This window comes from Chrysemys picta, chromosome 1 (assembly GCF_011386835.1).
Source record: "Chrysemys picta bellii isolate R12L10 chromosome 1, ASM1138683v2, whole genome shotgun sequence".
NCBI classification, from domain to species: domain Eukaryota; kingdom Metazoa; phylum Chordata; order Testudines; family Emydidae; genus Chrysemys; species Chrysemys picta.
In genome coordinates this window covers 170,253,803-170,324,400 of record NC_088791.1, presented here as the reverse complement: position 1 = coordinate 170,324,400, position 70,598 = coordinate 170,253,803, and the positions used below count along the sequence as shown (strand labels likewise).

Genomic DNA, 70,598 nt, shown 5'->3' with positions numbered 1-70,598 from the left:
GGAGACTGTGCTGCTCATGTTTGATATAGAGTTGGGTGCTGTCATCTGGAAATGGCTGGCACTTCAGCCCAGGTTGCCTGACCTGCTCCCCCAAAGGCTTTATATATGTGTTGAACAATAGTGGGGAGGGGAGGGTAGAGCCCCGTGGGACTCCACGCATGAGGGCTGTGGAGGAACTGTTGCCCATAACAACCATCTGCGGTTCTGAGAAGAAAGATCTGACCCACTTAGGGCATTTTACCCCTGCAGCTTCTAGGAAGCTGGACTGAGGTATTTCATTATCAGTGAGGAAAATTCTTGTCAGTTTGCAAAGACAATCACCTAGATTCAGACTCTGGTAGCAGAGCAGGCTCTTTAGGGGATGGAGGGCTGGGCATTCTCTGCTCGAGTTTAAGCCATTGTTGTTCACTGAGGTTTTGGACATGTGGGAGAAGCAACCAGAGACAGTAGCAAAGATTATTTTGGCCCCTGTGATTGAGGTGTGTGTATCTGCTGCCTGTCTGTTGAGGATGAGGGTCTGGGAGTCAGTGACCAACATGGCTTTTTGCTATCTGCGTCTGCTCAAGAGGTTGCAACCCTTCCTCTGTGATGGGGGAAGCTCTCACTGCGGCTGACTGTTAACTCTTCTGTGGACAAGTTGGAGGCTTTTTGACAGTTCCTGGACACTAACCAACAACACTTTCCCCCAGCACTATTAACTTAAAAGTTCCAGTGCACACAGAGATGAGGAAAATGAATTGCTAAAGCCCAACCCTCTTTACAGTCATTAAGTAAGAGACTTGTTTGTAGAATGTTTGTAACGTACGGAGAATATTTCTCAGGTAAAGATGAGAGAGGCCCCCAAAGATGCTAATGCAATTAGAAGCCAAACTGGTTTCCTATGACCAGGGAGACTTTTGAGACTTCAGCCTTATTTATGGTTTGTTGAAAAAGAAGCCTCACACAAAATGTAATCAGAAAATAAATTGAACTGAATTAATTTTTTAAGTCTCTTTTTCTTGAAGGACACTCTTGGGAAACCGCCTGCGAAGGAAATTCCTCTGGTCGATCACTGCAAATACAAGTGAGGTTTTGCTCAATAAATCTGTTCAGGAGCTGCTGAAATCTTGTCTGATTGTTAGTGTTGCTAGGCTTGTTTGTTTTAATGCATCATTTTCTTTTTAAGGCCCCAATCCTGCAACTGAGTCCATGCAGGCAGTCAGATCTCTGCACCTATGTGGAGTCAATTGAAGGTTTGGGAGAGCTTAGTTTGGCCTCTTTAAATGTCAGTGTCAAGAGACTGCCAAGTCTGGAATGTAAAGGAGAACTGAAGGGTTGTGTGGAAACTAACTACAAAAGCCTCCCTTAAACCAAAATGTTTAAAATTAAGCATGTCCTTTTTATTTCCCTACCAAACCCTGAGTTCAGGGTTCTCTACAGTTGTTTATGTTGCTAATCTCCATGGCATAAGAAATGCAGTTCTTGGTCTGGTACAGGACTCAGTAATGCTATAAAATGTAAACAGGGAAATAAGGAACCTGAAATCTGACCTTGGCAGGTGAAGTATCTTTGTTCTCATTTTCTCACTAGTTCTTACATCAGAGTCAGGGCGGATGGAAAATGCAAACTCGTTAGCTAGAACCTAGTCTCTCCACGCACATTTTTCATTTGAGGTGAGGGCACTTAGCATTTCAGATTTTTAAAAACAGCCAAAGTTTCAAAAAAGTGATTTAAAAAAATCCTGAGTTAGTAGATGGGGAATGCCAATACAAAATCAAATTTCTCTTTGCTTCTCTTTTTACAGATACCTGTTTAATTTCCGGGGGGTAGCAGCCAGTTTCCGCTTCAAACACCTCTTCTTGTGTGGCTCATTAGTCTTTCACGTAGGGGAAGAGTGGCTGGAGTTCTTCTACCCACAGCTGAAGCCTTGGGTACATTACATCCCAGTCAAACCAGACCTCTCTGATGTCAGGTAGGAGACTACAGGTGATTTTCTGGAATGACTCAAAGATCCCAAGTGTGTTATGCAGAGTATTTCATGCAGTGGACTCTATGCTACCCATGCTACTCAAGGTATGATCAGGCTTGGGTTATACTGACAAATACCCACGCTCTGCTCGTATTCAGTGCACCAAAGGTAGAAAGAACATCATGTGGCATTTGCTGATCCCTTAGACAGAGGGGATGTATATGTGTCATTCTCCTTTCTTTGTAAAAGAAACAAACAAAATTCTCAGTGCATATTAATCATACAGGAAATAGTTTAGAGCCATAGACATGTAGAAGAAGAATATATTATTGGGCTCATTAGAGGCACACAATAAATGTTGACATTCTTCTAACATAAGTTTGATTATTGAGGGTATTTTTGATTATGCCTTACCTTTTTAGTAATAATATCTATTCTGAGATCTGGGCCAGGAGGATGTCTCCGATGTTCAGCACACCTTGAACCTTAAAGGTTAGAAGTGAAAATTGAGACTCAGAATTTCTGACTTAGAGTAAAAAGGAGAGCAGTCATCTTAGCCGTTAATGGTTCCAAATGTTTGTCAGCTGCCAGAATTCAGATTTCCCCTTTGCCCTCCCCCCAAGACTGGTATGAAAGTTTGGTTATGAAAGTAGCAGCACCAATCACATGCTTGGCTTTAGGATCCCCAAGTCTAGTTCTGCCACAACACACTAGCTGGGTGTGCGGTATTATGCACTGAGCCAATACTTAGTTGCAATTTTTCTTTTTCCTTTTAGGGAGTTGTTGCAGTTTGTGAAGGAAAATGATGATCTAGCACAAGAAATTTCAGAGAGGTAAATTGTGTATTCTTCCTGATTGTCAAACACCCATCCTCCAATACTCTTTGTACCACCCAGCATTCAAAAGAGATACCTGTCAAGGACAGCCTGGTGATAACAGCGCACAATGTATCTATCTTCAGCAGTGAAAGCAGGGAGAGTGGCGAGTGCCGGGTATTGATAACAGAACTCTTCACCTCTAGGCCTCTTGTTCAAATCTGACCCATGTCAATAGTCCCCCAAAGAGGTATCAGATACTGATAACTTTTGTTCACTGTACGAAATGAGTTAGCCCTAGTGAACAAATGTCCATTTCACAAAAATGCTGCCACCACCACTGCCAATAAATGTCAAACAGGGCAATGTAGAGGAAGGTGGGGCAATGTAGGGGAAGCTTGCAGTGCCACTCCCTAGGCTGTACCTGTCTTGTGAATAATTAGTCATCAGAGCTGCTAGTGGTAATGAAACGTGTCATATTAATATTAATAATAAACAGTATATAGCACTGTACATCCAAATTCTCATGTTTCCCCATTTAAAAAAAAATCTGGGAAAATTGATATTAAAATAGCTAAATCCAAGGATTTTTCATCTTACAGGAACAAAGTTTGACTCTGAGCTGTCACTTTATTTTTGTTTGCCTCCAGGGGGCACCAGTTCATCATGGACCACTTGCAGATGGAGGATGTCTCTTGTTACTGGGAGACTCTGCTGACTGAATACTCTAAAGCTCTGACTTACAAAGTTAAGAGGAGGAAAAACTATGATGAGATTGTCTCCAAACACTTGAAAACAGAACTTTAAAACCATTGTGATTCTCTTTCCAATTCAAGGCCTGGGGCTGGTGGTCACTGAAAATCCAAAAACTGGTGTACCTTCTGTTACTCTTCTTCCCTCAGATTTATTGTCTCATACTCTAAAGCAGTGGTTCTCAACCAGGGTCCGCGGACTATGTCTGAAGTGTCCATGAAAGGCTTAGACTGAAAACTGACTGAACAGAATTCAACTACACCTCTACCCTGATATAACGCGACCCGATATAACACGAATTCGGATATAATGCGGTAAAGCAGCACCCCTGGGGGGCGGGGCTACGCACTCCTGCGGATCAAAGCAAGTTCGATATAACGTGGTTTCACCTATAATGCAGTACGTTTTTTTTTTTTTGGCTCCCGAGGACAGCGTTCTATTGAGGTAGAGATGTATATATACAGACAATGTATTTCCAAAGGGGTCCACACCTCCATTCAACATTTCCAAAGGGGTCTGCAAATGAAAAAAGTTTGAAAACCACTGCTGTAAAGCTACAGCAAGCAGCATTGTTGTTACTTCAAAACAGTTTATGTACCATGAGACTGAATCATGTTAGCTAGACCCCAAACTCCTGGAGAACAGTGCTTAGAGCAGGGAACTGGCAATCAAGATTCCTGGGTTTTGTTACCACCCCTATCTCTAACTCACTATGAGCCTGATTCAAAGTCCATTGCAGTAAGTGGGAGTCATCAGTGGCCTTTGGATCAGGCCCCAGGCTCTATGTGCCCTCAGGCTAGTCATTTAAACACCTCTGTGCCTCCCTCCATGTAGGTATACTCCTGTTTGGGGCAAATTGCCAACGTTATTGTGATTGTGTGATGGCAGTTTGGGAACAAGTGTTTCCTGTCAGCAGCCGTGGTTGGGATTTTAGGTTACCGTTATGGGTAGGTTAGGGTTGTTGTTTTTTTAAGTCTGTAAAGCACCCAGATGTTAACGCCATGTTGGACACTAAAAAGTACCTTTGAACAGCTAAACTTCCTACCTCTACTGAGGGGTTTTGATGATGGATGAATGTTTTTAAAGTGCTCTCTGATCCTGAGATGAGAGGTGCAGCCATAATGCACAATGTTCTCTGCCTTTGCTACCCTAAGGTGTATGCCTCCCATCCCTTGCATTTGCCCTAAATAATCTCAAGGCCTTGCATAAAGACCGCCTGTCTTTTGACCAAGGATAGCTGGATGGAGGTTTTAGTTTGTGCATTCCTTTGGACACTTTTACCTTATGTTTTAAAAATTGGGTGGTTCTTCAAGAGATGTTCCTGTGGTTGCTCCACTCCAGGTGTTGGTGCGTTGCTGCGCCTTCGCTCGGAGATTTTTACAGCAGTACTCGTACCGGTCACGCATGTACAGAGCCTGCCTCCTCCCTCCCCTCTGCTCTGAATGTATCTTAATAGTATGTGTGCCTCCTCAGTTCCTTTTCTACCATCTCTGGCCTGAGACGGAGCTCAGCAGACTCGTTAGAGACTCTCTCTCCCTTTGTTCAAATTCCTTCCTGGTTAGTTAGTTTGTTACCAGTAGTACTTAGTTACCATTTATCAAAATAAATAAATATATTTTTTTTCTTCGTTCCTGTCAGCGACAGCCGCTTCCGACATGCCTGGCTCCCCAGGCTTTAAGCGCTGCTCTACCTGCAATGATGCCATCCCTCTTTCGGATGGCCATTCAAAATGCATAAAATGTTTGGGGGAGTCCCACATCCCCCAAAAATGTGCCCACTGCAGCAAGCTTAAATCCAGGGAATGGAAGGACAAGAAGCTGACACTAAAACGCTCCTCTTTCAGAAATCCTTAGGGTCAGCTTCAAACCTGGGTGCCGACTCTGCTGCACACCACAGCCTCCCCCCTGCCCCACCTCAAAGGAAGATAAAAAAAACTTCAAAGAACGGCACCTTCTCTCACCCGCAAAGGGAACTTCGTAGGAGAAGACTTCCCCGGGGAGGTCTACAGCCTCCCTCTTGGCTGAGCACTTTTGACGCTCTGGGCTCCTCTGGCGCTGTGTGAAATGCGGCTGCGGCGGTAGCACAAAACTCCAGTGCCGAGGCTTCAGGCTTCCAGTTGCCTGCCTCTCTCATGGCACCATTCGGCTCCGCAAAGGAAGCAGTGCCGACACATGCTGACATGCCTGACCCCCCGCAGGCTATTCTTGCTCTCCCGGCACCGTCTCCCGCTGAGCTGACTGGCAGTGAAACAAGGCTCAGGACACCGGTGCAGAGGAACCCTTCTTCACAGCAGATTTCTCTTGCACAGCCCTCACCTCACAGAGGAGCTCCAGCACCGCAATTTACACAGTCAAGGGACTGGCTGGTGTCACCTATCCTGCAGTCACCCCTACTTAATGCCTACTTCTCTCCAAATGCTCAGTCAGGGTCCGCACAGCCTTCCTCCAGTGATGAGGAAGCTGGTCTGCAGGGAGAATTTTCACCATATCAAATCTCCCATCCTCAGACCCCAATCAATAGAGGTCATAGAAAAATTACCTCGTCCTATTCTCAGGATCCTGCCCCGTGGTGCGTAAACCCCTGGATGGCACCACCTCTTCCCTTCCCACCACAGTGGCAATATTGGGCTCCATGGGCATCTTATCTTCGAGACCACACTCGTTATGCCACCACAGCCAGGCATGACACCTGCCCGGCACTGCCTTGACGAACCTGCCTCTGACGTAAGGCATCATGTCACAACTGCAGGATCGGTCATGACGTGCCTCAAATCCAGTAGACCCAGTTGTTATGCCTGATGCCTTACTTTCTCCTCCCCCGATTTCTTCGGATGACTTCTCAAAATTTCAAGACCTTTTCAAAAGAGTTGCCAGTGAGTTAAGAATTAACTTGGAGGAGGTTCCTAAACAGCAGCATGAGTTAATGGACATCCTGCAACCCCCTTCTTCTGCATTACTGATCAATGCAGCCCTTTTGGAACCTGCTACGGCCATCTGGCAGACTCTGCTGCAAGCCTACCTACCTGTAAACGAGCGGTCCGCAAGTACTTCATCCCTTCCAAGGGCTCTGAATTCCTTTTCACTCATCCAGCGCCAGACTCGCTGGTAGTAGATGCAGTCAACCAAAAGACCAAACACCAGTTTTCCCTGCTGCACCCCATCCGACCAGGACAGTAAGTGATTAGATCTGCTCAGACGTAAAGTATATATATCTTTTACGTTACAATTTTGCATTGCTAATTATACTGCCGTTCTGGCAAAATATGACCACAAAAATGACAACAAATTCATGGACTTTATTGATGACATTCCAGAAGAAAAGAAACAATTATTCACGGCTCTAGTTTCCGAGGGGCAAATCATCTCATGTACTTCTCTTCAAGCAGCCCTCGATGCAACCAATACTGCAGCAAGATCCACTGCTACAGCAATGGTCATGTGCCGAGGTTCATGGGGCTCCTCCTCTTCCTTTTCTCGAGAGGTCCAGAATACCATTGAAGATCTTCCCTTTAATGGCGACAAACTCTTGCCTCCACAACGAATGACGTACTTCCATTCAATGAAGGACTCAAGGGCAACTCTCTGGTCCTTAGGAATTCAAACCCCTATAACCATAAGGCGACAATATAGATATCAACCTTACCAGCGTCCATGCTACCCCGCATATACCCAGCACTTCCATAGATCACATGAGCAACAACAGCAACGCCAGAGACCCAGATACCAGCGTCATCGTCCCAATTCCTCGGCAGCGTTTCAACCCCCTCTGACTAATAAGCAGATTTGAAGCCTTGGTTGAGGATTTAGAAAACAACATTCCCACTTCAGCACTTACACCCCATGTCCCTATTTTTGGACACTGCTTACGGCCATTCTCCCATCAATGGCAGAACATTACCACCGACAAGTGGGTTATAGAGGTCATCACAATTGGCTATTCCATCCCTTTCATATCCTTGCCTTCCACCCACCCACCCTCCCCGTCCCTCTTCAGGGACCCCTCTCACGAGCAACTGCTCCTCCAAGATGTACAACATCTCCTTCTATTGGGAGCAGTGGAACTTGTGCCCGAACAACACCGAGGAAAAGGGTTTTATTCCCATTATTTCTTAACAGAAAAGAAAACCGGGGGATGGCAACCGATCCTCGACCTCAGGCGGCTCAATAAATTCATCAAAAAGCAAAAGTTCAGAATGGTTACCCTCACCACCATAATCCCAGCGCTGGAGCAGGGTGACTGGTTTTCAGCCCTCGACCTATAGGATGCCTATTTTCATGTTACTATACACCCGGCCCACAGACGTTTCCTTCGTTTTACCCTCGGCTCTACACATTTTCAATACAGGATGCTACCCTTCAGCATATCCACCCCCCCCATGGTTTTTTCCAAGCTCCTAGCCATAGTCACTGTCTACCTCAGGAAACAAGGGGTCATAATATTTCCTTACCTTGACGATTGTCTACTCAAAGCCTCAACGCTCGATGAAGCACTTTGATTCACGCAGCTCACCGTCGCTTGCTTCCTGGTCCTCGGCCTACAAATAAACAAAAACAAATCCACGTTGTCTCCTACCCAGCACCTGGAGTTCATAGGAGCACACCCCAACTCCCAGATGGAAATAGCATCTCTCCCACCCAATCGCTTCAACACCATAAAGCTATTGACAACAAAACTTCGCAACAGTCACCGCTCGAGGCTATCTACAACTATTAGGTCACATGGCCCAGTGCACTTTCGTGGTCCAAAATGCACAACTATATTTGAGGTGCTTCCTAGCTTGGTTGGCCATGGTTTACAGACCGAATGTACACACTCTAAACAAGCCTCTATTCATACCTTTTAGAGTCAGACTCTCTCCTATAGTGGACAGTTCCCTCCAACCTCTGCTTAGGAGTCCCCTTTCTCCAGGATGCTCCATCCCTCATAATGACTACAAATGCTTCCCTCACAGGGTGGGGTGCACACATGTCCCACCACACAGCCCAGGGGCTATGGTTTGGAACCGAAACCTCCCTGCACATAAAAGTCCTAGAACTTCGAGCCATACGCAACGCCTGCCGTCACTTCCTCCCATTAATCCGCAACCAACATGTATGGATAATGACAGACAACATCTCTTGCGTGTTCTATGTAAACAGGCAGAGAGGCGCTTGCTCTCACTTGCTTTGCACAGAAGCTGTGAAGCTCTTGAATTGGTGCCTTATGAATAACATCCGGATATCAGCCGCCTATCTTCCCGGAGCTATGAATACCACAGCGGACGAATTAAGCAGACGCTTTCCCTGGGATCAAGAATGGGCGATAAATGAGACGATCATCTGCAACATATTCCACATTTGGGGCTACCCAACCATAGACCTTTTTGCAACTGCAAAAAACACTAAATGTCCCGAATTTTGCTCCAGAGCGGGACTGGGCAAACATTCCCTGGGTGATGTATTTATGGTCCCATGACACCAGGACTTACTCTGTGCTTTTCCCCCGATACCGGCTCTCCACAGAGTTCTGACAAAGATACGAACAGATCATGCCACAGTGATTCTGATTGCCTCGTCGTGGCCCAGACAACCATGGTTTCTGTTCCTCACCAGAATGTCAATTCGCCCACCAATTTCGTTGCCCCTCACTCCAAATCTCCTATCACAGCAACACGGACGATTTCTTCACCCCAAACTGTCCATGCTTCACCTCAAAGCTTGGTTCCTACATGGTTCTCCCAAAACGAACTAGCATGCTCTGAGCAGGTTCAAAGAGTGCTCCTACATAGCAGAACACAATCTACTCGCATCACCTATCTACGAAAGTGGAAGCGATTCAAATATGGTGTTCAACTAAACAACATCCTCCTACTTCTGCACCTCTTCCACTTGTACTTGACTACCTGTTAGACCTTAAGCAATCTGGCCTTTCTTTCAGCTCCATCAAAGTCCACTTAGCCGCTATTACAACTTTTCATGACAAGATTGACGATACCTCTGTTTTTGCTCATCCAATCACCAAGCGTTTTTTCAAAGGACTCCAATCCCTATACCCAGACATTAAACCTCCTGCCCATCCATGGGACCGTCACTTATTATTATCCTGCTTAACTCAACAACCATTCGAGCCCCTAGCCACTTGCTTCCTCTTACGCCTCTCTATGAAAACAGCATTCTTAGCGGCAATCACCTCCGCCAGACGGGCAGGAGAAATAGCAGCTTTCATGGCATACCCACCGTATACACTATTTTTTAAGGATAAGATTACCCTTCGATTACACCCCAAATTTCTTCCAAAGGTGCATTCATCATTCCACAGCAATGAGCCGATACACCTACCAACCTTCTTTCCTAAACCACATGCAAGCTTTTTTGAATCCACAATGCATACGTTAGATATATGCAGGGCTTTGTCCTTCAATTTGGATAGAACCAAGCCCTTTAGGAACTCTTCTAGACTCTTTGTCTCCATTGCGGAGCGTTCCAAAGGGACACCTATTTCTACCCAGAGACTTTCAAACTTGATTTTTGAGTGTATCCGACTGTGCTATCAGATAAAGAAAGTTACGCCTCCTGTCGGCATCAGAACTCACTCCATTAGATCTGTGACTACCTCTGTGGCTTTTCTACGCAAAGTTCCCCTGGTTGACATCTGTAAAGTGGCCGCTTGGTCTTCTGAACACACATTTGTTAAGCACTATGCCCTTACTCAAGGCCCTCTCTCTGATACATGATTAGGCAGAGCTGTATTATCTACTGCATTCCTACCAAATCCGAAATCCCTACCTCCTTGAGGTACACTGCTTTTAAGTCAGCTGGAGTGGAGCACCCACAAGAACATCTGAAGAAGAAGTTGTTGTTGTTACTCACCTGTGCAGTAACTGACGTCTCTGTGAGTTGAGACTGTCTCCTTCTAGACCATGTACATGCTGTGCTAACAGAACCAGCTTGCATGATTCTCAGCACATTGGCTTTGAATATGCAAGGTTGGATGTCACTGGAGCACTTCTTTTTTGCAGCCTTTCAACGTGGCTCCTTAGTTCTGTGGTGGGCTCACTGCAGAATGAAATAAAGTGCTAAGGCTGCCTGAAAGCACAACAGTGTAAGCAACTGCTTGGGGTCTCACTCTTTTGAGGTTCTTGCATCTCATGTGAGTACCGCAACTCGGCTGGCCATGTGCTACCGAGATAACTGGTGGGATGGGGAGTGGAAACAGAGGGGAGATGGAAGCAACTACTTACCCTCTCCTCCTCCTCCTTTGGCAACTGAATCAGAGGAGTAGAAAAAGCCATGACCTGATTTTTCTGACTTCTGGCAGATTGGGGTGCTGCAGAGTTCTCACACACAAACAGACTCCAACATCAGGCCCCAGTACAGGGCAAGAAGGACTAGACATGACAGGCAAACATCAGTTTCCAGTGCAGAGCACCAATTACAGGACCACTATCTGGGCTGACCCAGCATGTAAAAGAATGAAATCAGGAAATGAATATCTTGGAGTCAGAACTGTGTAATATTGGAAGACTTTTAATAAAAGCTTGAATGACAGGTTTTAATAAGGAGATGGAATTATCTGAAATGATAGAACAGATTTATCTACTGTATTTTTAAACCCTTTTTGTTTTTAATGAAGTGCTTTTGGATTAAAAACAAAAAATCAACAACTCTTTTTATTGGCTGAATTATTTCTCAATCCAAAGAATGATTCTATTGTAATAAAGGAACTGGACAGTCAACAGCTGTTCTACCCAACAGGATGTAGTAATATATACATTCCTTACCATTTGTTCTCTTTAGGGAGATGTTTTTAGAGGAATTGGATAGCTCATGGGAATGGGATTGAGAAGTGGAGCCTTTTGCATCTTATACTTATACTTGAGAGCATGTAGACTACAGGCACTACACGTGTTGCTACATGCTACAGTGAAAGACAGGCCGTGTCCACCTTTGTCGTGGTGTGTAGCTACATGTGACTGGAAAAGGCTCAGAGAGCAGAAAGGCAGCAGGGCACTACACTTGTAAAAGTAGTGTAGACATGGAAGGCACTGTTTGGGTGTGTAGAGAACCATGTTGGGTATATACCCTGGGGGTTCAGGCATGGAGGGCATTCTGCTCATCTAAGCCATGTCTCCCCGTCTGCACTGTTATTTATACCCATGCTAGCTGGGCATACAGTGTTAGTAATCTACACATCACCATAAGTGTAGATATACCTTAAGTCACTAGTTTAAATCTTGTCCAAAATTGGTAGAGATTAAAAATTGTTACCACCTGATAGCTGTTCAGTGGCTCATGTGAAATAATTTAGGGAACTGAGTTCATTTCCTTGTAGGCAGGTGGTCACATCACTAAACCGGGTGCAACTAATTGACCCCCTTGTTGCCTGTCTCAGCAGAGAAGCCAAAGATTGCGTTGACAGGAGACTGAAGTCCCATCTCCACCCTAGGGGTGGTTTCTCCCTCCAGAGTAACATTTAAACACATTCTTGGGGCAGTGTGTTAAAACTGCCCTATTCTGTGAGTATATCATTTGTAGTGCAGCTGTGGTTTAGGAGCCCTCGTTAAGGACCATGATCTTACTGTGATAGGCAGTGTACAAATGCAATAAAAAGACAGTGCCTGCCCCAGAGAGTTTACAGTCTAAGACGAGACAACAGGTGAATACAGACAGAGACTGGGGAGCCCAAGGAAACAGTGAGCCAATACTGGAAAGTATGATAGGCAGAGGTCTCAGCACACTAGCTGGCTAACTTGTCAAGTTTGTTGTGGGCATCGTGGCAAAGGGGAGCTTTAAGGAGGGATTTGAAGGAGAACAAGGATATAGCTTTGCAGGTGTTTATGGGAAGCTCCTCCCAAGCTTGAGGGGCAGCCTGGGAGAGAATATGAAGGTGCTTTTAAAAAATGTAACAAGTGGGTGATGAAGGCTGGCATCATTAGCAATGCAGAGGCAGGAGCCAACTCAACAGCATATATGATGGGTAAGGTGAGGATAGGCTGGGAAGGGCTCTGAAAGGGAAGGTATGTAGTTTGTACTCGATGAGATGGAGAAGGATGGGCCAATGGAGCGATAGAAAGGGATGACGTAGTCAAAGCAATGAGCCAGGCAAATTATCATTTCCAGCAGCATTTTGAATGGGTATAAACAGCAAGAGCTTAGCCTCTAGAGCATTAGCACTAATTTTCCAGTCAGAATTTAAAAAGAAGAAAAAAGGTATGAACTCTAAAGTACACAAGGACCAGCTCAGGATTGTAGATTGTGAGGTATGGGGGGGAAGTACTACTCCCTCTTTTGTTCTGGGTACAGTATGGTTAAGGTTTCCCTGAACTATACTTTTGCATTTTCAAAAAGGAATATAGCTTTGGTTTCATTTCTTGTATTTTTTTTAAAATACCCTTTTATCCTACTGAACCATACAGAGAACTGTAATGTAAGGAACCATAAGCAGAGGCACTGGTGTGAATGACCTAAGCATAAGAATTGAAACACAATTTCCTCCAACCATACATTCAAATAGGGTGACCAGATGTCCCGATTTTATAGGGACGGTCACGAATTTTGGGTCTTTTTCTTATATAGGCTCCTATTACCCCCCCACACCCCAGTCCCAATTTTTCACATTTGCTGTCAGGTCACCCTACATTCAAATCACAATAGGGCTGAACCTGCCATATCTCTTTTGGAAGTAGATAAATGGAGCCCCTTGCCCTTTACTGGGGAAGGGAGGCCAATGAAATCTTACAAACCAAGATCCTTTTTGTACTTTGTGTGGACATTAAAGATTCCCTAGTAATTTTTGATAAAGTGAGGGTTGGCATATCCCATTTCCGGGCTGTTGTACTGTGTGCTGGCTGCCATGTTCCACTTTGGAGGTGCTTGTATTTCAGTGGTGCTACATGTGTAATAGAAGTGGGCCAGTATTGCCAAACGTTCTTCATAAACATTAGTTCAAATAAAAGCTACAACTTTGCTCCAATGTTCTTGGTGACCCTTTTTATTAGTTTTCCACAAATATTTGTACATGTAATTTTTTTTTCTTACATGAATGTTGGCAGAAAGTGTAAGTCCTAGAAAAACTTGTGCTTGTGTTTCCATGGTTGTCATGAAATATTTTTATTTTTCTTCCTCACTTATAAAATTCTCAGGCAATCAAAAAGCAGAAACAAGACCATATAAGTTAGGTGACCAATCAGACACCATAAATTGCAGAAGTGAACAGTTCACAATTAGCCTATAGGCTGAAATACAGTTGCATAAAGTGTTAAATACTTTTTAATAATGAACAAATCAGTAGAAATCAGTCTGTTTTGGGATAATTTGAAAATGGGGAAAAAAGATTACAATTCATCAAATTATTTCCTATGAGTAGATTGCCCCTCTACTGTATATTGCATGGTCTATTACTTTGGAAAGCACCCTGAGAAACAAATTGGTGTTTATTTTTGTGGGCTCTATTAAGCTGGAATCCAGGTTTTCAGGATTTGGAGTTTCTTGGATTTGAATAATCTAGTGCAGTTATCAGTCATACCAACCACAAGCATTCAAGTCCCTACACTTAATTTGATTGGCTTAAAAATACACCTCTACCCCACTATAACGCTACCCGATATAACACGAATTCGGATATAATGCAGTAAAGCAGCGGCTCCGGAGGGGGTGGGCGGGGGGGGGGGGGGCTGCGCACTCTGGCGGTTCAAAGCAAGTTCGATATAACGCGGTTTCACCTATAACGCAGTAAGATCTTTTGGCTCCCGAGGACAGCGTTATATCGAGGTAAAGGTGTAATAAATGGGGTGGGGGTATTTTTATTTGCTTCTGGTTTCTGAGCCCACTGGATCCTCTTAGGTCATGTTCAAGCTTTTCTCCACACCCAGGTGGTCTACAAACGTACCTTTTTTTTTTTTTAAATGAAAGCTGCGCCTCACAAAAATCACCTGAGTCCAGGAACCGGGGGGGTGGGGTGGGGAACACAACTAAGAAGTTTGTGATAAAATGACAGGTTTCAGAGTAGCAGCCGTGTTAGTCTGTATCCGCAAAAAGAACAGGAGTACTTGTGGCACCTTAGAGACTAACAAATTTATTAGAGCATAAGCTTTCGTGGACTACAGCCGGTGAGTGTTGGTGACATTATTCCTGAGATGTGTACTCCAACAGATGTGTATGTTCACTGGATCTTGGGCAGCTGGGCTGCCTTGTTTTCTGCTTTCTGCTGGCTGAAAGCTGCTGCTTCTGCTTAGCACTAGGCAGTCATCTTCCAAGCTGTGGAGAGAGAGGGAGTGAAAGTCTGCTGGGGAAAGCATTTTCCTTGGTCAGCAGGAGGTATGCATCTTCCAAGCCATTGGGGGACAGGGAGAGAGAGAAAGAGAGTGTTCGTGTGCTTGAGGTTCTTTCCTTGGTTAATGGAGAGAGAAGGGGTTGGTGTTAAGGTGGTGGCTCTTAGGTCATGTCTACACTACAAGCTATAGTGGATGCAAGTTATGTGGCTGTACAGCTGCTGCTGTTGGTATATTGCAGGGGTAGGCAACCTATGGCAGGTGTGCCAAAGGCGGCACACAAGTTGATTTTTAGTGGCGCTCAGACTGCCTGGGTCCTGGCCACCGGTCTGGGGTGGGGGGAGGGTCTGCATTTTAATTTAATTTTAAATGAAGCTTTTTAAACACTTTGAAACCTTGTTTACTTTACATACAACAATAGCCTAGTTATATAAGATAGACTTATAGAGAGAAAACTTCTTAAAACGTTAAAATGTATTACCGGCATGTGAAACCTTAAATTAGGGTGAATAAATGAAGACTCAGCACAGCACTTCTGAAAGGTGGCCGACCCCTGGGATATTGCTTGGGTGCCTGTACACTTGGCTGCTTGTGCTCCATGGGGTGGTGGCGCTGGAACAATTTGTATAGTGGGGGGTGCTGAGAGCCACTGAACCAAACTGTAAACCCTGTTATGTGACGGAAACCACTTCCAGGCAGCACCCCACGTTCCAGCGCCTATGCCCAGGGGTCGGGATCCCAGCGTGCCACATGCCGCCCTCTGGGCGCTGCCTACTGGGGCCCTGGTGCAGCGCGTTGTGCAGCGCCCAGGAACGGGCAGACAGGGCCGCGCGGGCAGAGCCATGGGGCGCGGGGGCAGCCGAGGTGCAGCCCGGCCCCTGCGCGGGGGATGGGCGGGGCGGGGCCGCTGCTTGCGCTGCCCCTCCCGGGCGGCAGGGGGCAGAGCGGGGCCGAGCCGGGCCGCTCTTGCCGCCGGTGAGGCGGGGCCGGGGGGACCCAGGCGTCCGGGACCGGGCCGCGCTCCTTGCTGCGGGGCTGGAGGCTGGAGCCAGCCCGCGGTTCCCGCGGCAGCAGCCGGGCATGGGGGCCCCCGGGAGCGGCCCGGAGCTGGGCTCGGCGCCCCGGCACATCGGCACCGCGCAGCCCCCGGACACGGGCTGGGAGCGGCTGCGGGAGCTCTGGCACCGCGAGTGAGTAACGCCGGGCCGGGCCTGCAAGGGCATGGCTAGGGCAGCCCGTCCCCCTCCCCACGTGTGTGCGCCGCCGCCTCCTCCTCCCCCTCTCCTCACGTACATTGCTGTGGGTGTCTGTCCCCCCTCCCCGACACACACACGCTCTGCTGTGGTTATCTGTCCCCGCCTCTGTCTCTCTCCGCCCACACACTGCTTTGGTTGTCCGTCCCTCCCCCCCCCCGTGGTTATCTGTGTCGCCCAACACACACACCTTGTCTGTCTGTCCCCCACACACAGGCATGCACACTCTGCTGTGGTCAGGGGCGGCTCTATGTTTTTTGCTGCCCCAAGCACGGCAGTGAGGCAGATTCGGCGGCGTTTCTGCGGGTGATCTGCCGGTCCTGTGCCTTCGGCACTGAAGCCGCGGGACATGCCGCCGAAGGCTGCCTGACTGCCGCCCTCATGGTGACCTGCACGCCGCCCCCTGCAGCTTGCCGCCCCAGGCGCTCGCTTGCTGCGCTGGTGCTTGGAGCCGCCCCTGGCTGTGATTATCTATCCAGTCTTCCATGCATTCCCTCCTATCCAGCTATCTCCCACACACTATCTATCTGCCCATCTTACACACACACATGTTGCTGTGGTTACCTGGCCTCCTCATCCCAGTGCTCATCCTGCACAGCCATTCACGCCTTTGCCTGGTGTGACACCCGTTGGTAAATCATTCACAGTCACCTGGATGTGCACCCAGTCTGACCTGCACACTCGGAAATTCACGACTAGTACATAAAGTAGCAGTTATAAGGGAAAATAGCACTGTTTCCATCAGGCGGGGAAACAAAACTAGCAACCTGCTAGTACTGATCATGTTCCTCTCTGGGGTGAGCATGGCTTATGCCAACCTCTAGCACTGGAAAATCATGAGATTGATTTAAATACCATTTAATTCGCTGTCTGGATTCTGAGATTTTGGGGGGCATTTGTGTCATGTTTTTGACCTTTTCTCCACCACCCGGAGGGCTAGAAACTTACCTTTTAAAAACAAAAGCTGAGATTCTCCTGTGATCACCTGACTACAGGAACTGGGGCTTTAAGAATAACACCCAATATCACAAGACTCACAATAAAATCATGATAGCTGGCAACACTACCTTTGTGATATTCTGTATTCCCCTTTCATTCTAGGAATGAGAAAGCACAGTCTCCAGGTTTCACTCAGTCCTTAGCCTTTTTGCTGAGACTTCCCTTGAGTGACATTTGTTAGGGGTGTGGGTTTTAAAATACCTTGAGACCCACCAATTTATTTCACGTAGACCTCCAAACAGCCATTAGATGCAATGGATTTTTGGACACTACTGATCTTGACTACAACAGAACCTGTGAAGGAAAGGTGAAAGACTCTGTGTCCCATTCGCTTTAGCTGTCCAGTCCTGCCCAAGAAGGATTTAAAAAAATATAATGTTACCTGTTTGCTTAATGTTGATGGCAGATTATGAGTTTAATCTGTAAATGCAATAATTTGAAGAGCAGTGTCTGAAATGGTCCCATGCATGATATGTTTTAGCAGGAATGACTCTTGTTAGGTTAGCAGTGCTCCCAAATGCTAAATCTCCCAGTAACATTGTTTCTTTGTGCTAGTGAACTACAGCAGTACCCAGAAGAAACTCTCAACATTATCAAAGCTACGTTTTCAGGGGCTGTCATTGGCTGGGTGTATGGAGGTTTGCCAGCTTTTCAGCATGCGAAGACACAATATATTGAGCGGAGCCAAGCGGAGATTTTTCAGAACCGTCTGGATGCTGTGGTATGGACCAAACTCATGCATATTGGAACCAAAACTGCTCCTTTTTTGTGGAGCCTGTTTTCAGCAGCAAAGAGCCTGAAATAGAGGGGTGCGGGGTGTGGCAGGGGGTTGGCCTCTTGCCACGGTGGATTTCCGGAGTCGACGGCAGAGCCACCAGGGATCGATTTTTATCGCGTCTTCACTAGACGCGATAAGTCAATCCCCAATAGTGAAGACGTGCCCTTAGTTATTTAATGACTATTAACCCATAGTTAAAATCAGTTAGAAACTAGTTTCAAGTTTCTGTCCCAATAGGTTTCTGCACTGCCAGTGTCGTAAAAGACATTACTTTTCTGAAAGATGGCTGCCTTCAGCTCTAGGATTGGAAATACCAATTGGAATTAAAAATTTAAATTAATTCTCAGTTTTCCTGTTGAATGGCTGAGAGAAATGGGGGCTGTTTCCCCTTAAGATGGAACCAGTGTATCAATTCCATCAGTTTGAGTACTATCAAGATGGGTAATCTTAATGGAATGCCAGTGTCTCAAGTATCATCTGTGTGCAGTGAAATGACAGTGAGTTTATGACCTGTAACCTTCTCTCATTCTCCACATAGCAATCTGCACATCGTGCTGCAATCCGGGGATTCATCCGTTACGGCTGGCGCTGGAGCTGGAGAATTGCTACTTTTGTGGCAATATTCAAGTAAGTTTTTCATACCTATGGTTGTGGGGAAACATCGGGATAAGAACCTGCAGAGATCTGTTTAGGTGAAAATAACAGCTATAAGTGTTAAAGGGACTCTGTCAGGTTGAAAATCATACTTTAAAAAAGCCTTTTAAAACAAATGTAATTTATTTTTCTCCATTAATATTCTGTTTTCTTTTGACTTCTCACTGAGTGTGGAAGATGAAAACAGAGTGGTTGGTTTCACTTTTGGGGCTAAATCCACAAAGGGGACGTGGGCTCAGGATTGCAATGCCTAAATTTAGGTGTTCTGCCACCTAGTAGAATCCACAACTGCAAGTTAGGCCCAATGCATGGGGAGAGTTAGGTGCCTAAAAAGGATATCTACAGAAGCCAGCAAGCTGAATGGATTGGTGCCTAAGCTAGCCAATAGGAAATGCTGAGGAGAGAGGTGTGGCCCAAGTCCCACTCCTCTCCGACTTTGGACTGGAGAAAAAGGTTTTTCTCCACTCGGGGATCACAGCTGTGGAGCTTCAGCCAGGTCAATGCTTTCTCTCAAAAAATGGAGGAGGCGGTGGTGGTGTCACCCTCTTTAGCCCTGAAGCCTCGTGGTTAGGGCACTCACCTGGGAGGTGGGAGATCTGCAGTAAGTTCCTGCTCCTCTCAGGCAGAGGGGGGATTTGAACCTTGTTTCTGATGAAGCTGTTCCATTTAGCATGAAATACTGAAGTAGTCATTGGAGCAGGAACTTGAAGTTGACTCTCCCCCATCCCAGGTGAGTGCCCTAACCACTGGCCTATAGAGTAATTCTTCAGTCCAGTGAATATTTAATACAAAGTAGAACAGTTTCATCAGGAACGATTGAAAGACCCACCTCACTGTGTTTGCAGTTCCTCACAGTTTAGTACCATTTTCAGATTTAATTGATGTACTGTTTACTCCTTCTTCTGGAACTTTAATTGTTTTAACTATACTGGACCTAACACACATCCCCGTAGTTTCCCCACAGCTGTCTCCAGACATCTTCCGCTTGAGACATTGCTCTTTTTCATTACCCCCTTGGATTTTTATTCTATAGCCAGTTTTCAGTCTACATGACAGTGTCCATGTGCAAACCATTTTATAGTCATTTTGGGAGAAAGTTTTTGAGATAATCAAATGCCTTCCTAAAATCCAAATACAGAATTTCTGCTGCATTCCTCCTTCCCACTAACCTTAAGCTTGACAAGCAATTACCCTCCCCACCCAAAAAAAAAAAAAAAAAAAAAAACCAACAACTTACAGTTGATGGTTTTATCCTCACTCAATAGTTAGAGACATAGGCTGCGCTTTAGGAGTTGACCAGCCATGCTTGTGGCTCCCACAGACTGTTCACGGTACACTGTCATGATTGATAGGTTCACTTTTGAGTCTAACCTGCTTGCAGACTTCATATGGTTTTAAATTTATGCTTGGAAATGTTGGTTTAAAAAAATTACATAAAAAACCTTGGCGTTCTAGTGCTCCCGCACATCCTGTAAGGTGATTGAGGTCAATGCATTAGTTAGGGTTACCATTCGTCCGGATTTACCCGGACATGTCCTCCTTTTTGTGCTAAAAATAGCGTCCGGGGGGGGAATTTGTAAATCACTCAAAATGTCCGGGATTTCCCCCCAAGGCAGAGCAGAGCGAGCGGCTGGGAGGGCTGCAGGAAAGTCACGGGCTGGACTCCGGAGCAGCTGTAGAGCTCCTCCTCCCCTCCTCCCCCCCTCCCTCCCTGCATTCTGAGCCGGCAACTCCACCTCCCCGGCAGCCCCGCGCCCCGCTCCGGCAGCACTGTGCAGGGGCAGGGACCGGGTTGTGTGTTGCGCTGGGGAGCGCAGCCACGTGTCCGGCTCGCACAGAGCCCAACACCATGTTCTGAGCAGCAGGGTAAGGGGGCCAGGGGGCAGGAGAAGGGGCAGGGAGGTTCTGGAGGGGGCAGTCAAGAGACAGGGAGGGGGGTCGGGAGTTCGGGGGGGGGGCTTTTTGGGGGGAATGGAGAAAGTTTTGGGCAGTCAGGGTACAGGTAGGGGGTAGGGTCCTGGGGGGCAGTTAGGGGGGTCTTAGGAGGGGGCAGTTAGGGGACAAGGAACAGGGAGTCTTAGGTAGGGGGTGGGGTTCTGGAGGGCAGTTAGGAGCAGGGGTCCCAGGAGGGGGCAGTCAGGGGACAAGGAGCGGCAGGGGGTGGGGGGTTGGGAGTTCTGGGGGGGAGCTATCAGGGGGCAGGAGTGGGGAGAGGGATCGGAGCAGTCAGGGGACAGGGAGCAGAGGGGTTTAGATGGGTTGGGAGTTCTGGGGGGGGCTGTCAGGGGGTGGGGAGTGGTTGGATGGGGCGTGGGAGTCCCAGGGGTCTGTCTGGGGGTGGGGGTGTGGATAAGGGTTGGGGCAGTCAGGGGACAAGAGGCAGGGAGGCTTAGATAGGGGGTGGAGTCCTGGGGGGCAGTTAGGGGCAGGGGTCCCAGGAGGGGGCAGTCAGGGGACAAGGAACGGGGGGAGGGTTGGGGGTTCTGGGGGGCGGGAAATGGGAGGGGCTAGGGCGGGGCTTCTCCCGTCCTCTTTTTTGCTTGCTGAAATATGGTAACCCTACATTAGTGGCTACTAAGTGTGTCCCAGACAGATTGGCTGTAGGGAGATGGGGTGGGCTGACTTGTTAGCTCCCCATTCTTTAGTGAAATCCTCTCTGATTTGGGTTCCATACTGCTGTATTGTCGAGTGTGCTCTTTGTTCATGTCTGCCTTCTGACTCTTTCTGTGCCCCACGCTTGCAGCACAGTGAGCACTGGTCTGTCCGTGTACCGCAATAAAACCACCTTCAGTCACTTTGCTGCCGCAGGAGGTGAGATGACTTTATTTTTATATTCTGTTCTGTCTGAGTGAAGAGATACTGTCTTTGATTTGAGTCAGTGAGAGTCAGGGCTCCTGGCTTGTATTTCCTCTGCTGCCACCGTCTCACTTTATGACCGTGGTTAATTATTTAACCATGGTGTGCCTGTTTCCCTAATACAGGGATGATAAAACTTTCCTAACCCACCAGGGAGTTGCAAGGCTTAGTTAATGTTTGAAAGTTTGTTGCCCTTCTTGAGTGAAAGGTGCTTGGGTAGTATAAGTGCAGCGGAACAGTGTATAATATCTCATCTCAAAAAATGAGAAATGAGCATTAGAAATCCATCAGTGAGGGGGTATGCATATTCCTTCCTTCTCTTCATAACAGCTTAATGCTGCTGCTTACAAATGTTTCCAAGGGAAAGATCATTTTTAAGTTTGCTCTAGATCCAGAACAGGGTCTCTTTCTGTATGTTCTCTTTATACAGGCATATACTGTGATTCCAATTGGATATATTTTTCCTCACTTCCTGTTTTAAACTGTTAGGTAGTATTACTGGTTGTTGCTGAACAACTGCTGTGCTCCGTCAGAGGTAGCTCCATTTCAGTAGTGGGTGGGCTGGTAATCCGCCTCAAGCATTTAGTTCTTACAGCTCTTTTGGAAGAAATTTTGTGCTGTGTTTAGTGTTAGAGAAGTTACAGATTTAAAAAAAAGACCTATTAGGTTGCCACTCTCATCTTCCCTTCCAATCTGAATTGGAAGTATGGCAACCAGGGCCAAAATGTGACTGTTGGGGGTGAAGCAGCTTTACTGAGTCATGTGACACCATATTGTGACATTCGCCCCCAAAGTGGTGAACATAGGGTTCAGACTGTCACACATGTTCAGGCCCCTCAGAGATTGGCAGAGCCACTGCTGCCTCAGTATTTGGTTTCTGTTCTCTTGAGACTGGCTTTTGGCATTCAGGGGGTGGAGGGTAGAAGTGGCAGAGCAGTTCCCTCTGTGTGTGTGTGTGTGTGTGTGTGGTGCTAGGACTCCTTAGAGACTCATGTCTGTGGCTTGTGTGTTTTAGCCTTTACAGGAGGCCTGTTCAGAATGCATTTGGGCCTGAGCAGAATGGCAGCTGGCAGTGTCTTTGGAGCAGCATTCGGGTAAGCTGCACGCAGACCAAATCAATAAACAGGGTCAGAATTACATTCTTTAGCTACTGTATGTTGGATAATGACCGCCCAAGTCAAGCCTTGAATCTTAGGAGGGGCTGCAGCAGACTTCCCATACCCTCAGCCCCCTGCTGGATTTTCTGCATCCCTTTGTGGACAATGATGATTTCTGTCTCCAAAAGTCCCCATCCAATTTTTCTGTACTTTATACTTCATTGTTCTTCCAGTGATGGCTGGATACATGGAGATTTCCCTTTCTCCTTAGAACTGATCAGTGCTTGCGCCTTAAATGGCCATAGAAGATGCTGATTACCATTAAAACAGAAAAGTAACAATAGTGTTAGGATCCTCTCTCCTCCTGTCCCTTCTCCCCATGTTTAGTGTCTCTACTAACCAGCTCTTCAGTTGGCTTCTCAGAACAATGAGCCGAAAGTAAAGAGGATGAAGCATTTTCTTGAGGAGTTGTGTTGTATACTGGTGAGAGCAGGAGACTAGGAGCAAGGACTCCTGGATTTCCTTCCCAGCTTCACCACTGACTGCCTGTATGCCCTGGGGCAAATCACTTAGCTTCTCTGTGCCTGTTTTCCCAGCTGTAAAATTTTAATAATACCGACCTACCTTGTCTGATAAGAGGCTTAATGAGTGCTTACAAAGCACATCAGCTGGTTGTAGCAGGGGTATTGTGTTTCCTGAATAGCTGTATGGGGAGTTGAGCTTCATACAGTGATTGTCACCACTTAGTGAAAAGGAAGGTCTGAATATTGGAGGAGGTTATGTATCACTGACCATGTGGTTGCCCTCCCCCCACACACTCCTTCCTTATTGCCAGTAAACTATTAGTGTCTTCTGATGGCTTATCTGTAACTTCCTCCTCCATCTCTTAGCATCCCTGCAGGAGGGCTGTTGATGGCAGTGCAGAAGCTCGCTGGTGAGACCATACAGGAGAAAAGAACACGTGAGAGAAGATTGCTGCATGAACAGAGGTTTGCAGAGTGGTAAGAAAAAATGTTGCACTATCTAAATTAGCGAATCTGTATCATTGATCAGAGATGGCTGTAGTTCCAAATTTTTCATTTGGCAAACCAATTTGTAAGAGAGAGTATTGGATGGTCTATTTCTGCTTCCAGCCCCAGTTCCTCACTATTTGATTCTCAGGTTGTTTCAGGGTTCAGTCTAAGAACCACTGATCTGGTCTTCCTAGCCTCAGATTGCACCGTTTATTGTCCAGTGAAAGTCATTCCAGTCAATGCTGCAATTTGCTTATTTTGTAGTACAGTAGTTTGAATTTATAGCTTGCCTCCGCTCAAAACTCTCCCAACATCTTCACTTCTCGTGTGGCTGGGAAAGTAAACAGCAGATTTTAATGTATTTTAAAGAATGTTTGGACTTTACTGAGTCTTTTATTACAATATGCAGACTGGGGTCAGGGGGAGTCAAACAGGGTCAAAATTCTTCTCATGTAGGTTTACATTTCCCTTTATTGGAAAAGGGATGCCAGAAGTCTTTGGGAAGGAAGGCCTCCCCTAAAACTATTAATCTCTTGAAAACTGAACAGTGTATGTATTTATTATATTAAAAAAAAATCCCTAAAGATGGAAGAGAGCTATTAGTTCTTCGAGTGATTGCTCATGTGTATTCCACAATAGGTGTGCATGCTCGCCACGTGCACCGGTGTCAGAAGTTTTTCCCCTAGCAGTACCCATAGGGGAGTGCCCGTAGCAACCCCTGGAGTGGCGCCTTCATGGCGCAGTATAAGGTGCGCTGCGCACTCCCCCCACCCTCAGTTCCTTCTTGCCAAACAACTCCGACAGAGGGGAAGGAGGGTGGGATGTGGAATAGACATTAGCAACACATCTCAAAGAACACCAGTTACGGAAAAGGTAACTGTCTTTTCTTCTTCAAGTGATTGCTCGTGTGTATTCCACAATAGGTGATTCCAAGCTATATTTGTTGAAGGTGGGTAGGCGTTCACAAATTCTCAGGACGGAGCACAGCCCTTCCGAACCCGGCGTTGTCCCTAGTCTGGAAGACGATCGCATAATGCGAGGTGAACGTGTGAACTGAAGACCATGTGGCAGCCCTGCAAATGTCCTGAATGGGGATATGGGCTAAAAAGGCAGCCTATGAGGCCTGCGCCTGAGTCGAGTGTGCCCTTACAATCGACGGCAGAGGGATTCCCGCCAGGTCATAACAGGTACAGATGCATGACATAATCCAGTTGGAGAGCCGCTGAGTGGAAATTGGCTGACCCCTCATGCATTCGGCTGAGGCAACGAACAGCTGCAAAGACTTCATGAACAGCTTAGTTCGCTCCAGGTAAAAAGCCAGAGCCTGTCTCACATCCAGCGTGTGGAGGCGACGCTCCTCACTGGACGCCTGGGGCTTGCAGCAGAGGACCGGCAGGAAAATGTCTTGACCCATGTGGTAGGTGGAGACCACCTTCGGGAGGAACGAAGGATGTGGGCGGAGCTGGACCTTATCTTTATGGAACACCGTGTACAGGGGCTCAGAGGTCAGGGTCCTGAGTTCCGAGACCCGCCTAGCCGACCTGATCGCAACCAGGAAGGCCACCTTCCACAAGAGTGCGACCAGGAGTACGTAGCTAGTGGCTCAAACAGGGGACCCATCAGCCAGGCAGCACCAAGTTCAGGTCCCGCTGCAGGACCAGGGACCTAACGTACGGGAAGAGACGATTAGTCAATTAAGGAATCGGCCAGTCATGGCATGGGAGAATACCGTGTGCCCCTGCACCGGCAGGTGGAAAGCCGATATGGCCGCTAAGTGCACCTTGACAGACGAGGGCGCCAGGCCCTGGGCTCTAAGGCAAAGGACGTAGTCCAAAATGAACTGGATCGGGGCAGCCACAGGGGAGATGCCCCGCTCAGCTGCCCATTGGGAAAACCGAGACCACTTTGCCAAGCAGGCTCAGTGCATGGAGGGTCGCCTGCTTTCCAAGAGGACACGCTGAACCCCTTCTGAGCACGTCCTTTCCTCCCAGCCTAAAATTGTGATCATCTTTTTGGACCTCCTGTATAGCCCAGGCTTCCCCAAAATAATTCCTAGAGCTTTTAGAAAAATATCCAATCTTGATTTAAAAAAGATCAGTGATGATGAAGAATCCATCACAACCCTTGATAAATTGTTCCAATTTTTAATTACTCTAATCATTTACACCTTATTTCTAGTCTGAATTTGTCTAGCTTCAACTTCCAGCCATTGGATCATGTTATATCTTTCTCAGCTAGATTGAAGAGCCCATCATTAAATATTTGTTTGCCAGGTAGGTACTTATAGACGGTAATCAAGTCACCTCTTAACCTTTTCTTTGTTAAAATGAGTAGATGGAGCTGCTAGAGTCTATCACTAAGACATCAGTTTGTAGAATAAGCAGATTACAAGCCCAATGATAAATCCTCCATATGCAGTTTTTCACATGGATAGAGTAATTGAGACCACATCCATCTTTTATTTCAAAAGTACTATCAGATTTTCATATCTATCAATTCATTCACTTACCAGTTTTTTCCAAAACCTCACTCTTCACCTGCTGAATCTAAATTACATCCTTTTAGATGTGAGAATATTGCTCTTACATTACATAGAAAGAACTAACTCTTTTCATAAAACTTCAAGACTTGTTATTGCTTACGGTAACAAACCAAAAGGGATGGCTATTTTTTTCAAAATGTGTATAGGATTGTATGAGAACTGTTCATGATATTAAGAAGAAGAGTCCTCTATCACAATCGGAACTCACTCCAACAGACCACAAGTTGCATCAATAATAGCATGCCCAAGTCAAGTTCCAACACTGGAAGTATATAGAGCTCCTACTCTGTCTTCAGCTCATACACTTACAAAACATTATTCATTACTTACTGCTTCAAGATCTGATGCCAACTTTGGAAGAGCAGTTTTGCAATCTCTTTTCAGATAACTCCTAGAGCTCACTATCTAGAAAGATGACTGCTATCTAATCACCACAAGTGGGATCAACATGTGCAGTAACTGAAAGAAGAAAGTTGGTTATTTACCTTATAAGAAACTATGGTTCGTTGAGATATTCTGCACATCTGGACCCCATGACCTGTCCTCTGTTAGTTAGTGGTAGTTGAGGTCACTGCCCTTTATCTGCTTTGGGGAGGATGGGGGATTGAGGACGTGCACGGCGCATATGTGACCCTGGTAGGGAAAATATTCCACACTCCTGTGCTGGGGCCCAATGGACACCATCAGTGGGATTCACGTATGTGGAACCAGGGCCGGCTCCAGGATTTTTGCTGCCCCAAGCAGCAAAAAAAAAAATAAAATAAAAAGCCATGATCGCGATCTGCGGCACTACCGCTGCCACTTCAGCCGGCCTGCGTGGAACATCTCGAAGAATGATGGTTACTGTAAGGTAAGTAACCATTCTTTGTTCTTTTTTAATTTGAGCATTCATTTGACTGGCAGCTTGGGAAAGGAGTGTTCAAAGGGATAAGCCTGGTTCTTGTCAATGACACTGTTTGTGTGACTCATAAAAACTTACAAATAGTGACAAAACTAGATAGAGCCTAAAGATTTGGGCTTTCAGGTTACTGGTGTCTGTTTTACCAATGAGCAGGAGGAGATAACTAGACTCTAGGGCTGCAAATTATACGCTTAGAGGGAGAGTACAGAAACTGAAATTACTTTATCTTCCCTCTCCCCTTTTAGGAAAGCTAGGCTTAATGTTACTGAGGCTGACTTGGAAGAAATTGTCAGTAACACTCCAGAAGGAACCATGGAGAGAGAGATGGAGAAGATCCAAGAGTTGTTAAATCTTCCCAAGAACCCTCTGCCATCGGAAGATAGGAACTAGTCTGAGCTCTGACTTCAGTCAAGGCATCTTGGAAGACTGGCGTGAATCTGTTTCTGTATCCATTGTTTTCGGCAGCAGCAGTTTGATGACAGTGTTGTGGGTATGCATCATGACAGAGGGAGGGTTCAAGGTCTGCAACTGGAGTAATGACCAGTGAGCTGTGTTTTGTGTGAGGGCAGCAACAGAACTCTTAGTGGCTACTTCACACTTGAATGTCCTGGGCCACATCTTAATGCAATATACACAGAGAAAGGGGGTTCATTAGTGCTGCAAGAGTGCATATCCTTATGCCACTGTAGTGAGTGGCATGATGGCAGAGTCTAGGAGCTGCCACTCTCCCAAGGAAGCCTGTAATGCCATTTTTATCCTTATTTGAAAACAGAATTCAGTTTTGGTGAAACTGGCTGCACTGATAGCGCTGGAGTGCTGCCTATCCATTGCCCAGGTGCAGCATGGGCAATGCCCATGCTAGTTCCCTCCACTCTCTTTCTTCAGTGTACCTCAACCCTACTCCACTAGGAACAGTGCTACGGGTGAGAAGAGTTTGGTGACTGTGGCCTACTCAGGCTTTAGACGCTTTGCGGAAATAAATGGTTCTCAGTTTTCCAAATGAGGATTGTGTCAGGATCATGAAGAAAGTGCCTGACAAGGACATACCTTGGGTTCCTCTAAAGTAGGGTGTCCTTCCTTGAGGGGGAGGGGGCTACAACAAGGATGACCGCATGTTAGCAGGAGAGCTTAGTGTTAAGGACACATTTTAACCAAAAATTGTGATTGTGTTAAGTTACAAATCACAGGATCCTCTTGGAGGAAAACTATTGGAAATGCTATTTAACAGACATAACCGCTCACGTTGTCTAGACTGTTTTGTCTGCTAGAATCTCTTCTTACTCTGGTCATACAATATTGTAATTGAGCACACCAGCAAGACTCTCCCAGGGACGAGGAGAGTTAAGTCTCGTGGCCCCATTCAGGCTCTTGAGGCTGACAACCCCAATTCTCCTAGCAAGAGCAAACAACTTGGTCATGAAAATCTAGGGCTGGCTTTGAATTGTAACAGCCTGTGGTTGAAATGGCTCTGTATCCCTTCACCACTTCATGCTGGGCTGAAGCCAGTTTTTAACAGTGCTCGTAGTTTACTCCCTGTAACAGTGAGGTCACAGGTGCACGACCCTGCTCCATGTAATGGAAGAAAACTCTCAACAAGGTAAAGACAGGAACCTGTTGACAAGCCATAACAGGAGCAGGGACTAAGTATGTAGCTTCCCTCCCCAGGGTTCAGCCAGGTGTAGTACATGTCATTCAATTCAGCCTAAATGTGTTATTCCTCCACTTCCAGGTTGCTGTTAACATCTGCACAACTCAGTCAGCAGAGCACGTCCCACCCACCCAAACCCAGTTCCTCACACAACTTGTTTAAATAAGGCACTGGTTTTCAGAAATGAGCATATTCTCTATCAACTATACTCTCGTTTTTCCATAGAAGGAAAAAAATGCATTGTTGGGGTGGACGTGTCTTGTTCCTTCACATGCTACAAGGGGAGGAATGTGTACAGCCATGGGTCTGCTTCACTGTTGTGGTCTTCCTCCACACCTATGTACAGGGCCATCAACAATGCTGCCGTGACTCCCCCCCACCCCCAACAAACGTGTATGTTTGCCACTCTAGTGATGCTGCGTTGTTTTTCAGCCTTGCCCAGTTGTCAGATTCTTTCATGCTCATATACTTTCTTGCTTCCCCATTCCTTGTAAGCACCCACACCCGCACAACTTTAATTATGAGCTATATGCTGATGTGGCTCATTGCTCCCTCTTCCTCTTTTAATGACTGTTCTGGGAGAGATGATTAATGAGACAACTTCTTGTGCACGGTGGAATGCGTGTTAGAAAAACCATCAGAGCAAAGCTAGTTTTATAGAGTTTTTTTGCTCAGCGAGGGTCAAATGCCGTGGTTTAGCATTAGAAGTTGATTCACTTGCTCTTTCAAACACCCTCCTTGATGCATTTCCTGCCCAGTCTGTGTTTCCCTATACTTCCTCATTTTGTGTAATTCCAGCCACTGCTTCAGTCACGGCTCAGAATGGAGAATGAGGTGTTGGTTCTGAACCGTGTCTTTTAAAAAGCATTTTTACTAGTGATAAGAAGTGGCATGTTGCACAAAGACTGCAGGCCTTTAGTTATGAAATGAGGTGGAGGTGTGGGGGATGTGTGTGGGCCGAGCATACCTGTGCTGTGGCAATGCTATCGTGGAGGGCCCATGGGCTCAGAGTTGAAGGGGGATTAGGGAAGAGCCCTTCATGCGGCCACTGAGACCTTGCAAAGAGGCACCAGTTACCCCTGATGCAGTCTGTGCCTACCAGCGTGACCGACCTGCTCTTTTACTGCCTGGAATGCTGACAAAATGAGGGTTAACACATGCACGCTGGCTCTTGCCCGGTGAGAGTGGGTGCTGACCAGGCACGGGCCAAGTACCCTGGACTCCCACTGGCCTTAGCATTACACACACCTTGCAGGACTAGGCTTTAAGGTGCAGGCCCCCTTTCCAGCTCAGTCCCTTTGGTTGAGGATTGTATTGGTGTAACTCGCCAACCTTGCACATACTCTGTACTGTGGCAGCCAACTGGCTAGAGCCTGACCTGACATAGGGCTAGAGCCACAAAAGGCTACAGCACCGAGCTTCCACTTTAAATCAAGTCCAACTGTTAGCGCCTCACAGCACTCACTCAGCTGCCACCTCAGGCGGTGCCTAAATTCCATGGGCACCAAAGCTTCTGCCAGTAACATCCTAATGCCACCACATGGTTTGGTGCCTAAGCCTTGGCAAGCTCCTCACACTAGCTTGAACCACTGGGCTAGTGGGAATAACAGGGAGGAGGGCAGGGGTAATGGCACCACTGGAACCATGTTTTGCAGGAAAGGTTTGACCTGGTACAAGTGCCTGTGTCTAGGTCTAGGAGACTGTTCACAGCTGTGAATCCTGCATGTAAGGTAGCACCTCCCTCTCACCCAGGTGGCTCAGGCCTCACCTCTCGCAACTCTCCTATTTACTAGCATAAATAGCTTCCTCTGCTCAGCAGGCTGGATTTTGTGGAGCCCATTCTTTGATGCCTAACTCTGAGCCTGAGTCCCCATTGTAGATCTAGACCAGCGGTGGGCAAACTTTTTTGCCTGAGAGCTGCATCGAGTTTCCAAAATTGTATGGAGGGCTGGTTAGCAGAGGCTGTGCCTTCGCAAACAGCCAGGTGTGGCCCAGCCCAACCCCTATCCGCCCCCATCCTGCTTCTCAGTCCCTGACGGCCCCCCAGGACTCCTGCCCATCCAACTCTCCCTGTCCCCTGACTGCCCCCCGCCACCCCATCCAACCCCCCTCTCATTCCTGACTGTGCCCCCCAGGACCTCTGCCCCCTATCCAGACCCCTGACCACCATCCTGAATTCCCCTGCTCTCTATCCAACCCCCAGCTCCCTGCCCCCTTACCGCGCTGCCTGGAGCACCAGTGATGGCGGCACTACAACCACGCTGCCCAGAGCGCCAGGACAGGCAGCCGTGCTGCCCGGCTGGAGCCAACCACGCCACTGCGCAGCTCAGAGCACCAGGTTAGGCCGGGCTCTGCAGCTGCGCTGCTGCAGGAGCTCGCAGCCCCACTGCCCAGAGCATTGCGCCGAGGGCGGAGCAAGCTGAGGCTGCGGGGGAAGGGAAACAGCGGGGGCGGGGGCTTGCCTCCCAGGGCAGGAGCTAAGGAGCCTGGCAGGAGGATCTCGTGGGCCAGCTGTAGTTTGCCCACCTCTGTTCTAGACCCTGGTGCTTACTCTGTGACTATATAGCTTTTAGCCAGTGTAGAAGCTAATGAGCTCCTGTAGTTTCCCAGCACATAGAGCAGATATGTTTATTATTAAGAAAAGGAAACCAAATGCAGAGTTTACCCTTTAATACAATTAAGGGGGGAAAAACCCCAAAGAATATCTTAGCCAAAATGAAGATGTTAAACTGAAAGCAGTTCACCTGTTACATTGGTTCAGGTGTTAAATAAGCTGAAAGGTCTCATGGAAACCATGTGCATTTCACTGAAAACACCGTGAGACAGTAGAAAACATAAAACATGTTTTATAGGGGGAAAAAATCAAACCCTAAATTTCCTGCATTTCTGTCAGTGTGAAATCCCTTAGCTCAGCTAGAAGGAATTATTTACAATGTCATAAGGGTATCTGGCGATTTACAAAAGCATATGCTCAACAGAAAAACCCTGCCCCAGAGAGCTTACAGGCTTCAGTCAGGAGTGCATATTAAATATAGAACAGCTGGAGGAAGATGGTTGGAAGTAAGTATGGCACTTTTTGGTTTTGTTTTTATTTTAAACAGGAAAGCATTGTGGTAGAGACGCATTTCTAGGAGGCTTCAGAGGAGAGGGGGAAGTTACAGAGCAGTATGAAAGGAGACACAAAGCTGAGAGTGGGCAAGTAAGTACAGCGTGGCATAGCGGACAGTGGACCAGTAGAAGAATGCCGTAGTTAAAGCTGTCAGTAGCAAGAGTACAGACTAGTTGTTGGGTAGTAGGAATGGGAAGAAAAGAAAAATGTGACACACTATTCCCATCACCATCCTAACTTACACTGGCTTCTCACCCAGAGCGTGAGCCTCCCTAAGCTGCCTTTATTAGCTGGCTTTCCCTGCAGTAATTTCTCTTACACACCTATTTACCAGAAAGAGGAGTGTAGGATTGGGGTGTCCCAGTGCTGCTTCCCAGCTGTGTGTTCACTGGTGGGGGTCAGAGCATGGTTGCAGCAACATCAAAAAAGTGCCCAATGAGAATGCTGCGATGCACAACCAGTCTCCACAGTTAGTATCCATTCTGCACGGCTGCCGTGCGGTTACTGGTTCCACTCCCCGAACAACAGGCTGCAAAACAGGCTGTAACTCACAGAGCCTATAACCAGTTAGCTTTAAAGACAAAGCAGAAGAGATAGAGTAGAATAATAAGCAAGCAGGGGCGGAGTTATGTTAGTAAATCCCATTGTGCAAGCAGCCTATTGGGTTTTGGTTTTCCCCTCAAAATGAGAAATCGCTCTTTCCTACACAGTAGGCAATAAAACCATTCAGGCCAGATCTGGATAGGTCCTATCCAATGCTAGAGGCCAAGCCGGGCTCTTCCCCACTTCAGCTTCTGAATGGATATAGGGAACAGACTGAGAACAGCAGCCACAGACTGATCAGCAGCATCCCAGGCCAGGGTAGTCCCATACCGCCAAATTTCCTGCAAGAAACTAAAGACTCAGCCCACCCCAAGCCTTGTGGAGAAGCAATAGTAACAAGGGTGTTGTAGTCACACATCCCCACACGCCGTTAAGGGGAGCAGACCTGTGTTTTTGGATGAATTTTCTATTTCTTCATGTTACATGCATGTAAGATAGCTGCTGAGCAATCTGACTGCATATGAGTGTTGATGAGGGGAAATACATATAAAAAGTACCAGTTGGGTGTGTCTGCATGCTGTCAGTTGGCTGGAATGTGCAGATAGATGAGCTTTGGCATATCATCTTCCTCTTTGGGGTGAACTAGCAGAGCTGTATCTTTGATTCTCTGGCTGGAGGGGTTTTTGGGACAAACAGGTCATGAGTACTAGCATTAGTGCTGCAAACGAGGCAGATAGCTGTACGCACATGAGTTAGCAAATGGCCAGGGTGTCAGTATATTAAGGTCACTCCAGACTACACTAAATGTTATGGCTGCTGAAATAAGCATAAGATGTATTTCCCCGTCTCTGTTCAGTTCTTCCTTAAGGAGTGGCTGAACTTTGCGTCCTTACTGGAGACGGGACTCAAGACAGGAGACATCTGTGATTGTCAGGTCCTCAAATACATTCTTAATCCAAACTCTACTCCAAGAACTGTACTGGCATCATGCCCAAGCCCAAGGACCATGTATAGAATGGAACAGACTACAGCTGTCCTCAGCTCTAACAAAGAGGTGCAGCCTGTGCTTGGATCAAGATTGCACATTGGGACCTGTCATCTCCCAAGGGCCAGCCTCTCCTTACTAAAGATGGGCTACCTGGTAAAGCACCACAGGCCACCCTTGCCTTAGAGGCAATGTCAAAGCCAAACATCCCAAACTCTGAGGAGGCAGGTGGTGTATTGGAGCAACATTTCTTCTTGCTGCTCATCAGGAAAATGGAGCTTCCTTTGGGGTGGCATTGCAGACACAGGGCTCTGGTGCGTTACAGTCCTAAAGCTTCTGTGGTGGTGGTGTTTATTCACAAAACACCATCTTCCCAGTCCACTTGAGCAGATTTCCTGCCTGCTCCGTCATCCTCTTCTGGAAGAGCCAAACAGTCTATGGAATAAGCCTTGGCCACAGAGGACAATGGGGACTGCAGTGCAGGGCATACGGTATACGAGATCTGAGGGGACACAAAGGTTAGATTTTTTTACTCCTAAAACATCCATGAAAATGACTGTCAGAGACAACAGAAGCCATCTGCAGACCTCATGATGGCATCTAATCTAACAAGCAGTAGCAGAGGGGGTGCTTTGCCTGGGTGAGAGCAGGCACTGCAAGCCACGCACCATTAGGGCACCACACTTTGGGTTGGAATTTGGTCCTTGTGAAAGCCTGCAGGTTCTCTGGGGAGAGGGTTTACTTTGTGCAGTAAGGATGAATCAACAGCAAACCAGACTATCTGACTTACAATGGGCTGTGGTTGCTACTACTTAGATAAACTGCATTTTAGTGTAAGAGAATGTCCCACGATCAGCAACAGATCTCAGCAGTTCTGACACCTGATTGCTGGGTCTGCCCACTATTTCAGGCATCAGGACTAAGAACAACCAAGCATTTACAGAAAAGCCAGGAGGATTTAGAGAAAGAGGAATGCAGTGGAATGAATCTATTCAGTAGGGAAACTCCTACTATAGAATCTATGCTGATAAACCCCCTCGGACTACTTGCTAACCAAGATTTAGTATCTGTTCCAGATGGGGCCTTCCCCATAGGACAGTGAGAGTGGGTGGCTGGGTTTGGACATGAGAGAAACTAACTATGATGATTTCCCCTTCCTTCATTCTCACAGCATGTCAAGTTGTGAGTCCGTCCATTCTCAGAAAAACAAACAAACGTGACCCGTAGGACTTCGCAACTGTCACTATGCTGCACACACTGGCCACTGGGACAGCAGAGAGAGAACCCAGATCATTCCCTCCAAAATAATAATAATAATTTATTAATAGCTCTTATTACACAGATCCACTCTCCCCTCTCCCCCCGTTCCTTCCCCTGACCTAAAGAAAAACCTTTGTTAGAAGAACAGGGTTTAAGAAACAATTGAGCAGTTCCAATTCCATCCCTAACTCCCAGGCATTTGGAAGCAGCGTCTCAGAGATCTTTAATTCTGAGCTTTACTCAATAGCATTTCTCTTTTCGTCTGCTTTGATTCCTGTTTATCAGCCTGGGTCCTCCAGAGGAAGAGTCAGCCGTAAATCAAGTCAGGTATCAGGAGTAAGGCGAGGGGCTCCCCAGGGCCCAAAGTCATTGTAGAAGTGTAACCAGAGTTTTCCCTCACTCTGTAATTACAGGGTAGTGACCCACTTGTGCTTCCATTTTCTAACATCCCCGTTTCCATGCTGACCCTTCCCCAGAAACCGCCCCAGCATCTTTCACTTAATCTATCAAAAATAAACAGCACTTTCAAGCCATCTACTCCTGGGGCTCCCAATGAAGCTATTTGATACCTCACACCCTGCCGCTCACCTCACTGCTCACATTGGAAATCCTGAGAGGGAGAAAACTCTCCTCAAGCTGCTGAAGAGGAGGATTTGGAGGGAAGCCCTGGCCGGGATGATTTAGTTGGGGATTGGCCCTGCTTTGAGCAGGGGGTTGGACTAGATGACCTCCTGAGGTCTCTTCCAACGCTAATCTATGATTCTATAAGTGCCTCAAAGATGGACGAGCATTTAGGGTATGTCGACGCAGTCCGCTGTGGGGAACCTCCCAGCCCAGGTCAACAGACTCAGGCTTGCAAGGTTTACGCTACCATGCTAAAAATAGCCAGATAGATGTTGCAGCTCGGGGTCTGAAGTCTTGGGGGGAGGGTGGGCCATCCGCACAGCTAGTTCTAGTGTGGGTGGGTGTGCCCCATGAGCCTGAGTCTGTCGACCTGGGCTGAGAAGCTCGCTGCTGGCAGCTGCGTAGATGGACCTTAGGAGCCGATTATGAAAAATGGAGTTATTCACTCACAGTTGTGCCCTCCCTCAACACCTCTGGCCACTGCTCCTTCAGCCCTTCCCTCATCATCCTTGTGGCCATTATACGTAGCAGGAGAGGCACATGGTCTATGTGCAGTTCACCAGAAATAGTTTCCAGGGGGCCAGGGTAGCACATGGGACTGGTGAGAGGTTGATTGCTGGCGAACAGGTCAAATCGGATTTCGTTTAGTAGTGACTGAAAGACATTGCCCAAGAGAGCTATTTGTTGGCCTGTTTGTGAAATGAACAAACCCATCTCTAAGGCAATAACCAGCCTCTTGGTCTCCGGTCTCCAGAGAGGAACCAAGAGATGGATTTATCAAAGAGCTCTTCTTTTGGCCCTGCTGGTGTGAGCTCTGGAGGTGGGGCAAATTGGAGGGGTGGCAGGAGGGGAACTTACACTAATGCAGTACCCATTATATTGCAAGAAGGATCAAGAGCCCTGGAGAAACTGAAGACTAAACTGGCATCTTTCACCATTACTACATTCACTTTAAATGTAAACCAAAACAAAAACATCCCTGTTATCCGGCTGGGAGACACCCTCACTCCAGAAGACCATGTCAGCTATCCAAGTGTGAGTGGCCACAAAGCCCTACAGCCTTGACCCCAGAAAACAACAGAACACTTTGTGTGCTAACGTTACCAGCGCATAGCATATGAGCATCTATTTTGCCATCAACAAATAGGGGAGTTACCTGCAGATATGGTCTAATCAGAAAGATGCTGCTTCTGATGTTACTTCAGAGAGGTCAATGACACCTCTTACACCGTCTTTCATTTCAGTTCCCACTGCTGGATCTTGAGGGACAGGGTAGTGAGAGCACTGCAGTTGTTCGCAGCCTAAGGAAAGAAGACAATCTCTCTTAAGTGCTCAGAATTCCAGTTCATTCAACAGTACTGGATCCAAATGCTTCCTTCAGCCACATTTTGATTCCTTCAAATATGGTTACGGGTGGGGGTGGAATATCAGAGTATAATCAAGGAAATCAGATGGAGAAGAGCTCTTACCTCTAGTGCCATCACTCACTTGGCAGGATTGTTCCCTTCAGCATGTTAGAGTGATTGTCTATAACCATATTCTCATTGGCTGGTTTGGGCCTTTTAGGTGATGTCACAGATAAACACAGGGGTGAAAGTAACTTAAAGGACTTACCGGTACGCCGGAGTCCTGAGCGGGGCGGGGCCTCAACCGGAAGAGGTGGGGCTTGTCAAGATTTAAAGGCCCTGGGGCTCCAGCTGTAGCTGGGAGCCCCAAGGCCTTTAAATCACCCCAGAGCTACTAGCTGCGGATGAAGCTGGGAGCCCTGGGGCGAATTAAGGGGCCCGGGGCTCTAGCCGCCGTGGAGTTCCGGGCCCTTTAAAGCGCCGCTGGAGCCCTGCCACCACTTGGGCTCTGGCAGCCAGGCGTGGGTGGGGATTTAAAGGGCCCAGTGCTCCCAAGAGCGGCTGGAGCCCTGGGCCCTTTAAATCACCACCGGGGAAGCTGGTCCAGTCCGGCATGGCATACCGGCTCTTGCCAGTACGCCAGACCGGCTTACTTTCACCTCTGGATAAACATCAAATCCCATTGGTGCAGAACTAGGACTTCAGGACATGCAAAAAATAACCCTACATATACTGAGAAAATTCAGAGTACATACACCATTTATTGTAAGTTACAGGTCAATAAATGAGCCTAAGTTACACACCAAACAGGCAGAAAGGTGGGGTCTTAGTTACACAGTTTCTTTTAAGGGTGTAGCAGGAGCAAGGTTCCCCACAGTTTTACACCCTATTAGTTGGTTTTCCTCCTATAGTCCAATCAGTGTCCCCTTGGCATGTTACACTAAATCAGGCTCACACCAACGTCTCAGCATAAATCTGATGCTGCCATTTAAGTGACCTCTGAATTTGGCCCATTCTGTTAAGTGGATTAAAGAAACGGAGGAAAAATGTTTTACTATCTTTCCCCACATTCTTTTTTTCTGAAGCTCATTTTCCAGAACAGAGTTAGAGATCATGCAGTGTTAACATATAGCTAGGTGCAAAGGTTGCCCAGGCAGGCCTAGGATCGTGAGTTCCTCAGGGCAGGGAGGTCCCTTCTCAAATGTCTGGAGAGTGTCTGGCAAATTGCGAACACCACCACAAACACACAACTAAAATCCTCAACCACCCACTCCAGCCCAACCCTCCACGCTCCTCCCTTTTGCTTCTTGTTTCCACCCTAGCCCTTCAGCTCCTTGAAGCAAAGCTTTTAAGCTAAGAAACTGGACTTTAAGGCTGGACCAGCTCCCAATCCAGGTTTCCACCATAACATTGCACTTCTGAAGCATTTGCTGAGCTCTGAGGGCCAGCTGCAGGGGGAAGCAGCAATTTCCCTGTAGGAGCCCTGGCCTGAAGCCCTTCACATCTCCCTTCTCACTGAGGTGTAACTCAACCTTAAACACTTGAAAGCTGGTTTGAGACTCCAACTTTGGTGTCTGAAAGTGAAGTTCTACTCTGAAAAGTGACTGTAAAATAGCACCGTCTTATTCAGCAGATCTGCTTCCTGGGGGGATTCAGAGACATGTCTACTGACCTCAGGCTCAAAGCTAAGTTTTTACCCTTATTAGAATGACAGAGCCAACACAGCTAAGAGTGTGAGCTGGACTCTATTCCTTTGGGTGCATCAACAGGATTGTTTACTACATTCCAAACAGCTGTGCACCCCATTAAGCACTAGGGAGCTGAGCAGGTGCCACTGAGGTCATAAATTGAAGATAATGGGGGCTGTAGAGCTGAGAGCATGATTTGCCTCGCAGAACCTCTCTCACATGATGGTGCACAGTGGTGGATTAGCCACTGGGCCCATGGGGCCTGTGCCCAGCGGCCCTCACCAACTGGGGCGCCACCGGAAAAATTCTGCCACTGAAACCACAGGATGGGGAAGCCCCTCCTGCCCCCCCCCAGCAGCCCCCGACCCTGTCCCAAGCCCCCCCCCCCCCCCAGCGGCCCTGGGACTGGAAGAGCTCTCACTTTCTGCTGTGCCCCAGGGCTGTGGCACGGGGACAGAGCTTCTCCAGTCTTGGGGCTGTAGGGGGTGGGAGAGAAAGGAGAAAAAGAGGTTGCAGGACTGCAATGAGGGGACAGAATGGGAGTACCCTGGGTGGGAACAGGGGTGGGCCCCTGGACCCCACCTCTGGGAAAGGGGCAGAAAGGGGTGGGGCTGTGGGTGGGGTCACAGCCGGAAGGGGCAAGGCCACAGGCAGAAGGGGTGGGAAGGGACCCCCTCACTTGCTCTGGCCCAAGGCCCCAGGAAACCTTAATCTGCCTCTCATGGTGCACCAGGAGGAAATAGCCTTGCTTGACTCTCAGAGCCTAGGCTGATTTTGCAGGGCAGGTGGATAGAAAACAAACCCCCAACTCCTCCTTGTAGACAGCACATTTGAAATTAGTTGCAGAAGCAGTGGCGCTCCCAAGCAAAATAAAGTTACAAATGCCCTTCAGGGGTTTGGGTCCCAACTATGCTAGAAATAACCTCTCCCGCTCAGGGACAGCACTGCAACTATGATCAGCTCAAACATGCAGGCCAACAGCGCTTGCTTTAAATAGGAGGGTGGCTACTGACAGCGCATGTTTGGGGCGGGGGTGATTCTGGACTCTGAAGCTCACTTCCCTTGTGACCAAACCCTAGATTGTGTGACCCTTAGGACACACTGTAAGGCTCATGTATTTTTCTTGGGCCTGATTTACAAAGGTATTTAGATACCTAGAGATGAAGAGAGGCTTCTAGGTGTATTTTCAAAAGTGCCCAAGAGAGTTAGGTGCTTAACTCCTATTGACTTTCAGTGGGAGTTAGATGCCTACTCTGCTTTTGTAAATCCCAATAGGTGCCTCTCTGCATCTTTAGGTGCCTGAATAGCTGTGTAAGTCTGGCCCCAAGTTATTCTGGGGAAAGCAAGGGGATGGTGCAAATAGGAGCTTGGGGGGGGGGGGGGGGGGGGCTTGAGGATAAGCCTCATTTTGGGAGGTGGCAAAGTCTTTTTAAATGGTAAAAACTCCACTGTATTTTGATGATTATACAGCAGTGACAGCCTCCTTTATACGCTTCAGGACATAAACACGGGTCTGAACCAAACTGGCCCAGATCTAAACATCATTCAACTTTGCAGAATTTCTGATCCCGACCCAAATGGCTCAGTTGCTCCCTGCCTATAATGGACCAAACCAAAACCCTGGACCCACATAGCTGCCAACCTTTAGGAAAGCCCTGATATGAATCTATACTTTGTGACGTTGGCTGTTACAATTAATACAACTAGAGCATTGGATGTTCTGCACTTCCCTCTACAATCTATCAACAGAAGAGTTTCCAAATAGTACATTTTACCAACTTTCCTATGAGTCATCAAAAAGCAGCCCATGAATGTGACTCTCATTGAAGGAACTGTACTTACCATGACACCGGAAATATTTTAAAAGCAAGGCAATGGCCACAAGGAAGATGCAGATGAGAACCAAACTCGAGGCAATAATGACCCCCTGGGGCGGAGGTGTTGGAGAAGAAGGACATTCCTTTAGTTTTTCTGAGAAGAAAGGATTGATAAATATAACTGAAGGGCCCTTCACCATAGTACCATTTTCACACAAGAGTGGGTGTGAGAATCCTGTTTTGTCCAAATTCTAATGCCAAGTAATGCCATTTTTGCCAGTAACATGTTTATTTGCAATATATTATCCAGCCACTCCTTATAGTTTCTGAACTATATGGAGTTCCAGGCAGGGTATGCTCCCTGGTTCACAAAAGTGACAAAGCTGCAACTCAAGCTGTGAGGAAGCCTCCCATTCCCCAAGAGTATTTTTCTGGGTTTAAGATTTGTCTGACATCTGTGTAGTTTGAAGTGCTGGATTTTCTTCCAGAACTGGGCATGGATGAACTGTTTTTTACATGAGTTCTGCAAGGCTGTGACCATCTAAAAGCAGATAGGCAAATTTGACATAAAAAGGTGCACTCAGAGGTAATACACAGTAGCAACTAAGTATCATAATCTATCTGATTAACAGAGCAGGCACTTCCTGCCCTGAGGAGCCTCTGTTCCCCGTGGGTGTTTATGTGGGGAAGTAACAAAGCTCTTTCCCTTTAAGGAACAGTGGCGGTTGGGTGGGTAATTATGAGTCTGCATTTAGAAAAACTTCCAATCATAGAGGCACTACTCAGGTTCTCTTGTTTCAGGCACATTTACACCTACGCCAGGGCAGTATGTATACCTCCAAGTTTATACATAAAGGAGACCTCTGAATGCAAAAGGCATGTTTGATCTATCATTCTCTGAATAGGGGGCAAAGAGAGTAAGGGCCTGGAATTTTATTTCAGTAGATTCAGATGTTCTTGCCATTCTCATCAGATGGTGGAAGTCCTGTCACTTAGAACATTTAAAAGACTAGACATGTACTACCACTTCTACAGTAAGGAACTCTCCTGCATTGGCAGGAAGATGGCCTAAATGTATGCTTCATCTCATAGGGCTTTACCCTCACTAATAGCTATGATTCTAAGATTGGGCTAAATTAAGCAGCATACAACTTCCTGACATTGGCTTTATTCTCCCCATAATCTTGCCAGCTTCACCTGTGAGCCCCGCTAGCCCGGAGCTGGGACTCCCAAGCATTTGTTGCTTTAAGGACTGTTCCCAACAAACTGAAGTGAAAGTGGCCACCCGCTTTAAAAATCAAAAGGTGTTTTTTGTTGTTGTCACTGTTTTTTCCCCTCCCTGCCTTCAAAGAATCAGTCATTACCTCAAGCTATTGTTTTATTATGATTATTTTGCTGGGATTTTTTCTCCTTCTCTTCTATTCCACGCAGTATACTGTTGAGCCCTTTTCTTCATACCTGTTTCCTCCTGGGAATTTAGACATTATTCCAGCTAATAGCAATATTCTCTAAGGGCCAGGTTCTGAGCTCCTTGCTCAAGCTGAATGGTACCTTCACAAGTCCTGTTGAGTTCAGCAGGCCTATGATGAATAAGGTACTATTCACCATGGACAAGGGTGGACGTATCTCTCCTTAGCTTCCCTTGGAAATGCCTGGATCCATACAGTCAGAACATTGGACATAGAAACATGTTTTAAATGTTGTTTTTAATAAAAAATGTTTTTTTTAAATCTCTGGCTTTAAGCGTCTTCTTGCAAGCTCCTTTGTACTGTGAAGTGTTTAGACTGTAACCGCTACTTCATATTCAGTGTACTGTCTTTCATCACCCTCCCTGTCTGTTTTCACTTGTCCCTTTCCAGGCATAGGCCCATTTATTGTATGATCCTCTATTTTGCATTGCACTGTATACAATCATGGTACATTACTACATACATACGTTAGGAATACTACTGAGTGTGGGAAGCTGGAATTTCTTCCTGATTATTGCAGCCAGTAATAGACCTTGAGGCAGGAAGGAGAGGGCTTGCAAGTTTTATGTTTGTGTAACTGTGGACACTATTCTGACACGAGTAAATGCACCCTTCTTTCCGAGCTATGTACCTCAGCGAGTTCCACAAATTCATTACACACTGCGTATGATTGGCAGAAACTTACTCAGAGTGTAGTTAGAGGACACTTTGAAGTCATCATACTCAATGGTACACGTGAGGAAAATGTCTTCAGTCAGATTGAGCTGCAATTTGGCGGTGACATTATAGAGGCTCTCTTTTGAGTCAGATAAATTGGTTTGCCAATCCACAGACATATTATTGAGGATCCCGGAGACTCTGGGTGCTGGAAAGCCACCATGAGAAGAACAGTTCACCATCACCTCAGTTGTGCCACAAGCATCTTTAGGTACATCTGCTGATATGACCGGCTTGCTGAAGTCAGCTGGAGCAAAGGTAGTGAGAGAGATTTAATTACCATTCTGTCAGATGAGGCACAAAACTGCAGTCTTCCTGACCTCTTGTCATTAAAGAGCCCGTGGCACTTTGCATTCTAGCGCCTCCAAATTCCTTCTGAAGTTACAGGTGGATAGGGAATTCTGGTATTCACCTTCACTTCCTGCCCTAAACTATTGTCCAGTATTGCAGTGCACTGTTTCACCAGCTGCCACATTCAGTGGTGGCGCGTGGTCTCTCTAGATATACGGTCATTTGTAAGGTGGCCTTCTTAACGGAAAGTACTATAGAAATATAGGGTTTGTGGTTATTAATAGTCTATTGCATAAATGTGTAGAAAAGATAACATTGGCCTCTCTTCTGAGCCATCCAGCAAGGGAGCCAATTAATTAATGATTTGTATTACGGTCATGTCTAGGGACACCCCCCTCCCCACACACACATACAACTGCAATTGGGGCTCCATGATGCTGGGCACTGTTCAGATGCATAGTTAGTGACAGTGCCTGCCCCAAAGAGCTTGCAATCTAAGTAGACAAGAATCAAAGTATGGGAGAGCAAACTTAGGCATGGAGGGATGAAGTGACTTTGCCAAAGATCACACAGCAGATCAGTGGCAGAAAGAGAAAGATCCCAGGCCTCCTCAGTTCTATCCCAGCACCCTATCCACTGGGCCCCACTGCCTTAGTTAGCACAAAGGATTGTTTTGGAGACAGTCACTTCTAAACCAGAAACTGGACTGAAACCACTAGCTCATTTCACACAGGAGCACTGAGCAGTCATCACAAGGTAACAACTTTCAGTCACTTTTGTCCTAGTCAACTAGCAGCCTAGAAGTGAAAGGCTCCATATCCCATTACCAATCCCTCTATCCAAAAGGCCTGAAGCCCCCCCCCCACTCCCCATAGCTATTACAAAGGCCTGTTAGAATGCAGGGGGTGGGAGATGGCAGAACAGAAGAGAGCTGGGCTGTTTTTAGTGCCGTGCCACATTTCCCATTAAGTTGATTTGTCAGCCCTAGAACTATTCCTCTCCATAGGTGATGCACCCCACAAGAGGGGGAGTGGAGTGTTCTGGGAATACAGGAGGCAAGAAACTGGACAAGTCTCTTTTTTCACTTCAGTTCTCACTTGCTGATAGGGATACAGTTCCTTCAGGTGTCCCTGCACACCAGGGGGTGTTATATACATGCTGCTGTAAGGCAGGCTGAGGACTAGTGATGGGAAAACCTCAGGAGAGATGCACATTCAAGATGTGGAAGATTCCAGTGCTTATTCATGGGCCTAGATAAAGGCTTCCCTGCGAGATCTCTGGGACTTTCTGCTGTCATACGGGTCGAAAAGAAATCAATGTCTCTGCTCTCAGTTGAAACCAACTATCAGAGAGGCAGCCATGCAAATGGAAAATGATGATGCAAATATAATTTCTTCTAACTTCCACCAACGGTTCAGATTCGTTTTGAGCACTCCTGTTCCTCCACTAAACCATTTCCCAGGGGCAGTGCTTACAGTGGTCTGAAAAAGTGTGTGTGGGGGGAACGAGCATTTTCTACAGAAATGAAAGTGACATCATCAGCATCTGCCTGTCTCTCCTCCCCCCATCAGTTCTGCTCCCTCATCTGTTCTGCCCCCGGCTCCCCATCAATTTTGCCCTTTCCCAGCTTCATGTCTGTTCTTCCTGCAGCTCCTGGGGTTCTTCACTCCCCTCTCCCAGACCAGCCTGTCACCATTGCTCACAGGAGGGGCTGGAGGGAGGTAGGGGGGGGAGAAGGAACAGGGCCGTTCTGAGCTGCTGGGCTCTTCCTGCTCCCCACTCCCCTCCTGGAAGAATAGGCTCCTGTGGGGGAGGGGGCGGCAGAGGAAGAGCTCTGCCCATTCCCTGCATTAGCTCTGATTGGCTGCTTACACCCCAGCAGGTGGAAAAGTAGCCAGTCAGAGGGGGTTTCCCCCCATGCAGGGCTGACGTGCACTCCTCAATGACAGCTCGAATTATAGAACGTTTATTGGCTGGGTCTGGAACCCCTTTCAACCAGGTGCCATTTAAGCACAGATCTGAGGTGAGGTTCATTTAACCCTTAGGGCAGGGAGGTGTCTGATCCCTAGAGCACTAGTCAGGCCCCTACAATGTTGTGGGGCTGTCCAAGGGTGATGGGGCAAAACCAGGAAGGGCCTATGGCTGCTGAGAGGTGGGGCCTGGTCAGAAAGCACTCTTCCCACCATACCATGGCTGCCCTTCCAGGGAACACTTCCTCCTGCCCTACGAGAGAGACCCGACTTCTCTGTGCCTCACGCTGGAAAGCAGGATGGGGCCAAATAGCTCAGAGCACAGACCAGTGATGGCACCAGTGATGGAATAAACTCCATGCCAAAGAGACAACTAGCAGGCAAGGGAAGGGGGAGGGAAGGGAGACCCTCTTTCAATGCTTGAAGTAGCGTGGACAGGGCCAGATTTCCAATTAGGCACAGTCGGCACATGCCTAGGGACAGCAGCGTTCTAGGGGTGCCTCAAAGTTAAAAATTAGTTAAAAGTTAAAACATACGCCAGTGATTCTCAACCTGCGGCCTGCGGGCTGCATGCAGCCCAGTTACCCAGCTGTGTGCTAAAAAAATTCAATTTGCCACTCCAGTCCTGGCAGGGGCGGGGGCGGCAGAGGTTGAGATGGCACCACGCAGCCATGCTGGAGCGCTCCTGCCAGCAGGGAATGCAAAGCAGCCCCTGGTGACAGGGGAAGGCTTCAGCAATGCAATGCAGGGGGCCCTGCTGGGCAAGTGGGTCCTGAGGGAGCCTGGCATGGGCAGGTCCCGCTCCTGCTCCAGCCTGGCTGATCACGCCTCTCCTGAGGGGCCAGAGCAATCCCCGACTGACCCCGGCTGTGCTGCCGGCTCAGCCCGGTGGACACAGTCACCTCCCAGTGGGGCTGATGAGTGCGGCCAGGGCGCAGGAGAGTGGATCTGTAGGAGGGTTGTGGGGGGGCTCTGGGCGGTGAGGAGTGCTAGGCCATGGCGGGTGTGTGAGGTCTGTGTGTGTTGGGGCGCTGGGCAGTGGGCAGTTGTGGAGGGTTGGGGGGGCGCTAGGCAGTGGGGGGGTGCATAGGTAGGGAGGGGCGCTGAAGATACTGTGCCTAGGGATGCGTAAGGTGTAAATCTGGCCCTGAGTGTGGACTGCCATGTAGGAGGACAGAGCTAATGAAGGGGAATGGCAGGTAATCCTATTGGAATTAGAATCCTAATGGCGAGTCTAGCCATGCTTATGCTTCTCAAGGATGCTATGGCCTGACTGTTCTGTAGCCACAGTCAATGGTGCGTCTAGTCGTCTATCTTAACCCCTTGGTCTTTGCGTATTAATTAAAGGCTTCTGATGATTTGGGTCACACCACTTACCTTCAACCACCAAATCCACAGTCCTGTCACAGAGCTTGGAAGGTCCCTTCTCTATCACTTGAACTATGCATTTATATGTGTCAGTGTCTGATAGTTTCACTGGGAAAATTGACATTGTGAGGTTCTGTAGGTCCATCTTGATCCGGTTCTCATACTTTGGATCGTTCCCGAGCGGCTTCCCTGCTGAGTAAGCCATCACTACTTCTTCTTTTTCTGTTTGCCAGTAAACGCGGTAGTTAGACAGGGACTCTGTGCTGGGTAGTGCAAGGCAGCAGGGCAGGTGGATGATGTTTCCCACTTTGGCTTTGACCGGGTTTTCCTTTGCAAAGACTGCAGGGAAGCAAACAGGAAACAACAACATATGTCATGAGACAGTCATATATCCGTAAAGCCCGTTCTGCCTACAACTCCATCACTCTTGATCACAACTCTGTCTACTCCCACTGACATGCCCCAGCGTTCCATTGTCCAGTTTACACTGAAAAACCCTCCCGGAAGGGACCTGTCTCGGTGATGTGTTCTTGTGATGCTCCAACCTCACGTATGGATCTAAGTAATAAAAAATGGTTGCTAAGCATGTGGATTAGTGAAAATGACTAGGGCAGCAGCATCTGCATGGAAAGCAGGATAGGTCACAACTTTCAAAACTCAGAGTAAGTAATCATCACTATTGTCATTGAAGGGGTGATGTACGTTGTCAAAGCCGTTAGGGACCAAAACATCTCTTCTCTCGCTTCTTAGAGCTGTTTGTTTGCAAAATCCCTATCATTTTCCTGTGTGTTTCCCCAACCCCAAGCAAATGCAGCAATGCATCTTTTGTGTAAAGGGAAGGAGGGGAGAACCAACCCAACACCCCCGCAGTCATGAGCAACCCTACACCAACAAGCCAGCATCATAGCCCAACATTCACAGGCATCTCTACAATAACAAACCAAGACACACAGCCTATAGTTCATGAGCATCCCTGTGATAACAAACCAGTGTCACAGCTTGGTGCTCACGAGCATCCCTGTGACAGTAAAGCCAGCACACTTACGGAAGAAAAAAAAAGAAAAGATCAGTATGGAAACAACCCAGCCCTGTCCTGCAGTGGTTCCCCTGCTTTGCAGTATCCCCCTTTGCACTCTGCTCCCAGGCTCAGTCCTGCAATGCAGCGCTACGGTAGCTCTGCTTCCCCCCCCTCCATCTGGTCACACCGTGGAGGTAGGACACCAGAAGCAATAAAAAGCTGGAAGGCTTGAGAGGACCCGTGACAGCAGAGCAGAGGCCGGCTGAGGATTGATTGGCCCAGGGTGATGACAGAGCAGTGTCTGGAGAGAAGGAATGATCTTGTGGTTAAAGCAAAATGTGGGCAGTTCTATTCGGACCTCTGCCATGAGTTGCTGAGTAGCTTTGAGCAAGTCACTTAACCTCTTTATAGCCTAGTTTCCCAAATGGGGATAATGGTACTTACCAACCCTAAAGGGTCTCCTAAGGCTTAACTCATTGCTTGTAAGGTTCTTTGAGATCCTCCCTGGAAGGTGCTAGAGAAGGAAAGCAATCTTAGCCTGCCCTGGTGCTCCCTGATTTGCAGGAGGCATGCCTGCCATTAACCAGAGTTCACAATTCAGACACCAAACCAAACCAAAAGCATGAGATTTCATGATTCCAGTCTGAAATGCACAGGGAATCCATTGCCAGCACACATGCCCCTGTTCCACCCACCTGCCTTATGACAAATCAGTAGGAAACATATAGAAAAATGCCAGGGTCAGCAAATACAAAATTGTGTTTTCCATTTAATTGGGGAGCTCTTTTTTGACTCAGGCACTTCATTGTCCCCTCACTAGTGTGGGATCCCTAGGAGAGTTCTTTTTTTTATCAATCAGGTGTGCTACTCTGTGTAACACAGCCCACCTTAAGCTGCATGTCTTGCTGCTCCTCCTCTTTGTGTGTGTCCATCTTCTTCCTGCTTGTGTCTCCTTCTAGCTCAGTTCCTATCATTGCTAGACTTCCGATAACTGAAACTTTGGGATTCTGGCCTGATATCACCACCCAATGGAGCTGGGTTTTTTTGTTTTTTGTTTTATTATAGAGAAGAGTGGGCGTAGCTGTAAATGTCAATGAGACATCACATCATGAGTTGCATGAGGTTCTCCACACTTTGCCACCAAGAGTCTCCTCTGCAACCAAAAGGAGAACAAAAACCTCCTGGACAGTACATATGCAGAGGCTGGAAACTCCTACTGATGTCACACCCGCCCTTAAAAGGCACTGCACCCATGAAACTGCAACCCGAACACTTTCAGCCTGAAGCAGCTACAGACCAGGGAGAGTCATGCAGCTCCACAAAAGTCCCCAGTTCATATGAGTTTACTTTAAAGGTGAATTGCAAAGCAAAAATGAAAACTGAATCCAGTCCAGATTTACGTACCAAATGTTCTGTAGGAGGCATCCACTATGGAAAAAAGTTTTAATGAATCATCTAGACAAAAATTCCCTCCTCTTCCCAACCTGCCAATGTAATCCTCTTGGTTCTTGCTCTCTGTACCCAGAGTGGATACTTCATTTGACCCCATGGATGAAGGAGTCAGGAATAGAGGAAGGAATTTCAGTTCTCTCACTCCTCCCACAGAAAAGAGCAGGACACAGGGGTTTCTTTATTTGCTTCCTACAAAGGACACAGGAACTCCAACTCCATTTGTTTGATGATTCCCACTCTACTACCTACTTGATCAGAGACACTGCTATGATTAGATCTCAGCATGGGTCAGGCAGAAGGAGTAGAGTGCTCATCAGGAGAGGTGCTCTCAGCATAACAAGGCAATGAGGAAGCGTTAGCACTAAGCTTGGCAGAATTCAGTTTTATATATATATATAATTTCAGTGGCTAATATCAGTGGTTATTTTTAAGCATTTTAATTTTTTTTTCAATTTAAAATTTCTCAATTTTGCAAAATTATGGGTTTTAAGCATTTATTTTATCTTTTTATCTTTCTTTTTTAACAGTTGTGGGGTCAGGAAATTGTTTAATGACAGCAGACCCTGAGGTTCAAAAAATTAAAGCTTTATAACCATTAAAACACAAACTGTCAACATCAGATATCAAAATATATAATACATATATCCTTAAATCAACAAGTCATACCTGTTTTTTACTATTCATTTGCTAGTCCATTTGTAATGAGTCTAGCACAAAATTCTAAAAAAAGAAGAACAGGAGTACTTGTGGCACCTTAGAGACTAACAAATTTATTAGAGCATATGCTCTAATAAATTTGTTAGTCTCTAAGGTGCCACAAGTACTCCTGTTCTTCTTTTTGCGGATACAGACTAACACGGCTGCTACTCTGAAACCTGACAAAATTCTAAATCACTGGATTTCTCAAGTACCATTTTTCTTACTTTTGCCTATCTGTAAATTTCAGTTATCATCTATGGAAATATTTTTTCAGCGGTTTAAGTGTGTATGGTGAAATAGAGTTTACTGACATATTCAAATCAAAATCTAATCCTTCCAATCCTAGTTATCAGGGATCAGATTGGGCTAGCTAAAGATGTCTCAATGAACCATTGCTTTCCCCTGGTTTCTGCATCTTGATTCCAGAATTTCAATTTGCATTGTGCATCTGCTGGTTGCTACTCCACTGTTAAGGTTAAGTTTTGTTTTTAACTTAAAGCAGGGATTCGATCTCTTCACTTTATAGGAAAACTATGGCACATTCTCTCCAAAATTCTAGTACTTACTCCTTAAATACAAATTGATTTTTCCAAGAAGTTACGAATAAATTCAATAATTAGGTTATGAATTAAAATTAGTTAAGTAGGTCTTTAAAGAAATTTGCACCTGCTTCATTATTTTTCTGTCCCAAATGATCTTAGCAATGGGATAACAGATTTTTTTAAATTTCCATATAGTTCATATTGGGCCTAGGCTATATTTCAGGAAATATGGTTGTATTTAAGATGAATTACTGTTGTCTCTAATTGTTATGAGTATATTTGCTATGGACACGCTTCTGTCAACAGCTCAGGTAACTGTTAAGTGGGGCTGGTGTGACATTGGCGGTAACGCAACAAATCATCACCCATCCTCTGCAGCTAATTTGCATGCAACAATTCTATTGGTTGTAATACCTCACTGGTATGAGGAAGACAGGGCACATGTGCTGAGAGTGGCCTTTGGTAGATTTGGCCCAACTGGTAGTACGCTTTAAAGATTATGTAGCTGTATAGTAGGTGGCTGCACATTAGCTTGGGCATGAGTACTCGATAGGATTCCTATGGCACTTATATTTCGGTTCCACTGTGCACAGAGGCAGCGCTGTACTGGGAAAATGAGGCAGGAGCACCAAGATACTGGACTCAGCAATGGGCTCTCTCTGAACCCCTTCACAAGTGCTGGAATCAGTAACAGAGCCCTGCACACCAATAGGTCAATTGCAAATTAAGGGTCAGGTTCACCAGTACGCTTCAGCTGCTTTGTGCGGCTGCTCTGACAATGCAAAGCAGCTGTAAATCCAGCTCTTCGTGACCAGGTACTCCTTGGTGGGCCAGGATCTCTGCTTAACACAGATGGGGAGAAGGAAGAGAGAAATAGAGCAGCTCTTTAAAAAATAGATAGGTATTTATTTCACCAGCAGTTGTATTCAGTCCCATTTCCTTATAGGTTTTCAGTGTGTCAACTATGCCCAAAGCAACCTTAATTCTACTCTGTACTGATTCTATGAGGAGGAGGGATAGGTATGAAAGAAATCTAATTTGATTTAAAAGCTTAATTTACTCTAGTCTGAGACCGTACATGCAGATTCATAGATTCTAAGGCCAGACGGGACCATGGTCATCTAGTCTGACCTCCTGTATAGCACAGGCCACAGAACTTCCCTGATTTAATTCCTGTTTGAATGAAAGCACGTCTTTTAGAAAAATATCCAATCTTGATTTTAAAATTGCCGATTGTGGCGAGTCTACCTTGACCATTATTCCAATGGTTAATGACTCTGACTGTTACAAAAAAAAAATGCACACTTTGTTTCTAGTCTGAATTTGTCTAATTCCAGCCACTGAATCTTGTTATAACTTTTGTCTGCTAGAAGTGTCCTTTATTATCAAATTTCCGTACCACACACAGATGTTTATAGACTGTGATCAAGTCACCCTTAACTGTCTCTTTGTTAAGATAAACAGATTGAGGTAACTGAGTATCACTGTAGGACATGTTTTCCAATCTAATCATTCTCGGGGCTCATTTCTGAACCTTCTGCAATTGATCATCAACATCCTTCCTGAATTATGGGCAGCAGAACTAGATGCGGTATTCAAATAGCAGTCTCACCAATACCAAATATAGAGGTAAAATAACCCCTCTACTCCTTCTCAGTATTCCCCTGGAATTCCAAGGATTTCATTAGCCCTTTTGGCCACAGCATTGCACTGGTAGCTCAGCTGATTATCCACCATGCCCCCCCAAGTCCTTTTCAGAGCAGGGCCGGCTCTGGCTTTTTTGCCACCCTAGGCAAAAAAGCCCTCCCCCCCTCCCCCCGCTCCCTCCCCACCAGCACGGCAGGGGAGGGCACCGAGCAATCCCCGACCGGCCGGAGCGCCAGGAGCAGGGCGGAGAGCCCGACCGGGACTCTCCGCTCTCCCCGGCGGCCAGAGCGCTGGGAGGAGGGCCGCTCTCCCCGGCGGCCAGAGCGCCGGGGGAAGGCGGAGAGCCCAGCCGGGGCTCTCCACTCTCCCCGGTGGCCAGAGCGCCGGGAGCAGGGCGGAGAGCCGGGCTGGGGCTCTCTGCTCTCCCTGGCGGCCAGAGCGCCGGGGGGAAGGCGGAGAGCCCCCGGCGGCCAGAGCGCCGGGAGGAGGGCGGAGAGCCCAGCCAGGGCTCTCCACTCTCCCCGGCGGCCAGAGCGCCGGGAGGAGGGCGGAGAGCCCGGCCGAGGCTCTCCGCTCTCCCCGGCGGCCAGAGTGCTGAGGGGAGGGTGGAGAGCCCCCGGCGGCCGAAGCGCCGCGGGGAGGGTGGTGAGCCCAGTCGTGGCCCCGCTCTCGGGCAGGAGTGCCCCGCCCCGCTGCGCCGCCCCCCTCCAGGCGCCGCCCCAAGCACATGCTTGGTGGGCTGGTGCCTGGAGCCGGCCCTGTTTCAGAGTCACTGCTTCCCAGAATAGAGGGGCCCAGCCTGTAAGTATGGCCTACATTCTTTGTTCCTAGATGTATAACTGTACACTTGACCATATTAAAACACATAGTTTACTTGCGCCCAGTTTACCAAGCGACCCAGATCAATCTGTATCAGTAACTCGTCCTCTTCATTATTTACCACTCCCACACTCCTTGTCATCTGCAAATTTTATCACTGATGTTTATGTTTTCTTCCAGGTCATTGATAAAAATGTTAAATAGTACAGGGACAAGAACAGATCCCTATGGAGCCCCACTAAAAACTCACCCACTTGATGATGATTCCCTACGTACAGTTAGCCAGTTTTAATCCATTTAAAGCGTGCCAATGTTGATTTTGTTTTGTTCTAGTTTCTTAATGCCATGTGGTACCAAGACAATGCCTTACAGAAATGTAAGTATAGTACATCAACACTATTACCTTTATCAACCAAACATCTAGTTTCATTTAAAAAATTATCCATTTAGTTTGACAAGATCTATTTTCCAAAAACCTAGGTTGACTGGCACTAATTATATTACCCTACTTTAATTCTTTATTAATCACGTCCCATATCAGACATTCCACTATTTTGCCCAGGATTGATGTCAGGCTGACAAGCCTGTGATTACCCAGATCAGCCCATTTATTCTTTTTAAATAGAGGCACTAATTAGCTTTCTTTAAATCCTCTAGAATTTCACCACTGTTCCAAGACTTATTGACAATCAACAGTAATGGTCTAGATCAGAGGTGGGCAAACTACGGCCCGTGGGCCACATCCAGCCCACGGGACCGTCCTGCCCGGCCCCCGAGCTCCTGGCCCAGGAGGCTAGCCCCGGCCCCTCCCCTGCTGTTCCCCCTCCCCTGCAGCTTCAGCTTGCCCTGCCACCGGTGCAATGCTCTGGGCAGTGGGGCTATGAGAGCTCCTGGGGCAGCACAGCTACAGAGCCCGGCCTGACCCCAGTCTCGTTGCTGTGCCGTGGTGGTGGCAGCATGACCCGTCTCCAGTCAGCTGGTGCGGCTGTAGCGTCGCCAGCCACTGGTGTTCCGGGCAGTGCAGTAAGGGGGCAGGGAGTGTGTGGGGGGGTTGGATAGAGGGCAGGGGAGTTCGGAGTGGTGGTCAGGAGGCGGGGATGTGGATAGGGGTCGGGGGGGAACAGGGGGTTGAATGGGGGCAGAGATCCTGGAGGGGCAGTCAGGAAGGAGGGGGGCTTAGATGGGGCTGCAGGGGGCAGTCAGGGACAGGGAGAAGGGGTGGTTGGATGGGGCAGGGGTCCCGGGGGGGGCATCAGGAATGAGAGAAGGGGTTGGATGGGGTGGCAGAGGTCCGGGGGCGGTCAGGGGACAGGGAGCAGGGGTGTGTGGATGGGGTAGGGGTCCCAGAGGGGTTGTAGGGAAACAGGTGGGGTTGGATGGGGTAGGAGTCCCGGGGGGGACAGATTGGAGGTCATGACCCTCTCCCCTAACTGGCCCTCCATACAATTTACGAAACCCGATGCGGCCCTCTGGCCAAAAAGTTTGCCCGCCCCTGGTCTAGATTGCTCCTCTGCAACTCTTTTAAAACTCTTGAATGAAAGTATTTGGACCTGCTGATTTTAAAATGTCTAACTTCAGTAGCTCATGTTTAACATCTCCAGAGATACTAGTGGAATGGAAAATATTTCATCATCAACACCACCACCACATCATATGATTACATCATCTAGCTTTTTCATTGAACCCTTCTGCCATTTCTGAATTGTCACTGACAATTCTACCACTTCCATCTAGTAAAGGACCGTATCATTGTTAGGATTCTTTTTGTCCCTAAAATACTTGAACATCTCCTTAATGCCTTTAACGTAATCACATGGCTGTGTCAAGTCATCTCTATAAGGCAGAGTTAAGGTGGGTTGGAAGGCACAAACTGGGCATTATTGCCTTATGTTTGTATTTCTTTTAAGCATAACCTTAACCCTCAATTGCCTGGATTTAAAAGGCTTGGTTTGAAGACAATTACAACATCTTTACAATTTCTTCTATCCTTAAGTTACTCATACATACTCTCAATCTTAACACCATTTAAACTTTTTTTTTTTAATTTAAAAAAAATTTGGTCTCTGGCCCTTATGATTATGAAGAAAGCCTGGAAAACACGAACCATGTGTAAGCGATGCACCGATGCTGAGCCTGCAAAACAGCATGAAGTCATAGATCTGGGAAGTGTGTATTACCTCTATTCATCTCCGTGGCATGTTAGTTCTGAAGCCTAATGATGATAATTTAAATATCAACATTGTTAACTATGGTACTGATGATCAAAGCATCCAGCACCACGACTTCCTTCCCACCCAATCAGCATGCTGTCCATTGTAATTCTTATTCACCAAAAATTGGACTACAGTCATCCCGCTTTGCCTAAACTTGTTTATGTCACTATAGTGAGCAGACATAGCCCAAAGACTTGCAGCCAGGGAGCAGATACACTGAGTAAGAAGGGGGCATTTTTACTGAAAGTAACTCATCTGACAATAACATTGCTTATAAGAAAAACAGTTCAGCATTAGAAGTGCCTTGATCTTTAATTAGTAACTCCTAACATGTGCCAGGGAAGCTTTAATAACCATGTAGTCAAGAGGGTGTCACCTTTGCAGCATCTCTAGAACACAGTGACATCCCCCACATCAGCATCACCATATTGGAGGCACACAAACACTGCCTTCTGAACTCCACTTCCCTGTGCAAGCTGCCCATTGGGGTACTTCAAGTCCCAACTCTGCCTAGTTTACAAGATAAGAAAGATCACAGCTCACGACCCACTCGCCAATATGTTACATCCAAACAAGGAGTTGTGGGGGACAAAACCCTGATGGTTTCTGCTTTCTTGGCTGCTGGGATCCAAGTGAAGACATTCAGACTGGATGAATGATTTTGTAAAGGTCTGTAAAAAGTAACAAAGAGTCCTGTGGCACTTTTAAGACTAACAGATGTATTGGAGCATAAGCTTTCGTGGGTGAATACCCAAGCTTTCACCCATGAAAGCTTATGCTCCAATACATCTGTTAGTCTTAAAGGTGCCACAGGACTCTTTGTTACTTTTTACAGATGCAGACTAACACGGCTACCCCTCTGATACTTTGTAAAGGTCTATTTGCCTTGAATTTTATTGTGCCCCTCCCCCTCAGGTTATTCTGAGACAAATGGAATATGTGCGCTGGGCAGGGGGCAGGTTTAATGCATATCAGCAGAGCTGGGATATAGGATAGAAGGGGAGGGCTTTTTGTGCGGGGAGGCGAGGCAGGAGGGAGTGAGAGACCCACTGAAACCCTCTTCCAGCACTAGGAGCAGACAAACCAGGTTAGGATAAGAAAGGACAGAGTTGAATATTCATTCAGAATTCAAATCCAGACCTGGATCTTTTCTGAGGTTAGAAAAATGGTGGTTCCTTTAAAACAAAACCAACCCTCCAACCACCTCCAGACATTTCCTCAGCATTCTTGCACTTGCTGGTTTGGGGCAGGACCAGAAGTAGAAGTTGTGCAAGACCATTGTAGGGGGATGTGTAGAGCACAGAGATTCGGATGAATTTGTTAAGCTTTTTCAAGATTCATCTATCCGTGGTTGGAACCCAGTCCCGAATAGTACTTTCTAGTAGAATACTTTGCCCTTCTGTAGCACCTTCCAACTGAGGAGGTTCTCAAAGCACGTCCATCACAAAACCCCCACCTGAGTATTACCCCCACTTTGTAACTAAAGACACTGAAGCACAAAGGTTAAGGCCCAAATTTTCAAAAGTGTCTACTAATTTTGGGTGCCTCAAGTTTTCAGATACCCATCCCACTTCTGATGGGAATAGATGCTGTAAGTGCCCAGCACCTGTGAAAATCAAGCACTACATGCCTCACATTGGGTACCCCAAATTAGCGAACACTTTTGGTTTAAATTACTTCCCTACAAATGCACAAAATTAGTGCTAGGGCAGGGAATAGAAACCCAGAGTCCTTTCTCCAAGCCCTCTACTCTAATGGGCACGTATTCACTACGGCACTGAGGTGGGAGACTTGGCAATAACCCAAAATGTTAGCGATTGGTTGAGGAAATATTTTATATTTTAAGCTAACAGGCTAAGTGATAAATAAAGAAGAACACGATAGCATTCTATAAGTATCTGAAAGGTATAAAGACCAAGGATGGAGAGAAATTGTAGAGGGCAGTCCCAAGGGAAAAAAAACTAAGAGTATGAGTCACTGAGAGGAACATATATGTTGAATCGCAAGCACTTTCTAACAGCGAGATCTCTTTACACTGAAATAATTTCCCAAAGGAAGTGATGAACGCCTCTTAGAACAGTCAAAGGTAGACAGGAGATCACACATTCTTCATAGAACAAGCTTGCAAGTTGCAGTGGCAGGGTTTGACTAGATTATCTTTCCCACCTTTAATATCTATTATCCAATGTTATAATACTGCAGAATCAGAGGAAAGTGAAATGTACTGTGTTCTGTATGTAGGAAACGTCATCCTTAGTCACTGCCCAGCCAGCAGTCAGCACTTTCATTTTCAGTCAGGGAGTCCCCTGGGACCAATGAACTGAAGTGGTATTTGAAAAGGTAAGAGAGAAAAGCAGAAGCACAGTCAGTGGCGGGTTCCGCATTTGGAACCATTTACATATTCTCGAATGACCTTCTGAATCTCCCAGTGATGTTCCTTGGAGGGAATTGAGTTGTTACAACTAGATTTCTGCATCTTTGGGTTCTGAGGGGGCAGGAGCTCATCCAAAAAGGCAAAAGAGACAGGGCAGCAGCAAAAAGACAGAAACTGAATTTGCCTGGCTTGGCCGCTTGGGCTGTGGCTGCTTCAGTGAAACATTTGCAATTTCTTCATTGCAGTCTGCCCCTGGTACAGCCCCTAGGCCTATTGGGAATGGCACAGAAACTGGCCACTAATGGACAGAGTCATTAGTAGCTGATGAAAACTTTGCCGATGCCCACTGAGCATGCTACCCGTTTTGATTTTTAATCTCTCCCGTCACCCCCAACAGAAATCTAACAAAGGGCCGTCTCCTCCCTGAGCTGGCTATTGTCACATGTGCTAGAGAGGGGATTCCCAGCTCTTTTGAGTTGTTGGTGAGCAAACATTTTCTTTCATTGCTGAAGGAAGTGTATTTCCCCACCCTCCAATAACTCAAAAATGTTGTAGGGATTTTCCTCAAAACTTTCCAAAAAAATTCACCTCTGGCCAGAGCCCAGGAACCAGATCCTGAGCCTTGGCACCACTCCGGGCAGGCAAAGACGCTGCATAACTATATTAAAGGGGTAGTAGGAGCTTCTCCCAGCAAGAGAGAATAGCCACTGGCCTAAGGCTGGCTCCATTGGCTCTACGTCACCTCCTCCTCGTCTTCTCCAGCACCTAGGGTAGGCCTGGAGCACACTGAGATCTGGCAACCATTGGCTGGTATAAGAGCTCCTAAGGGTATGTCTACACTGCAGCACAGAGCGAGCCTCCCAGCCTGAACTGACAGACTCAGGCTACACTGGCTCGAGTTTGTGTGCTAAAAATAGCAGTGTGGATGTTGCTGCACCAGTGGAGGCTTGGGTGGCTAGCGGCCAGCTGCAGTGTGGACATACCCTAAGGGGCTGTTATCAGCCAGCGTAACTTAGAATAACTCTAAGGCTACTCTAAGTTACACTAGGACTTGAAATAGTCCCAGGAAGCCCTGGGGAATAGGGGAAGCACAAAGATGGCTTGAAGCCACCTTTGCATCCCTTCCTTGCCCTATCCCAGGTCCTGTGCTGAGTGCAGCATGTTGGAACCTGAGAACTGGGACCCACGCATGGAAAATGTCAGCCACAAAGGAGAAATGTTCAGAAAGTTATGAGCATTTGGAAAGATAGAGTTAGAACGAAAGCCCTGAGGTTATGCTATCTATAGCAGTCACTAACTGTGACTGTGTATATATAGATACTGTATCCACTATAGCCCTTAGCTTGTGTGTGTGTGTGTGTGTGTGTGTGTGTGTGTGTGTGTGTGTGTATACAGACATACACACATACATACACAAACACAAGCTAAGGACTATAGTGGATACAGTAAATATTGCACCACAGGTTGAAGAGGAGAACAAAAACAGCTTCAGGAATTATTTCCCATTGGAGGTCATTTTATTCACCTCACAGGGCAATAAACATACTTATTCAGATGGGCGATGCTGGTTTAAATTTTATTATACAATGTTCAGTTTTCTAAACATGGTGGAGCTTTAGTTAATCTCTGCAAAGGGTCCTTAATTTTATATCACAAGCTCAGAACAATTTTGTTCCATGTCATAGTAAAATAATGACTATCATAGGTTCTTCTAGAATGCCCATCATCATGGTATCTACCTGCTGTCATTTAGCCCTTAATCCATACATCACAAAATAAGGTATGTATCAAAACTTCTCTTTTGCAAAGGAGTTTAAGGCTCAAAAATAGTCACTGATTTTGTGTGCCCAACTTGAGACACTTCAAGGTGCCTTGATTTGGGCATCCAAATTGAAGCATCTAAAAATCAGGCCACTTTTGAAAGTGTTGGCTTCAATGATTTGCTTAAAATCACCCAGCAGGTCAGTGGCAGAGCTGTTAAGAAAACCCAGGTCTCCCAGCCCTATGCTGTAGCCACATTGCCTCCCGTACAGAAGAAAGTCATGAATTTGAGATGCCCCCTTCCTAATGCGTGAGTTATGAGGTCATCTGCTACGAGCCCCAAGAAAACCTTTAAAACCATGCCATGGTGTATTCTGTATAGGTTACGTAAGTATTTGTGGTACTGTAGCACCTAGGAACCCCAGTGACAAACCAAGACCCCACTGTGCTAGGCACTGTAGACACACACAGAACAAAAAGTATATATTTACAGAAGAGTTGACAGAGGAATGTTCCCGATAGCTTTAAAAATGCAGATCAGTATTGTTTTCCATATTACTCTGCCTATAAATAATGTAGGCTTCCTGGTGCTATCTGAGTCCCATGGCTCAGAGAGGAGAAAAAATTATAACCAGTACATTTTAGAAATCGCCAAAGCTTTTCTCTGCTTGTTAATGTCATAGTGTTCAAATTGAGCATCTTGCAGTCTACCAGGATTAGAAACAAAAACACTGTTCCTTTGGAAAGGACAGCTCCTGGCTTTCCAATGAGATAAAGCTCCTGTTTCTATTGATCAGACAGTAAACCTGTCACTGGTGAAGGCCTGCATATTGTCTATCTTAGGTCTAGTATAATTTTGGGGAGAAATGTCACGTTACTCATGAATAATATGGCCTTCTCGGACACACACACACACTTATACACATACACACGATGGTTTAGTGTGGCAGAGCATTACGGCATGAGTGTGGATGGATGCATTACTCACAAATACATGTATTATGTTTATGACACATATTTAAATGTGTGGGTAGGAGGTTGGGAGAGGGAAAAGAGCCTTGAAAACGTGGTGGTTTGCTTTACAGGGGTCTGTGTGTTTAATTCCGTGTGAAATTCCCCAAGTTTTGCTTTGAGTTTCTGGTTTGAACAAACTCAGAATCTTAAAGTGAAACTCAGTGGAAATCACAAAGTTTTCCCCCATTTCATAATACTACCATGAAAAACTCAGAATTTTGAACAACTTTTATACAAAGCCACAATTCAGCACAGTTTGCTCTAAAGTTTCGTTAACTATACGGAAATTGTCAACAAACCTGATGCTTCGAATCTGTAAGGGATCCAAGCTCAGGAGAACTGTATGTGCGTTGAGGTTTCGGTGTTAACATTTCACACAGCTGTGAGGAGTGATCTCAAAAGCCTATTGAATTCAATGAGCCTTGCAGCAGACCCTTGGAGAGGGCCAGGATATATGACTCAGTCCCAAGACCAGTAATTTAAGCCTGCATTAGGGGAATTGTTGATTGTGTGATTTTGCAATGACTAGTTTAATGTACATTTCCCAGAGAAGAAATTACCTCTTTCCATTTCTGCATCTCCTGAGAGCTTAGAAGCTCTTCTGTCACAGAAGCTCTGAATCAGCCCCTATCCTTGCAGTCAAGGGAAGACTGGACAGGGCAGGGCTCCCTGTCAATGCTGGTGCTTCAATGACTGGAAAGAGTACTGCTGAGCAATGGGAGAACACCCACCCCTGCCTATCCTTGGGAGCACAGCTGGCTCTCAGTGTTGTGTGGCACTATGAAAAGTAGCACTTGCATGGACCCCACCCCATCTCCAGCCTTGGACCAGGCACTTTCCCACAAGTGTGTGTGTACTCACATCCCTTCCTGCCTGCCTCTGGTGCTCACTTCAGCCGTGGGGAACCCTCACTCCTCACACTTTTCAGACTCAGCAGTCTTTAGTGACTCACTTGGCCTAGGAAACCAAGGATGGAGCAGAAGTGCCACTTTCCAAACAGAGAGCAGACAAGGGCGTCTTGGGAATTCTCTCCCTGCTGTGGCCTGCAGGCACCGTTCCGATGGGGCCGCAGCTATGGAATTGAAGATGTCCTTCTAGACAGCACCTCATGGGTGTGGGGAGTGGAGGGTCCAACACAAGCACATAGGTCACACAAGCTTATGGTTGGCTCTGTCCAGAGGAGTGGGACCAGGATCAGAAATCCAGTTCTTGCGTGGAGTATTAACACACACATACCCCTCCCCCCCCGAGGCCACCAGGGCTCTCCCCAGCACTCTGATATTTCTACTAAATTTTAGCAACAGTGAAAGGCACCACCCTGGAGGCTTCAGTCCTCTCTCTGTCCCCATAACATGCAGCAGCAGCAGCTCCAGCACCCCAAGCTTCTGCCCCAATGCTCCTCACCGGCCTAGTGTGGGGAAAGAGGGAGTCAAAGCTCCTGAGATACAAAATGGAACTGAACTCATCCACTTACCTAGACTAGTGACGTGAAGCACAAAGAGCCCCTGCCAGAACCAATTCTTTAATGCCGGTCCAGACCACATCAGTTCAGCCCTGGCCACACACACCATTTTCTTAGAACTCCTCAGATAAAAAAAGACAGAGAAAAGAAAAGATGTGAAACAAGAAGGAATTGATGAGTTAATAAATGGAGCCTTGGATTGACCAGAAATCTTAACTCTTTGGACAAGTGATACACCATGTAGCACTTCTATAGTGTTGATCATCCAGCTGGATCCCATAGCACAGTGATTCTCAAACTGGGGGTCGGGATCCCTCAGGGGGTCTCAGGAATATTACATGGGGGGGGTCATGAGCTGTCAACATCTACCCCAAACCCCGCTTTGCCTCCAGCATTTATAATGGCGCTAAATATATAAAATAGTGTTTTTAATTCAGAAGGGGGGGTCACACTCAGAGGCTTGCTATGTGAAAGGGGTCACCAGTACAAAAGTTTGAGAACCGCTGCCATAGCACTTTACAAGCATTGGTTAATTACGCCTCAGTGTCAGCGCACTGTTCACTCTCCATGAGTTTCATTCTGGTCTGGGTGATCTGCTGTGCTTGGGAAATTCTAATTGCCTTTTCAAGGGTTAATTCTGGGTGCTATGGAAGTTATTCTGAAGGAGCGGTTAAGTGACTTTCCCAAGGTCCTGGCCACTCATCAGTGGCAGATTTGGCAATACAGCCCAGGAGTCCCAATTCCTAAATCCTCTGCTCTATACACAAAACACATTGATCCCCATTCTCAGTGCACCCAGGCTCTGGTTGGTATAAAATCAGGAGGCTGGCTTTACACTACCGTTGTGCCTCCCCCTAGCATTCTGGAGTTGGCCAGGAGCCTAGAAGAGCCTCAGGACTTCTCTAAACTGCACCCAGTGGCCTTGGCCATTCAGCATTTGGGAAGTGAATTCAGTGCTGGAGAGCTGCTGGATTTACAGCTCAAGAAAAAGCTGTTTATTACAGAGGCACAGCACCAGCAACAGGGGATCAGTGTCCTCCAAGCCTGCCTCCTCCCATCCTGCTTCAACTCCTAACAGCCTCCTTTTAAAAATCATCAGCTCAAGGTGTTCAGAGGTTTGTTTTCCAGCCTGGCAGGTTTTTGACCAATTTTAAGATGACACATTCTTGACCGCCAGCACCCCACATAGCCCAGCATTACCAGGCACATGCCATGCAGCCAGACAGTAGTGAACTGCTAGCAGAGGAAAGCAAAGGGACAAACCACTCCAATAGAGTCACCTGGCGCAAGGCAAAAACTGAGAGCACTCACTTGTGTTCCAGGGGCTCCTTCTCCCTCTTGCCGTGGGGTCTGGGTAGTCCTTAGCTGGCCACGTCCCCTGTGTTACAGAGCTCAGAGCAGCTCATTCTCAGTCAGCCACACACAACAAAAGAGCAGAGCGTGTGCGTGTGGAGCTTAACTTTATACAGGCAAAAAGGGTTGCCACCCCCACAACTTCCCCTTTTGCACTGATTAAGAAACAAAACCTTTCTGACCTTGCGTACTCCATCCCGCCCCATCCTGACGTCCCCACACTGCTTGGAAACGGTTGTTATGAAGGCTCTGGGACCAACTCAACAGGCTGTGTTGAGGGTTGCAACAGAGCAGCAGTCCCATACAGTTACATGGGGCAGTTTCTCTGCAGCCACAAAGGAGAGGAAACATTGTTTCATAATGGTCTAAAATGGGACCAAAACATTGTTAATGCTCACGCTGCCCTGTAATCAGTGGCCCTGCTTAATCTCATCCCACCACCTCCAATCCTAACCCCTCTTCCCTCTCCCACACACTGGCACCACCCAGATCTTTCACCCTACTGTTCCCTTCCTTTTTATCTGCCCCTCAGCTTTGCACCAGCCATTTTGTTTCCCCCTACATTTGGAACATTCTCTCACGGCCTCTCCCAACGCCCTTCCATGAATGCTTGGTACACTGGTCTAACATCAGTTAGGCATCTGTGCCCTCCTGTGCCTGAAACATTGCCCTGCATTTTGCCTAGTTTAGAAACCCATCCTGCGAAGTGCTGAGCACTTTCTGAGAGGGTCTGAGCACACAACTCTAGGGCTGGGCAGTTTTTTGTATGAACCCTTTTTCAGCAAAAAAGCCCAAATTCAGTCACATCGAACTATTTAGCAAATGCCTGTTGATTTTGCCAAATTGTTTCAACAACGGGGGGAAAGTCAGAAAAAAGTTTTGTTTTGACTTTTTTTTTCAAATGAACTGTTTTCATTTTTTTGGTTGAAAATGAGTTTTCATTTCAAAATTTCCTTTCCATTTATTAAAAAAATGTAATGGTCAAAATTGAAACAAAACATTCTGATTTGGTCAAAATGAAACATTCAACCCCTAATTATTATATTTTTAACTTTTCAATGTGCCAAAATATTTGAAAAATATTGTTTTTGTTTTGACTTGAAATTGATTTTTTTTTTTTCATTTTTCAGAATTCCCAGCAAACCACATTATTTTTTCACCCAGCTCTAGACAACTGCCATTGGCTCCAGTGACAGCTCAGGGCACCAGGCAGAGATGCTCAGCGCCTCACAGGATCAGATTTTCTTCAAGGCACGGATCTTCCCTCCTTATTTGTTTTGTTAAGTGGCCTGTATCTTTATATCTCAGTGGAAATAATGCCCTATCAATTAACCCACAATAACAATCGTTATAACACAAATGAATTAAGTATGAACATCATGCCTGATTCATGACTGTGTTGCTCCTGTTTTAACTCTGTGTAACCCTTTGATTTCAATGGGCTTACAGCAGAGGTGAATTGGACCCACTGTACTGTAAACAAATCAAAGTTCTATTTTGCTAGCTCATAGCTGGCCATATGCTAGCTCTATAAGGAAGTCAGATGTTCGACTGGGCACAATATACAACTATTCAGGTAAGGATTCAAGTAGCTGAAATGGTATGGAGGAGCTTGGCGTCAAAGCAAACAACCACAAACTAAGAATTAATTAGGACTATTTATCTGGCTGTTGGTGGATTTCTAGCACGTGTGTTTCATCGATTAGTTTCCTTTTCTTTTTTCCCCCTGTAAATTTGCATTCTGCCTATGGATCATCAGCATGGTCAGAGCCGGCTCCAGGGTTTTGGCCACCCCAAGCAGCCAAAACAACAACCAACAAAAAAAAAGCCGCAATCGCGATCTGCGGCGGCAATTCGGCAGGAGGTCCTTCACTCCCAGGCGCAGTGAGGGACCGTCCGCTGAATTGCTGCCGAATACCTGGTCGTGCCGCCCCTCTCCGGAGCGGCCGCCACAAGCACCTGCTTGAGAAGCTGGTGCCTGGAGCCGGCCCTGAGTATGGTACATAGATACAGAGACTATTAGTAACAATAGATTTAAAGAACAGAAACATGTTCATGGCACTTCAGAGGAAAAATATTAAAATAAAATAGAATCACCAAAAACTTGGCTATCCTGAGTCCCAGTCTATTGCCCTAACCACAAAACCACCCTCTTTCCCTTTGTGTACCTAGTATGATCATACATGTCTATTAACGTTGTCTATTGTATAATATTGTCTATTATAGCCCTCCAGTATAACCATACACCATTTCATGTTTTATTGCCCTCAAGACTTGAAGGCATCTCAGGTACAGTTTTCAGAAGTGCCTAAGCAGCTTAGGAGACAGTATCATTTTGAAAAGTGGCTTAGTATTATGGTCACAGCATACACAGAGAAGAATCAGATGTAGGGTTACCAACCCTCTAGTATTGTCCTGGTGTCTCCAGGAATTTAAGATTAATCTTTAATTAAAGATTTTGTCATGTGATAAAACCTCCAGGAATATATCCAACCAAAATTGGCAACCCTAGTCAGATAGGAACATAAAATACTCTTGCTGGAAGGTTGCAACGTAACACTACTTTACTACTTAGAATTCAGAATGATAACACACAAGAACCCCAAATCAGAGAGCGACAAAGCAGGCTGCTCCCTGAAACAGAGTCACACATATTATCTCACCTTACTCTAGGTGTCTGTCTGCAGACTGACTACTGCTAGAGTGCTAAGCCAGATCACTTCCTTTCCTAGGGAGCTCCCTAGCCTGCAAGCAGGGCCAGGAAAAAAATGCTGGCCATTTAAAGTGATAGTTTACAATTTTAATACAGTTTGCAATACACCACACATAAGAGCCTAAATCTCATTGATTTTCAGGGAGCCCTAAGCTCCTAAGTCACATAGGCACTTGAAACTTTGATTCTGAGACTAAGCACACCCCCTGTATAGTAATATGGTACTGGCAAACCTTTTTGAGCTGTAAAGAATATTTTCTCACTTTCATTTTAAATTTAAATGATTAAAAAACAGTTTTGCTTTTACTATATTAAAGCTAAGAAGAAATTCCAGTCAAAGAATGCAGATGCTGCGGTAGTTATTTAGGGCTCAAGGGTGCCCTGAGAAATGCAGGGTCGGTCTCCACCAGTCCCCAGAGAGGCTGACTTGTACTTGTGAAGCCACGGTCCTCTTGTCACAGGCTGCAGGTGTACTGGAGGGCAGGATTGTTAGGTGCATAGGAGATGTAGTCACGTTAAAATTGTAGCCCTGACAGTTTCACCTGGTGAACAGGTGTGGTATTAGGGGCTGTGCCTTTAAGGGCTGAGCTTCCCAAATAGAAAGTCTGGGTGGGGCACTGAGAAGCCAGCTGGAACCAGACACTTGCAACTTCTTTGAGCACTGAGTGATCACTGAACACTGCATGATCCTGGGAGTAAAGAGAACTAAGAAAAGATCCTGAATGGAAGAATGAAGCAGTTAAAAGCCCCATCCATCAGAGATGAAACTCTAGAAATGTGGAAGACAGCTGGAAAAGGTTTAAACAGTGCTTCTCCCTGTATCTACAAGCAATGAGTGCTAGAAAATATAGACACAGGTGGAGGGTAGCCTTATTTCTGACAATAGCAGGTTCTGAAGCACTTGATGTGTTTAGAAGTTTTTAGTTAACTCAGGCAGAGGAGGCTAACTATGAAACTATTACAAACATTTGAGGATTAACTGCACTCCACCTAAAAATGTTTAAAACATCTCTCAGCTGTTCAGAGTACAACAAGAAGATGAAACCATAGCAGAGATTTTAGAGCTGAGTCCCTCATAAGAGACCAGCTTGCAATTGGAATCTGGAACAAAAATGTCAGAGAGACACTATTGGAAGAGCCAGAATTAACCCTTGCTAAGGCAATTAGAATCTACCAAGCACAGGATGTCACCCACTCCAGAATGAAGCTCACGGAGGGCGGGCAGTACTTTGATGCTGTAGACCAGATTGAAAATCCAAACTATCATAAGAAAATGAGATGAGAGGCAGACAGGTATATGGAACTCAAACTCAGAGTCCACCAAAAACAGCACATGGAGCTGCACATACTGTGGCAACCAACACAAGCCAGGACAAGGCCCAACATAGGGGAAAAGATGCAAGAGCTTAATGGATAACATCCCTTTGGAAGAGTATGCAAACAGCAGCGGAGCGGGCACAGTTTGGACAAAGAGCATGACAACAGCACTGCTGGCTCAGATGAATTCTTCCTGGGAACAATTGACAACATTGCAGCAGAAGATGATTGGACTATCAGCCTGAAAGCATTAATTTTAAAGTGTACACTAGTGCACAAGCAAACAATGTTATTAATGCTAAAAAAAAATAAAGCCACAGGCACTGGCTATAAATGGGTAAAACTCAGGCTTACAGTTTTGAGTTTATTCCCACTAAAGGTGTATGTGAACTAAACATATGGGTAAATAAACTGGAAAAGATACAATTTGTAATAGTGCCAGGGACAAGTGCACCCATTATTAGGTTAAAAACGTATCACGCCCTGGTCTCATCAAGGGAGTGGATTCTTTTGGAGGGGCGAGGGACCCAAACAATTAAGGAACAGTTTGAGGACATCTTCCACGGGACAGGGAAGCTCACAACAGCACACAGAATAGAGCTGAAAGAGCCCAACTGTCCCACAATCCATGCCCCAAGGAAAGTTTCCCTAGCCCTAAGTCAGAGGCTAAAAGAGGAGCTGCATGGGTTCATTGCTCTGGGAATCATCCAGCGAGTAGAAGAACCAACCAAGTGGGTAACACTTGTTGGTCATTGTAGAAAAGGAGACAGAACCCTTCACTTGTGCATAGACCCAAAGAATTCAATATGTCAAAAGGGAACATTTTCCTTTATCTACACATGGAGTAATTACTCAGGAGGAGGCCTGATGCATCAGCAGGGTTCTGGCAGGTGCCCTTAGAAAAACAGAGCACATGTTCGTTTCCATTCAACACCCCCTTTGGGAGACCTTGTTTTTGCAGACGGCCATTTGGGTTTTGGTTTGGTCCCCCAGGTGTTTCACCAGAAAATACCACAAAATGTGGTTGATATAGAGGGTACTAACTTAAGGTTTGCATAAATTACATTATGATGTGGGGAAAAACAGTAGAGAAGCATCACCAGAGGCTCTGAGCTGCTTTGGAAAGAACCCTAGCTACTGGGCGACAGCTAAACATACCAATGTAAATTCCATGCAACAGAAATAACATAGCTGGGGAGAAGTTAACAGAGCAAGATGTACAGGTAGATTACAGTAAGGCTGAGCCCATCACTGACATGCCTGCCCCACCAGACAAGGAAAGGTTACAAAGTTTCCTTAAAATGGTGAGCTATTTAGGGAAATTTGTGACTCAGCTAGCTGCCTGAACCAGCCACCTGCAAGTGCTACTGTGCAAAGACATCCAGTGGACATGCGATGCACATCTTAATAGAGAATTTGGGGAACAGAAGGAGATAGTTAAAGAGGCCCCAGTCCAGAGGTACTGTGACAGTAAGTGCAAAATTAGGTTGTCCACATACTCCTCTAACGAGGGTATTGGCTCAGTCTTCTTACAAAACTGGAGACCAGTGGCGTATTCATCATGAATACTGAGTGCCAATATGCTCAAATAGAGAAGGAGGCTTTGGCATTAGTCCATAGGTGTAAAAAGTTTCATGTCTTTATTTAGCGGGGGGGGGGGGGGGGCTGTGTCAACTGAAACTGACCAGAAGCCATTTATTGCCATTGCTGAAAGAGGGCTGGCAGCCCTGCCCCGCAAGAATACAGAGATTATTTTTTCAGCTACTACTATATGATTTGCAAATTGAATACAAACTTGGTGGTCTCAGACATGCTCTCTAGAGCACTTGACAAAAGTGGACTGAAACAAAGTCCAGAGCTGGATTTTGTACATGTCCATCTGATAAAAAAAAATACCTGGCCAATCTCAGATGAAATATGGACGATGATGGCCAGAATTACTGCTGTGGACGAGACCTTGCAGAAAGTGATTAAGTCTATTAGCACAAGGTGTCTGGGACAGCATATTCCCAGCTCCGAGTATCAGTTTAAGGGGGAACTCTAAGTACTAGATGGGATTTGTTTAAAGGCACCAGGATGGTGAGTCTTAAGGTGTTACAGAAAAGTATGTTAAAAAGATAATGAAGATCACCTAGGGATTGAAAAAAAAATCTAAGAGAAGGACTAGAGATATTTTATACTGGTCCCAAATGAACGGTGGCATTAAGGAAGCTGTCAGTGCGGGTTGTACATGTTAAAAACTCAGGCCAAGTCAAGTAAAAGAACCGATGCTGGTTGCATAGGAAAAATTGCCCCCCTCCCCTGCCCTCCGAGAAAATAGACACTGATTTGTTTACATCTAGACTAGTATTTTTACTTTCCTGAGATAGCCTTATTACAAGATACTACAGCTAAAGAGGAGATTGTGTAGAGTGAATCTACTTTGCTGGACGTAGTATACCTGACAATGTGCCACAGGATAGTGAGCATGAGTTTAAGCAGCAAGAAAACAACAAAGTGACCTATTGAAAAAGGTTGTGGAGTCAGACTCTGTTCTGTATTTAGCATTGTTAAATTACAGACTGGCATCAATGAAGCATGAGTTGTCACCAGCTGGCATTCTGTAAAACTGAAAACTCAACACAAGAATGTCTGCGCTGTTAGAGAGAGCTCCTGGAGGCTTGCAGATGGCTAAAGAGACAGAAAGGCAAAACAACATAAATCAATGGGACTTGGGGGTCACAGGAGCTGCCACCACTTCATGGAACTGACACTGCATGACGGGAAACAATGGCCACAAACAGGACCGGTGTCACAAGTGGTAGCTTTGTGGCCATATGAAGTTGTCACCCCAGATGGACATATACTATGGAGTACTTCCAAATCCCAGAAGGGACAGAAATTAGGGGCACTGAATCTGCTGTTTTGCCTGGGGGGTCTCAAACAGGCAACAACCACAGCAGTTTGAGACAACAGAGCCTCAGGACACGAAACCACCAGAACAAGTGGACTTGCTCCCTCCTGACAGCAGTCGTGCTGAGGTTCCAGGGGAGCCCTGCAGGCCAAATGACAGCACAGCGCACCTCCAAGATTAAATGAACACTGTCAGTAAGCTTCATTATTGGTTTGGATGTAAGTGTAAATGGGTTTTCAGCGTTTTATTACATTTTGGCTGGGAAGGGAAGATATGGTATTGGGACTGTGCCTTTAAGGGCTGAGCTTGCCAGACAGAGTCTAGGCAGGACACTGTCAATCAACTGCACAGTCAGTTGGAACCAGACTCAGAATAGAGCAGATCTATTGCAAGTTCCTTAAGCCTTGGCCCCTTTCTACAGAATACTGGAATGGCAGATCACAAGGAGCTTGCATTTAAAAGGAACAGCACACCAAGTGTATCGCTTCAACTAGAGGCAAGAGTCATACTTCTAATTCACTTATAGCTTCTCTAACACACACACACACGACTTTGGAGCCCAGTGATATAGTTCTTCACAGGAAGCCTTACAGACACTAAGTTAGAGTGCATATATTAAAGCCCAAATTCAAAAAAGTACTTAAGTGCAGGCTCAATTTTAAGCATGTGCAAAAATCTCATTAGCTTAAGTGCATTCCTGAATCAGCGATTAAATGGGTAGAAGGAATACTGTAGTCTGAAAAGGAAAGCCTATAATTTAATCAGAAAGGGTACATACAATTATACTAAAAAACAGTTGTCCGATAAAAAGAGGAAGATGCTGAAGCATCAGATTTATCACAGTTTTTCACTTTGCAGAGGAATTTGATTTTACTGATCAGCACTTGTGGTGAGCATTAGAAATTCTTTGCGGCCCAAAGAATGGTTGCTCACATGTACCTCTAACAGAATTGTGTTGTATATACATCATCAACTTCTCCAGAACACAGGCTAACCAATGCACAAACACAGTTTAAAACAGGGTTAAATCTTACTAATTTGCAAACACTGATTTAATGACTTCTCTTTTCATTTCTCAGAAATAGCTAATAACGGACAAAGCCGACAGGGAACAGCTGGGTGAATGCTGCAAAAGGTATTAGTGAAGCCTTGGATCTGTATTTAGTTCATTTTGATCTTTTTTGTTTGTTTTATGAGAACAAGCAACATTTTGTTCACAATACCATTCAGGAAAAGGGAAAGTGTCATGAATACTTGAGCAAATTTTTATTCTCACCAGTGTAATCATCTTGAAAGCTCTATGTTGCTATAGAAATTAGCCAAATCAGGGAGCAGAAGCAATACCATAAGATATAAGGCAATATTTTCACAGGGCCTATTTTCAGTCTCTGACATCACTTGCTCCAAATGCTGTGTGTGTAATAAGAGATGTGTTGGTGTATGAACTGAATACAAAAGCACAGACTCATCTGTCCCTCCCGGAAAGTAAGTGATGCCTCCCAAAGTGTGCGTAGGGAAATAACCCAAGTAAAGATGTTCCTATTAGTTGGAAATTAGACAGCTTCACAGATTTCAGGCAGACAAATCAGAGATGACTCTTGAAGGTTCCCAAGATCAAAGCACAGGCAT

General features: G+C 46.4%; 3 protein-coding genes across 5 annotated transcripts in view; 2 read left to right on the top strand and 1 right to left on the bottom strand.

The window, feature by feature from the left end:
* The window catches only part of POGLUT1 (protein O-glucosyltransferase 1), a 22,597-nt gene extending 17,454 nt beyond the window's left edge, over window positions 1-5,143 (top strand). Inside the window, exons 8-11 of one of the 2 annotated variants that reach the window (XR_002888586.3) lie at window positions 1,005-1,063; window positions 1,784-1,965; window positions 2,725-2,781; window positions 3,414-5,143. Coding sequence is in view for 1 of the 2 variants with exons in the window: in XM_005310178.4 (XP_005310235.2) it covers window positions 1,005-1,063; window positions 1,784-1,951; window positions 2,725-2,781; window positions 3,414-3,570 (441 nt within the window). In the remaining variant the exon portion in view is untranslated. The remainder of the gene's footprint in view (window positions 1-1,004; window positions 1,064-1,783; window positions 1,966-2,724; window positions 2,782-3,413) is intronic. The other variant, XM_005310178.4, reaches the window with a different exon arrangement.
* A 10,579-nt stretch (window positions 5,144-15,722) lies between these two features.
* On the top strand, window positions 15,723-28,096 carry TIMMDC1 (translocase of inner mitochondrial membrane domain containing 1). Its single transcript, XM_005310177.5, has 7 exons — window positions 15,723-15,954; window positions 17,572-17,737; window positions 18,333-18,421; window positions 21,192-21,259; window positions 22,320-22,398; window positions 23,292-23,402; window positions 27,103-28,096. Exons 1-7 carry the CDS (start codon window positions 15,845-15,847, stop codon window positions 27,245-27,247), a joined length of 768 nt encoding a protein of 255 aa, XP_005310234.1. The 5' UTR covers window positions 15,723-15,844; the 3' UTR covers window positions 27,248-28,096.
* Window positions 28,097-31,160: 3,064 nt separating this feature from the next.
* Window positions 31,161-62,200, bottom strand: CD80 (CD80 molecule). Of its 2 annotated transcripts, none has more exons than XM_005310176.3 (7): window positions 62,005-62,200; window positions 60,706-60,815; window positions 45,702-46,031; window positions 42,032-42,310; window positions 39,903-40,031; window positions 36,183-36,327; window positions 31,161-33,644 (listed from the first exon to the last, which is right to left on the bottom strand). In XM_005310176.3, the coding sequence occupies exons 2-6, from the start codon at window positions 60,800-60,802 to the stop codon at window positions 36,200-36,202; spliced, it is 963 nt and encodes a 320-aa protein (XP_005310233.1). In that variant the 5' UTR covers window positions 60,803-60,815; window positions 62,005-62,200; the 3' UTR covers window positions 31,161-33,644; window positions 36,183-36,199. The 2 variants fall into 2 exon arrangements, with proteins under 2 accessions (XP_005310233.1, XP_065445694.1); XM_065589622.1 differs by having other exon boundaries at window positions 60,706-60,812; window positions 62,005-62,130.
* Between the last annotated feature and the right edge of the window lie 8,398 nt (window positions 62,201-70,598).

What these genes read in the sequence shown, in the direction of transcription:
- TIMMDC1 (XM_005310177.5), top strand. Translation starts at nt 15,845, where the DNA reads ATGGGGGCCCCCGGGAGCGGCCCGGAGCTGGGCTCGGCGCCCCGGCAC. An exon ending in AGAACCGTCTGGATGCTGTG is followed by an intron (nt 17,738 to 18,332) that starts GTATGGACCAAA and finishes TTCTCCACATAG; the next exon opens with CAATCTGCACATCGTGCTGC. An exon ending in GAACAGAGGTTTGCAGAGTG is followed by an intron (nt 23,403 to 27,102) that starts GTAAGAAAAAAT and finishes CTCCCCTTTTAG; the next exon opens with GAAAGCTAGGCTTAATGTTA.
- CD80 (XM_005310176.3), bottom strand. Translation starts at nt 60,802, where the DNA reads ATGGTGTGTGTGGCCAGGGCTGAACTGATGTGGTCTGGACCGGCATTA. An exon ending in GCTTCACGTCACTAGTCTAG is followed by an intron (nt 46,032 to 60,705) that starts GTAAGTGGATGA and finishes GCTTCCCTGCAG; the next exon opens with TCTTTGCAAAGGAAAACCCG. An exon ending in TGTGGATTTGGTGGTTGAAG is followed by an intron (nt 42,311 to 45,701) that starts GTAAGTGGTGTG and finishes CCTTTGCTCCAG; the next exon opens with CTGACTTCAGCAAGCCGGTC.